The 72,089-nt window shown below is 38.0% G+C and overlaps 4 protein-coding genes across 5 annotated transcripts; 1 reads left to right on the top strand and 3 right to left on the bottom strand.

The window, feature by feature from the left end:
* Positions 1-18,091: 18,091 nt before the first annotated feature.
* LOC121516334 (eukaryotic translation initiation factor 4E-1A-like) lies at positions 18,092-31,120 on the bottom strand. The gene is made up of 7 exons (XM_041797565.1): positions 31,025-31,120; positions 28,815-28,918; positions 25,360-25,455; positions 25,037-25,100; positions 20,247-20,360; positions 19,816-19,955; positions 18,092-19,297 (listed from the first exon to the last, which is right to left on the bottom strand). Exons 1-7 carry the CDS (start codon positions 31,118-31,120, stop codon positions 19,183-19,185), a joined length of 729 nt encoding a protein of 242 aa, XP_041653499.1. The 3' UTR covers positions 18,092-19,182.
* A 1,085-nt stretch (positions 31,121-32,205) lies between these two features.
* Positions 32,206-36,265, bottom strand: LOC121516845 (alcohol dehydrogenase class-3). The gene is made up of 9 exons (XM_041798269.1): positions 36,208-36,265; positions 35,531-35,632; positions 35,035-35,176; positions 34,852-34,939; positions 34,393-34,612; positions 33,444-33,704; positions 33,084-33,219; positions 32,577-32,715; positions 32,206-32,488 (listed from the first exon to the last, which is right to left on the bottom strand). The coding sequence occupies exons 1-9, from the start codon at positions 36,223-36,225 to the stop codon at positions 32,464-32,466; spliced, it is 1,131 nt and encodes a 376-aa protein (XP_041654203.1). The 5' UTR covers positions 36,226-36,265; the 3' UTR covers positions 32,206-32,463.
* A 1,081-nt stretch (positions 36,266-37,346) lies between these two features.
* gar1 (GAR1 homolog, ribonucleoprotein) lies at positions 37,347-40,971 on the bottom strand. The gene is made up of 7 exons (XM_041797761.1): positions 40,880-40,971; positions 40,363-40,561; positions 38,577-38,731; positions 38,403-38,462; positions 38,194-38,308; positions 37,966-38,097; positions 37,347-37,882 (listed from the first exon to the last, which is right to left on the bottom strand). Exons 2-7 carry the CDS (start codon positions 40,541-40,543, stop codon positions 37,872-37,874), a joined length of 654 nt encoding a protein of 217 aa, XP_041653695.1. The 5' UTR covers positions 40,544-40,561; positions 40,880-40,971; the 3' UTR covers positions 37,347-37,871.
* A 60-nt stretch (positions 40,972-41,031) lies between these two features.
* LOC121516459 (alcohol dehydrogenase class-3-like) lies at positions 41,032-49,948 on the top strand. Of its 2 annotated transcripts, XR_005992480.1 has the most exons (10): positions 41,032-41,200; positions 41,861-41,962; positions 42,164-42,314; positions 42,408-42,495; positions 42,594-42,813; positions 43,878-44,138; positions 44,616-44,748; positions 45,321-45,459; positions 47,261-47,374; positions 49,792-49,948. XR_005992480.1 is itself a non-coding variant. In XM_041797760.1 (9 exons), exons 1-9 carry the CDS (start codon positions 41,183-41,185, stop codon positions 49,817-49,819), a joined length of 1,140 nt encoding a protein of 379 aa, XP_041653694.1. In that variant the 5' UTR covers positions 41,033-41,182; the 3' UTR covers positions 49,820-49,948. The 2 variants fall into 2 exon arrangements, 1 of the variants encoding a protein (XP_041653694.1); XM_041797760.1 differs by lacking the exon at positions 47,261-47,374 and having other exon boundaries at positions 41,033-41,200.
* The last annotated feature ends 22,141 nt before the right edge of the window (positions 49,949-72,089 follow it).

Below are 72,089 nucleotides of genomic sequence, written 5' to 3'. Positions count from 1 at the left end.
ATCAATTAGCAGCACTTATATATATATATATATATATATATATATATATATATTAGACCACCACCCAAAGTAAGGTTTATGCCACAGCTGCCCTAAATTAACAGCATTGGTAATTACCAAAAAAAAAAAAAGAAAGAAAGAAAGAAAAAAAGAAAAAATATATTTTTTTATGTTTCTGCAAAGGTTAATACACCAATATGTACACGCTCTTTAACTCAAATGATATTTTTAATACTAAAATATAATTATTATTGTTATCCATGAATTTTCAAATTTACTGATTCACAAAAAACTGAAAAAATAGTAAAGCACTTTATTATTTCTTGAATTTGGGTATAAAAAGGTGAATTCAGTTTGAAATTCCTCATTCCTGTTCAAAATGGTAAAACATGGAGAGCACACTGAAAATGAAAGAGTCCGCATTAAAACACTTCATGATGCTGGATGGTCTCTGAGACAAATAGGGAAAGACATAAAGACACAAGTATGCTTTGGAGTCAATTGCTGAGACTGGTACTTATAAAATCTGCCAAGGAAGAGGCAGGAAATGAAAGTTAACTGAAGCAGATGTCAGATACCTCAAGATTTTAAGTACTAGAGACAGAAGGAAGACCACTGCTGATCTTCAGGCAGAGATGAATGCTTCTAGATCAGAGTCTGAGAAAGCCTCCAGAAAGACCATAAGCAGACAACTGACAGAACGAGGCTTAAAGAGAAGAATAGCTGCTAAGAAGCCTTTACTGAGGCCTGCAAACATCCAGAAATGCCTCAGATTTGCCAGGGAGCACAAACACTGGACTGTCGATGACTGGAAGAAGATATTCTGGACGGACGAGTCCAAGTTTGAACTCTTCGGTCAGCATCGTCGTGTTTTTGTCTGCGGAAAAGCTGGAGAACGTTTTGATGCCAGATGCATTGCACCCACAGTGAAACATGGTGGAGATTCCATCATGGTATGGGGTTCCATTTATGGATACAGCATGGGCAAATGAGTGAAAATCAACAGTATCATGAACAAGAACATCTACCACAACATCTTGGTGCATCATGGAATCCCTCCTGGACTGAATCTGATTGGTGGTGGGTTCATATACCAACAAGACAATGACCCCAAGCATACTTCAAAGCTGTGCAGAGACTATTTGACCAAGAAAAAGGAATCTGGAGTACTGGAACTGATGGACTGGCCAAGTCAAAGTCTCGATTTAAATCCTATTGAACAAATTTGGGATTTAGTAGATTCAAAGATTGATCGCACAAAAGTTTAATCTAAAGCAAGTCTGTGGGAACAGCTAGAAACTATTTGGAACTCAATGACAAAAGAGACTGTGGAAAAGTACATGAAAACAATGCCAGCAAGAATGCAAGCTGTTATCAAGGCCAAAGAGGGCCGTACAAAATATTAAGTTTTTTGGTTATTATGTGTAAAAAAGGACTATTTAGTTGTTTCAGTTTGTTATTTGCCAAATAAATAACAACAACATTTCTAGTTTTAAACAAGTTTTTGTATGTTTTCTTGTTTTTTTACAGGGGGTCTAATAAATATGTATATGTTGATCTGTTTTATCTCAGTAATTCCCCAAACACATATTCCAAGCTACTAAATGATGAAAATCAGACAATATTATCCTCTCCCCAATAGTAGCAGGTAGCTTAACAGCTTTTAATCCATCTGTAAAAAAAAAATGCACTTCTTGCATTAGACACTAGGAGGTATCATTGGTATATATACAGGCATACACATCAGTCACCTATGTCGAAACGAGGCGTTAAAATTTTTCACTTTCATTACTGGATTTTTCTCCAGGCTTGTCTTTGCAAAAAGTCATTGAATTATCACTTTGAAAACCCGCTTTTAACCACTCAGTGATTATCTGTTTCCTTGTGTTGATTTTGCTGTGTTGTTTCACATGTCTATGATTAGAACAACGTATCCCAGAATTCAACTGGAAAATATTAGCACTTTTCATCTTATGAACGTCATATCACCCTCTAAAAGTTTTCATTCTTATTTTATGCATTTATTTATTTTTTGTAGAAACAGGACATTGGAAATCATGTAGTGTGAGCCAATGAACATGTTACATTGATTAATATTACTGTGCATTAATTTTTGATCATTACTATAGACAAATTTACGAATATTTTCCTCATATTTTGCATCACCCAAATATGATGAACCATAAAAGGAACCATATTCTTTATACCCTTTTTCTCCTTAATCACATCCATCCATCTATTTTCTACACCGCTTATCCCATTGGGGGTCGTGGGGGGCTGGAGCTTATCCCAGCTGTCATTGGGTGAGAGGCTGGGTACACCCTGGACTGGTTGCCAGTCAATCACAGGGCTGACATGTAGAGACGGAAAACCAGGCCGCTCACACTCACAGCCAATCTAGAGTCAACAATTAACCTGATGAGCATATATATGGGAGAGAGAGAGAGAGCACACACACGCATGGAGAAAACATGCAAACTCCAGTCTATTAGTTTATTTATTTTACATGACTGCAACATATAATTTAAAAGAAACTCGAACACTTAACCCAAAGATAAATGCACCGACGCTCAAACACTCACCCATGTTTACACTAAGGTAGGTGAAAGTAAAAAATACGAGGTTAAAGCGAAATTCATGTGATCTGTTTTAGGGACACAAAAGCAAACATACCATTAAATTATCCTTATGTAATTGCATATTCAGGCCAATGTGCGTTAAAAAGGGTTTATTTGCTGACTCACTATAATTGTGGGTCTCATTCAGCTGCCTCTACATGGTAATTTCAATACTTGGAGAGGATAAATACAAAGAATTTTGCAGCTTGATGTCAAAGGAAGGTTTTTTTTCCGTATGTTTTTCCCTGTAAATGACTGGCTGTTTATGGTTGTTTCTGAGTGGCATGTAGTGCAGAGTTGCTTGTTTGATAGTTTTTTCCAGGTCTGGTCCAAATTTGAATGTGTTCCTTTTCTGCAAAAACAAACCTTCCACCAAGTGTCATGAAAATCAGGACAGTAGTTTTTCCATAATCCTGCAGACAAAGAGACAAACAAACAGCACAGAAAACATAACCCCCTAGGCATGGTATAAGTGCAACATTGATAAGCACTTGAATGCATTCGACATGGACAATACTGAAAGCAGCACCAGAAGTTGAGCTTGTTTGTGCAGTAAAATGCCTTCTGCATACTTGAACATGGCTCTGTTTGAAGCAATTATGAGTGTAAATATGAGCCTCAAATCCCACTGTTGGCTGCTTTTAGCCCTGCAGCCTTATCCATTTTCAACAAGTAAAGAAAAGTTCAATTTATTTGCAAAGCCTTCTCCGTCAAACAAGTTTGTCACAAAGTGGTTTACAGAACAAAGCACATCATCACAGGTTAAAACAGGACACAAAAACACGGGGGATAACAAGCAAACACATGATGTAGCTCAGGCTATTCTTTTCACTGTTTCACTGTTTCAAATGATGAGTCTGCACCAGGAAAAGTTCAGAGTGATATCTACAGGACACAGATTTCATAAAAATCAAACATTCTGAATTTGTACAGCAGCTATTCTTAGTCCAAATATTTTTGCATTTCTACGTCTTTCTTTCAAGTTTGACTAAAACGTAGGTCTCTAGGAAAAGTTGCTTGGCTGTTGTGGGTGCTATTTTGCACATTAATTCTGCATGCTGTTGCAAACCAGTCACAAACATCAAATTATCACTAGATGTAAAATCCAGAATATTATCATAGATATATTTACAAAGTTACTCTTGGAAATATATATTTAAAATTATGCGTGTGTATGTCTGGTTTAATTTGAGATTTCAAACAGGTGCATGATGTCAGTTCCCTAAAGTCGAATTACTTGTTTGTACAGTGCTTTTAAAAGAATTCACCATAAATTTATTTACCCTTTAACTGATGTTGTTAATCAACCATGCCCAGTATAATTTAGCTTGTTCTTCTTTCTTTTTTCTTTTTTTTTTTTTAAAGAAAAATATATTTTATGTCAAAAAAGTGAATGCATAAATGCACTGAGTCTGTGTGGATAGATCTCAGTCAGGCTTGCACATCTGGACACTGCACTGGGATTGGGCATGAACAGCCCTTTCAAGTCCAGCCACAGATTCTCTACTGGACTGAGTTCCAGGATTTGACTCGGTCACTCCAGAACATTCACCTTGTTGTCTTTGAACTATTTCTGTTCTGCTTGCTGGAAAATAAATCTTCTCCCAAGCCATAGTTCTCTTGTAGACTAAAGGTGATTGTCCTCCAGGAATTTTCCTGGACTTTGCCATGTTCATGATACCCTCTACTTTTACAGACCTTCCAGGGCTGGCTACCGGCATCCCCACAGCATGATGCTGCCACAACCGTGCTTCACAGTAGGGATGGTGTGTTTGTGATGTGCAGTGTTTGGAGTATGCCAAACATTGCATCTTGTCTGATGGCCAAAAAGCACCTTTTTGATCTCATCAGACCAAATAACTTTCTCCCACTTGACCATGGAGTCTCCCTTATGCCTTTTGGTGAATTCTGATCAATATTTAATATGAGTTTTCTTCAATAGTGACTTTCTCTTTGCCTCTCACTCATAAAGCTTTGACTGGTGAAGAACCTGGCCGACAGTTGTTGTACGCAGTCTCTCCCATCTTAGCTGCTGAGGCTTGTAAGTCCTTCAGAGTAGTCACAGGTGTCTTGGTGCCCTCTCTCACTAGTCTCCTTGCATGCTCACTCAGTTTTTGAGGACGGCCTGATCTAGGCAGATTTACGCAAGTGCCATATTCCTCCCATTTCTTGATGATGAATTTCATTGAACTCTGAGGGATGTTCAGTGCCTTGACTTTTTTTTTTTTTTGCGTCCATCCCCTGACTTATACTTTTCAGTAACCTATTCACTGAGTTGCTTAGAGTATTATTTGTCTTCATGGTGTAATGGTAGCAAGGAATACTGATGAACCAGTGGTTGGACCTTCCAGACACAGCTGTCAACTAGCACCAACTGCCTGGACCTCTGATGAACTGGGTCAGTTACATTCACTGGTTTGCATCCGTATTTAAGCCATCACTTATTTAAATGGCATTTATTGTTTGACTGGAATAACTTTGTAGAAATCAGTGTTAGAGCTGAGCACGCTCTCGACGTCATATGTTTTATCACTCTGATTGGGCTGTTATGAATAAGTCCTATCACCCTCCAGGATTTTTTATTAAGGTTCTGCCTTTCCTAAACAATGACCACAGGCAGTTGTCCAGATGGAAGTTAGACATATCCCGTACATTGGATATGTGTAATAGTCCATCTGACCTGTCAGGTTACTATAAAAACTTTGATACCAGATATAATCAATTTGAGGTTTAAATGAGAATTGTGAGTCAAGCCACACGAATATATTCAAAAGATTCAACCTTATACAGAGGAGTCTTGTCTTTAAAGTTAGACTGGGGGCTTGGCAGTGGGTTTGGATCTAAGATGCTTCATAGGTATACCAAATATCATCATATATGATTTAACTGTGTATGTTATGTCTGCACAACATGAAGCCCCTATATTTGCCACAGCAAATGAGTGGATTCCTCTCTCTGGTTCAGACAAAAAGATGACAAGATCATTACTGACTGTGGAATACGGTTGGCAGCACTGTGGATAATAGCCGACCTACTGAGCCAAGCCCTGAGTCCTCAGAGGCAGCCACTGCCGAGGTGCTGCCAACGAGAAATAGTTAAGTGACATGTCTGTCAGGAAACACGAAGGGAATCAGCACCTCCTGCAGATGCAAAGAGCTATCTGCAACCTCTCAAGCTCCTGCCTGGTCCAGAGTGGTGTCATGTCACCTGGTTTAAAAAACTCTTGCACTTGAGCATAGGAGGTGGTTCAAAAACATCAGTCAAGTGGAGGGTGCACGGCTTGACTCCCCCTGTCCCCTTTGTGCACCATACAGGGGTTGGTGAGCAGGAGGTTGACAGTTGCCTAAGGCGATAGAGGGGGAATTGTAATGTGCTTTTTTCTCTCTCTCTCTCTTGCACTTTTTTTTTGTGCCGATTGGTGGGAATATAAATAAATAAGACACCCAGCTGCTATTTACAGATATCTTCTTTCCCTGGTGTGTGCAGCAGTAGTGCTCAGTGGAATCCCAATTTCCTCCACCAAAACGTTTGTGGAGAGATGAGAGAGTCAAGGCTGCTGTCAATTGTGAAGCTATACCGCCTCCTTGTGGACAGTTCCTGAAAAGATGGGAAAATCAACAATGTCACTGACAAATTATATGCTTTAACAATCTAAATTCACTGAGCAAAACAAATACATGATACATGTGGTTTTAAAGAATCTCATGTTACGAAGTGAGTTTGCACTCAGCAGTTTTGCAATGCATGAAAATGGGAAAACATAAAATTAATGTGACTTTTCCATGCAGAAAAATAATAGTGAATAGACAGATAGATAGGCAGACTCTCTGAGCTGAGAGGCACAGAGTGTCAGTAGAGCCTTGATCCCAACATTTCTGCATCTGTGGGATAAGTGCAAATGCAGACTGCAAGCCAAGCCCTATCACCCGCCATCAGTCCTCAGCTTAAGTGATATTATTCTGGCTGAATAGAAGCAAACTCATGTGGTCAGGCTCTGAAATCTTGTGCACAGCCTGAAACCATGTGGAGGCTGTTCCTGCAGCTGTTCCCCATGTGTTTTGGAATGAGATATTAAACAATAATATATGGTTGTATGTTACTAAAGGGAGCTGTGATATTTCTTCTTGCAATGTTAAAAGGTCGATTGTGTAAATTCTGGGAGGGAATTGTTTTTACTTGTGTATATAATCGATTGATAGTAGTAGTACTTGTAAAAGCAGCTCATTATTTTAACATTTCATGCACCAAGAGGTGCCCAGACCACAACAACTTCCAAGACACCCAGTAAGCCTTAGAAAAGATCTAAATATTGTTGTATGTTTGAAAATGGGCTTTTAAAAATGCATCTGCACTTGTGAACATGTTAGTTTGGCTGATATCAAACAAAAATGAAACAAAAACAGGATAAGTATGAACTGAGGGCCTCTGATAAGTTAGAATAATTTCTGAGGACTTCTGTGTGTTAATATGCCAATCCACCAGGGCTGTAAAATGTCAAAAAGTCCAGTGCAAATTTTATTTTTCATCATACACAAACACAGTAATACTAATCCCATGCAAAGTGGTATTTAAGTAATTTGGGGAGTATTTTTTTTTTTTTTTTTTTTTTTTCATGGGCTGATTACTCGTTTTTCTGATCCAAAGAATTACTGAGGCTGGGTTGGACATTGTAAACAATGTTTTGACACTCATATATTATTTATAGTGCTTTTCTTTCAGTACATGTCAGTTTATGTTCACAAATGACTTATTCATCTAAACTCTACAATCCAAACACGAGCACCCTTCAGCTCTGCCTCCTACAGCTTCTTTTTTCCATGTGCCTATTATATTTTACATTTTTTTTGTTGTGCATGTTATGTCTAACACAGTTTGCTTTCTTGAAATGTGCCACCCAGTATTCAGGATTTGTTGTATAAATGTTGTTTTACTGATGTATGGATAAAAAGAGTATTGCACTGACAGCATCAGCATCAAACAACTGTTAAAACAATAACTCAGGATGCTCGTAGTCTTTCTTTCTTTCTATTCCTCTCTGTCTGATCAGCTGACACGCACCGGTGACAGAAACGACACTAATACAAAAGCAAGGGGAGATTGTTTTCTTGTTTGCTGATTAAGGAAAGCTTGCTTCAGATTTTGAAATTGTAAAAAGAATTTTAAAAAAGGAAATATCAATTTCATTAAGTGATATGACTTTTTTTAATAAGGAAGTGACAAGAATGTAGTACCATGCACCTCACATTGCTGCATCATGCTGCGCCTTCATGTCAGTAAATCTGAGTGCATCTCAGACTGTGCTCAGCTGGTGCAAATGCACCACACCAAACACTGACCTCAGTGGGTAATTCACAAAAAAGTCACCTGGAAATACAGATCCTATGCAATCAATGTTCATGTTTCAGTCAACCCAGACTGGCGTTGATGTTTGGCGTATGCCTCACGGCTAGCACGCCAGGCTTTGACCCAGAAGTTAAAGTGGAGAGTGTGTATGAAATGTACAGAGCTGTAAATTTTGTCAATTTTTTCAGTCGTTGACATGCAAACAAGTTAGCAAGATAAACACGTAGAGGAACTAACTTGCTGAACGGGGAATACTGCCACATGGCAAATGTATCCATAAATATGGTCAACAAATTTATTGTACTGCTATGTCTGCATAGGACAAAGACAAGGTCCAATTAAATTGTCTATAGACAATTATAACGAAGCAATAAGTATAGCTCAGTTTATTATTTATTTATTATTATTTATTACTTGCATTTAAATGTACTGACAAAGAAACAACACAAACAAGATCAGTGGCATAATGGGTACAAAAATAACAAATACATTGCAGTACGTGTCAAAAAAATAACAACCGTATACTAACACAATGTCTGTGTGAGGAATGTCTCATTAAAAGTTCAGCACTTATTACACAACTTCTATAATTCTCATAAATCAAATCTAAAGTGTCCTCTGCGTTGCTGGAAGGCATTTTTACAAACTGAGCAAATTGAAATGCTGTTAAGACGTAGAGGAGACCAGGGTCAGATGTAACAGGGGGGTTAAAATGGTGATGTCATAACCATCCAAGGTGCACTCATTAAAGCTTGCTGTGTGTGAAGTGATGGTGCTCCTTTACAAGACACAAGCCCTATGTTATCAATCACATTCTAATAAAAGCATGGACTCATTGCAATCTTGGGTGAAATAACTACACCACCCACAATTCTAGAGTGTTACAGTTTTTCAATTTCAGACACTTCAAATGAGGAAACTATGCTATATTGTCCTGTAAAGGCCACAAGCCTGTTTGTTATCAGAGTCATTTTGAGAAAACTGATTATTTTGAACTCAGGTAAAGTCCTGCATTACCCACTCTGAATATTTTTGACAAAAAATGTTTGAAATTAAATGCTTTGTACTGAAATGCCAAGCCATTTGGATCTTATCTGATCAACAACTCTTATAAATACCCATAAACATAGGTTTAAAGTAAAAAAGTGGTCTGAGGAATACGTTACTCTTTACAAGACAACCTGGCTGCAGACATCAGACAGCCATGGGCACATTGGCACTTGGACCTCCACAAGCACATTGGCACTGTGACTTACATAAGCATAGGGGCATTTAGCTCTCAGCTTTTGATTGGTAACTCGAGAGGACTCTCTGATGAAAGCTTTTCTCCTTAGTGTCCTAATCACAAGTTTAAAGAGTTAATCCATTTTTACATTTTTTATGTACTGCAATGTTTGTGATCAATTTTAATATTTAGAACTAAGAAATAGTGTTTTTTATCAGGTCTTATAAATGGCTATTTCCAAGTTTCCTTTTCATTTTTTAATTCCCATGTTTCTTCATATCTGTTAAAGTCCAGCCATTTTTAAAATGCTTGTATTTTTTCAAGCTACTTGGCTTATTGAACAACTAACATTACCATTGCTGAATAAATCTCACATTTGCAGCTTCCAAGGCCATCTTCCTGCTCTCCTTTTACTGTACACCAGTCTCTTTCTTTTTTAAAACTTATTTTCCATCTCTTGCTATCATTCGTCTTCCAAAAGCTCTGGCTGAAAGGAGTGGATGGCTGTAAAAGCAGACTCTGCTGGTGCATGTACCAATGGAAGTCCACTGCACCTATGTTTACAGGTATGTCAACCACTCATGCATTTAAGGATGTCAGATGTTTCCAGCCAGGTGTCCATCACTCCTTAAAGTGTGCTTTTATTTTCTAAAAGCCAGTTAGAATGATGCATTTTCACTATTACAGTTATCCCCCAACACTGTAACATTTGACAACTTGGTGGGATCAAATACTTCTGTCCTTTTAAGTCAAATATTATGGATAAAGTTCTTATTATTGATGCCCATAAAGGGGTTTCTAATATTGCAGTTTTTCCTTCTGAAGTCTGTTAAGGCACTCATAAAATAAACTAATTTTAAAGCTATTAATTTCTGTGCTTTATTATTATTTGTTTTTGTATATGTTACACTGTTTGTTAAGTATCTTGTTAGTTCAAGAAAAGCCTTATTTATGATCTTTGCATGACTCCTCTATGCTTTCACTGAATATGACAACCCGACAACAGTAGTGTAGTTCATACAGATCTAAAAGAGCTAATTGTGTATTCTAATAGAGCCACAACACCAGTGGTGGAGATTAAATCCCCTTTCCTGTCATGGAAACACAAATTTTCAATGCTTGGTTGTGATTAAAATAGACTAAACTCGACTCATAGGAAAGAGCAATAGAGATAGAGCAGCATTAAAGCTTATGTAAGACACTGTATGCATGTCATGATGACTATGCTTCACTAATTCACTTAGCATGCGTTTGTGGAAAAAACTAATAGATTGCATGTGAGCACATTCCTGTAACAGCAAACATGCTCATTAACATGCAGCTTATCACAGTGCCTTCATTTGTTGAACCTATGGGCTGCTCACTGTTAATTACAGCTGCATTAGCAACAAGCTAAGTGGATAGTGAAAAATTCACTGACTGAGTCCTCTGCTTAAACCTGACTTTGGGACACTGGGACATCATTATTACCATTTAGTAAGATTTTCTTCTTAAGACCAAGCTTCTTATTTATTAATGAATTCAAGAATTAAGATGCTGTGTGGATTTTTTTCCCTTTGAATTACTGACCACTTCATGAGGCATATCTGTTCAGCTGTTCATTAACATAAATATATGATCAGCCAATCACATGCTAGTAACCAATACAGTTAGGCATGTTGACATGGTCAAGATGATCTGCTTAAATTTGAACTGAGCATCAAAATGGGGAAGAAAGAGGATTTAAGTGACTTTAGTGATTGTAGGCTAAGTTTCCGTTCTTTGCTGACAGGAGTGGCACCTAATGTGGCCCTCTCCTTCTAGCCCATGCTCTGGGGTAGGGCCCAAGCATGCCCACCCCGCTTCCAAGCACCAGGGTGACGTCACAGAGGTGTGTCATCATTCAGAGAGACATGCAGACGGGATTAATGCCTCCGACAGACTGTGTGTTTTTAGCAAGCTTGTAAGTTTGGCATGCTACACTGTGCAACATAAATCTCATACAACATCAAGTTTGATGTGTGTAGATTTGAAAGATTACAACTCCCACTCAACACCACTGAATCACAGGCAGCGACGCACGCCGAAATGCAAGAAATAAATTTCATCAGTGTGTGTCATCCATCTATGCCACCAGTGCTGTGCTAAATAATGAAGCAAGACAACAATAAAGCTGTTGTTGGCATTGATAAGCTTAGAAAAACATCTGTGATTTTCCTCTTTGTTGGAGTCAACAGACTTCTACGTTTTGGCATTGTCTCTATTCTAATACTAACTTGTTTGTTAGTGTAAGTTTCGTGTTTATCATACGTCATTTCTTCCTGCATTCTTATTGGGTTTTTTTCGACATGGGTCATAGCAGTAGTCACATTGTTACGATCATCCAAAATTTCTGACACAGTCATAATTTTATCCCAGGCTATCTTGGTTGCTTGACCATGACAATGGCTGTCTGTCAACCTGTCCCACAGTGCAATGCAGGGCTGATGTTTCAGAGCCAACTGCTGAAAACTTTGAAATACTGAAAGATTACCAATAAAAGAAGAAATAAAAGAAACCCTGAAGTAGAGACAATGAGTGCTTCTTCTGGAAGAACAAAACAATGCTTACTGTAGCGCAGCTATTTAATGTCATTGACTCAAAACAGCAAGTCATCAGCTCTAGACGCACACTAAAAATGGATAGCTTTACATGTCCCTTGTGGTGGAAAAGCGAATCCCATTTCATGCTGGGCTGTCGTTCTGAGGCAAGCCGTTGAATGTAATGGAAAAGCCCCGGAGGTTTACCATGTTGTGCATTCAGTGATATTTCTTTGTTTACCTCAGTGGTAAGGAGAGGTTATTTAAGTTTTTGTTTCCTTTCTATAAACTCAAACCTCTACTGTCAACAAGGCACTTTGGCCCAGAGAAGGGCCACTGACTGGATATTTTCTTTGTCAGGCCATTCTTTATAAACCCAAGAAATGGTTATGTGTGAAAATCCCAGCAGATCAGCAGTCTCATAAATACTCAAGACCTGTCTTGCACACAACCACAATGGCACATTCAGTGTCTCATAAATCGCCCCTTTCCCCCATTCTGATGCTCTATCTGAATTTCAGCAGATCATCTGGACCATGTGCCGAAAAGCATTGGTTGCTGTCATGTTATTGGCTTATCGGAATGGATATATGTATCAGCAGGAAGTTGAACAGGTATACCTAATAAAGTGGCCAGTAAGAGTAAGTGTTTTTTAATGTGCATTATTTCCTTTTAAGTGAAATGCGTTCACATCTATTCTTTAATTCAAAGCATGTGTAAACTAATTCCACCCTAAAAGCAAGGGACAAAATTTAGGTCAAAACACCTTAATCTTTAATTTATGACTTTAAAGTCCAATCAGCATTACATTTATGCAAAGTTTGATGAAAGCATTCCTGAGAAAGCTGGCTCACAAGAATAGCCTAGACAGACTTGGGTATGGACGTAATTACAGACAAGCAACCTGAAAACTTAATGCCGCTGCCCATTGCAATCACCAGTGTGGAGGCATTATAGTAGAGGTAGCACTTTAGCCTCACAATATCAGCATTAAATCTACATGTTTATCCTGCCTGTGCTAATATTTTGCTTCCTTTAATAAGGGAGCACATTTATTTTTCCTCCATCAATTATAGCTGTCGACTTGGATTAGGGCTTCCATCTGTCAGGATGTCAGGGTCATCAAATCCACACACATAAGATGTCTGCTGTTAGCACTAAAAGGTGCTAATCAAAAGAGTCAAGACAGGAAAAGTTGGCTTTACATAAATCAATAGTTAATGTAGCAGCCGATAGAGGACAGTGATCAGGATGTATCATCGTCTTATTAAAGACTTTGTAATGACAGATGAGGCAGAGAAAAGACAGGCTTGTGGAGAGTGAACAAAAACAAGAACATGTAGTAATTATACAGCCTGTGATAACACTTGCATCTTTTATACATCTCCTTTATGCAATGTGTTAAATATGCTTGTATGAGCTGTCACAGAGAATGAAAATTAAATTAACCATCAGAGGATGTTATTACATTATCAGACAGCTAATTAAATTATCATTTTTATCACATAATGTTCTCATTTGGCGAGATGTGTAAATCTGACATATAATTGCCTTCTGCAACACACACAAACATGCACACACATACATCCATATAATAAATAATCTCACTGACCTGTACCAGGAGGACGTCTGGGGCCTGCAGCATTGACTGTACCTGCAGAAAGCTCATTTATTTGGGTTTGGGTCACACCTGCATTAACAATAGATCCACAGGCAAGTCTACTGCCCTTTTAAAAGGTGTTGCTTTTATGGATTATGGTTAAGAAGTTATTGATTTGTTTAATTGAGGTTTTTGCTATATCAGTATGGGAAGCTTATGAGTAATATTGGTAAGATACAATTAAAAAAGATACCTATTATAAAATGGGCATTTGAACATGGGTGTTAGTGGGAGCCAGCCTCAAGTGGACAGTCAAGGAACTGTAAGATTTCTCTTTGTTTGGTGTGGGGTGTATTAGTGCCCATGACATGGCCAACTTGTACCTTTGTGAAGGCACCATTAATACTGAGAGGTGCATACAGGTTTTGGAGTAACATATACTACAGGGATATGATTATCCTGCTTATTTCAGCAAGACAAAGCTGTGCCAAATGCTGTCCGAGTTACAATAGCATGGCTTCACAGTAAAAAAAAAGTTCAGGAACCAGACCAGCCTGCATGTAGTCCAGACCTGTACTCCACTGAAAAAAGTATGGTACATTATCAATCCCAAAATTTAAAAAAAAGAATGGAAACCCTTCGCTGCTGAGATACTTAAGATTTGAGGATTTTTTTCTAATTGATCAGTTTGGACATTACTTATCTTGTCTTTGTGCTGTGCTCAACTGAACATTAAAAATGTTTTGTTTTTTTTTTTTTGTTTTGTTTTTTTCAAATTTTACATGTCCCAATTTTTTAGATCTGGGGTTTGTACTTTCAGACCTGGTCAAGGGCAACAACCATCTTTACAGTGAGATCTGAAGATGTAAGGTAAAAATTTTTAAGCACTAAGTTGAACTCTGAGTATTTCAGTGCTAAGCCTTTTTGTTTCAGTTGTGTGATGTAATCCACAAATTTTAAGGTTTCTCTACTTGGTTCTCCATTTTTTAGTGTAAGTTGATGATTTTTATAAACCAAATTGATAGAAATAAAGCTTAGAAATAAAGACTTGAGGCACCAGAAGCCTAGCAGTTATGTCAGGTTCAAATCTGACTTGTGGCTGACCTTGCTTTCTCTCTCCACCGTCCAATCTCTGAAATGAAAGCATGAAAGGCCCAGAGTTAAATCTATAAAAATAAATGCTACAATTAGTTAAAAACAACAGCACAATGATAATGAGTGCCCAACAGCTGAAGGTCACAACATAAATGCCACAGCCAGTTGTCAGAGCAAGCTGCACGATGTTAGTTAGGAATAGGAGTTGAATAAACCCTGGTGTGACAATAAAGAAACAAGACTGTGGCAGCCACGCCCATGACTCAGGTGACTTGGCTGGGTCCTTCCCCAGCTTAACCAGAAATTGCCACCTCCAGCTGCATGACAAAGCGGGACAGCAGTGTGCTACACAAAATCCTGAAAGAGAAGCACAGAGAGAGAGAAGTGAACAATATTATATGAAGTGTGTTTTAAGGTTTGCATGACCACCATCAAGTTACAGTTCATCTTGTAATGTTTGGAGAGACCGAAAATATAGTGTGACAAACCCCACCTACCAACCTGCAGGGACAACAAACAAGACACCAGTACAGGAGCAACACACACACATACAGCACAACAGCAGGCCCTAGAGGCATGAGGCCATCACAGGGAGTCAATGGATAATGAACAGAAGGGGACCCAGGACAAAACCCTGATGAACACAGGTAAAATGGTAAAGGGTGGTATATGAGCCATCTTAGTAGTATGATATTAGCAGTTTGATAAAACAAATGGAAGAAGGCAGAGAGAAAAATCAAACATGCTACCCATTACGTCAAGAGGTCAAGAGATGTCCTGAAAGCAGCCTTGATTGTCATTCACTATGACACACCACATGGGACAAAATGATCAAATTGTGGCAAACTGGCGAGGCAGAACTTAATTCAATACATCCTTAGTCAAATCTTTTGATCAAGTTTTGTCAGACTTCTTATGTGAGTTGACTGAAGACGTTAAACTTTGCTTTATTTTCAGTCCTATCGTCACATTACTGCCTGTAGAATGGAGCTTAGCACAACAGACATCTTGATTGATGACAAGCATTCATCAGTGTTCATCAGTAAAACATGATCATTGCATCCAAAGCTTTTCTATCAGTATAATTCCATTGAGAAACCTTCAAACACATGGACTTTCTTTTAAATCACAGGTTCCTTGTTGTGTTCCACATCATTAGGTGAGCACTTCTCACCTTACAACCTCTAAAAACATCACTTTGGATGGCTCCTCTAATTTCCTTTCTCTTGTCTCCTCAGTGAAAATGTGCCTTGATTGATTGTGTCAATTACAGGGAAGCTGATTTCAAAGAAGCAGGAGGAGCTGCAAGGCTGTTGCTCTTAAATAGCAGTCAATGGATGTCATAGATTACTTAAAGCCCTTTAAAGGCCTAGTGCAATTTGTGAAGCCTCTAATAAAGGTGTGAACAGACAGGGAAATAAATCACTGCTGCTGAAGCTATTACATGAATCTCTTTACACAGGAAACAAATGAAAAATCTAAATAGAAATCCAACACATAATGTAAGTTTCTATATAATAATCTTTTCAAACAGCCTATGAAGAACATAATGCCCTCCTGTATTTAGAGTGATGGAGAGCTATTATAGATATTATGAGATAAAATAAATAACTGAGCAGCCAATTATTAGCATACATAGAGAACTCTCAAAGAACTGCACTGCAAGGTTAAATGGAGGTCCCTTGTGTTCAGACTTAAAAGCAAATATTTCCCACTTGTGCTATATTTCCAAAATTGAATTTTAGTACTTTTCCACTTTAAATGCACTATCAAAAGCTGTTTTTTACAGAAAAAGTGCACTGAATTACCAACATTTAAACTTTCAGCTGGAATGTAAAATTGAGCAGCAATAAATTCCGTGAAGGCACAACTGAAGGTGCAAAAATACTAATGCTTTGAATGGAATGCAATTAAGGTTTAATTAAAACTTTGAAAACATTTTCTCTTCTGGCTCTTGCATGGAGAATTCCTCACTTATCATGCAAGGATTAGATTTCACCATTTTGTCAGGAAAGGGGTTTGGACCAGGCTGCAACCTCCGTGGTAAAAAATGAAGCCAATGTGGGAGTCCAAAAAAACTGCCCTATCCACTTGAAAATGGCTGCAGGAGCACCTGAAGGCACATAACACACACCATGATAGAACACTAGATTTCACAGCCTTTAATCTATAATGCTGGTTCAATACACACAACCACAGTCATGGGGAAGACTTCTGGCAAATGTCCAGAAGACAATCATTGCCACCCTCCACAGGGAGAGTAAGCCACTAAGGTCATTGCTGAAAGGACAGGCTGTTCTCAGAGTGCTGCATTAACACATATTCATGGAAAGTTGACTGGAAGGGAAAAGTGTGATAAGGAAAGGTGCACAAGCAACAGGGATGAGCTCAGCTGTCAGAGGGTTGTTCAACAAAGCAGATTCAAGAACTTAAAGGAGCTTCATAAGAAGTGGACTGAGGCGGGAGTACAAGGGGCGAGAGCCACCACACACAGACTGGTCCAGGAAATGGGCACCAAGTGTCATGTTCCTAGTGTCATGCCTCCTAGACCACAGACATTATATGTTTCTCACATGGGCTAAGGAGAAAGAGAACTGGACTGTTGCTCAGTGGTCCAAAGTCCTGTTTTCAGACTTAAGACCACAATGTTACATTTCACTGGGAAATCAAGGTCCCAGAGTCTAAAGGAAGATTAGATGCTGATTAATGCTGTCAGCCATCTACCAGGAAATTTTAGAGCACTTCATGCTTAAGAGAGATACTGATGTCCTTTTCCAGCAGGACATGGCACCTGCCCACAGGGAAGCAAAAACTACCAGAAACAGGTGTGCTGACCATGGTGTTACTGTGCCGTAGAGAATCTCTGGGGTATTGTCAAGAGGAAGATGAGAGACACCAGACTCAACAATACAGATGAGCTAAAGGCTGCAATCAGATCCAGCCCAGCCCAGCCCATAGACTGACTGGCTCCATGCCACGATGCACAATGCAGTAATTTGTGCAAATGAAGCTCCAACCAGATACTGATTGCAGAAATGAGCATAATATCCATCAAGGTCCACATTTCTGAATTATAAATCTTTTTTGGACTGCTGTTTTGAGATAGTCTAATATTTTGAGATAGTGGATTTTTGTGAGCTGTAATCATCAACATTAGAACAAAAAGTCTTGAAATGTTTCACTTTGTAGGAAATGAATTTAGACTATATTAAAGTTTCCCTTTCTGACTGAAATCAGGTCAAAAATGAACTTTTACTTATTAGAATATTTTGAGATGCACTGTTAGTCAAATAAAGACAAAAGATTCACTATAAGATATGGCAACCCATCTAAGATGCTGTAAATCCCTCTGGTCTGGACTGTCCTCTAATGACTTAAAACACTAGACAACCGAAGACACTTTGGCCTAATAGAAGTGGTGTAATGGTGTGTTTTTTGTTTGGTTGTATGTCTGTGCAAGGCTGCTCTGGCTCTTTCATCAGTTAATTTGGAAATTCAGAAAAAACAATTCTGTGTTTGGCAAGTATATATGCCACTGAAGCCAAAACCTCAATTAAAAAACGAAAAAAAAAAAAAAAAAAAAAAAATTAACTTAACTTCTGCTTCCACATACTTCTCAGAAACAAGGCAGGATGTAACACTCAAGGCACAATTTAAACCCTCCAAACAAATACTTTTATTGCATGTCATGAACCAAACAAAATGGTGTGGAGACAAAAGGTATACATCATTTATGCACCAGGAAAACAAAAGTTATATGCACTCAATCAACACTTGGCAACCTATCATGGCTTGTGCACACATCAGGAAAAGAGAATACCTTAAATTATGTGAACTAAGACAACTTCCTTTTTTTAAGATACATTGTGACACAGACTTTTCTATGTATAAACATCTTTCCATCCTCTGAAAAACAAAAAATGGCCAAAAGTGATAATGAAAAATGTGAGCTTTCAGGTAGAAATAGCAAGAGTTAGAAAATGATTTTTCATTGGCACTAAATTCAAAGCACTGCTTAAAATAAACCATGCTTTAAAGTAAGAACAAAGAGGCACCAGAAGGAGTAAACATCTTAAATTTTCCTCTTCAGATATTGCACAAGCTGCTTGCTAAAAAACAGAGGAGTTCAACCTCAGTCGTTGTATTTGGAACTTCAGCAAAGAGTGCTTAACAAGTAAAGTAAAACTTAAAAAACAACAGCACTAAAGTGGCAAAATAATCTAAATCTGCTGAAATTACAACAAAACTAGGTTTATTTCCCTTTAAATTTGTAAGTTTGCTTTAGTCATCTTCAAATATCCTGGTTATTGTTGAGAGCTGCACCGAAAGAAATACATCTCTGCATGTTTGATAACAAAAAGCAACATTTTGAATCAAGGTACAAGATTTTTATGCTTTTCCTCAATTCTTAAACTAACTGCTTTACACCATAGGTTGGATGAATAAATTCAACAATATTCAAGTGCATTTATAAATTTAACTTAGGTTTCAAAACATCTTTTACTCATTCTCAGCCCTCCAACACAACAAAAAAGAAGTTGTCATACAAAAGTGCTACATTGTAACTGCACAGAATCTCGCTGTAAACAATTGCTTTGGTAACGTGGCAACAAATACAACAACAAAGAAGAGGCAACTTTATCTCTGCTCCAAATGTTTCTTGTTAGACAAACATGTCAGATACATTCATAGAAAGATGACAGAAAATTTAAACTGGCAACAGAAAAAAAACATCGTCTGTCCTCAGGCAACGAACTTGTTCTTGGTTGAAGAGCCGCTCTTTGTGGCTGTGTCTGCATGTGATTGGTACCCGATGATCACTTTTGGTGGAACGCCTAATCTCTCTTTATACACACGCCTATAGGGGCAGAGGAAACAAATGCATTGCATATCAGCAAACACACACGGCAAAAGTATTACTAAACATTTATATGTGGCAATAAATGGGGCGTGAAAGTCGTACAGACACTGATGTATCACACACATAATTCTAAGACTCTTCTACTGTATCCTGCTGTAGAAAACTAGTTTACTGAGAGAGCCCACTAAAGCTGTAGCTCTGATTTATTTTACCCCAGAGGAGTCTTTTCATACAGGTCTAAAATGCTCAAACATAATACTTGGGTTTTCTGCCCCACTGTGAAGCTAAATTGATATCTTCCACTTGAAGCTGAGGGTAAAAATACTTTATAAAGAAGAACTAAAGAACTCATATTTTAGTATAAGAAGGGTTATCAAGTTCATAGAGCATACGGCATTCCTAAAATTAGTTGTAATTTCGGTGAGGAAACATACTCCCTTTAAAGTGGCTTAATGAACTTATTCCTTTTTACATTGTAAGATTTAAAATAAAGAAATCAGTTATCTTCTGTTCACCCTATGTGTGTGATGGCTTCTTTGTTTTCGTAGTCTGTGGTCCATATTGCTATTTTATCTCCTTTGGCTCGGACATTAATGACAGCTCCACACACATCATCACTGTAGTCATCAAAAGCTTCACCCACAAGGCACAAGAGCTGCAAGAGAGAAACAAATGACTGGTTATTTGGAAGCAGTTTCCAGCTAATGGGCCTTTTTCACAGCAGACATTCTGACTTTCACAGGAGGGAAAGAACAGGTGTTGCAAATAACATCAATGATGATTCAGTCTGTTATATTCAGGTGTCAGAGTTAGTCAGAATGGTCAGACAGCTTCTATAATACAAGCCACTAAATGGGATTCAGCCATCTTTGTCATCATTTACACCTGTGCTTTACCGGTTTAAGGAATACTAAAAGTGACTAATCTTCATGAAGACTGAGCATACCGTCTCCAACCAGAACCGATCCAGGTCTGCTCTACGTTGCTGTTTGGACAGAGTAATCAGCCAGCGACCACCTCGTCGATTCCTCTCATCCTCCCACATGGGCTCGATGCCATCCTGTACGCAAACACAGTTCAAAGGTTTAAACACTAGAAAAATCTAAGAGGATCATTAATGCACATCTTAAGATTAGGAGATCATTAATTGTACTGAAATAAATAATACATTTAACAGTATAGAGGGATAATTTGGATTCATTTGTGTGGATCTGTTGCAGCCTAGACATCTTATTACATTTCACATTCTGTGTGTAAAGGTGGAGTGAAAGGGTGTGAATGGTTGTGTAAAAGCACTTTGAGTAGTCACATGATCACAAAAGTGCTATACAAGCTCAAGTCCATTTACTGCCCTGTGCTGTTTGCCTACAAAACAGAATAGTCAGGTCAAGGCATTATTAAGAGTGGTTCAACTTGGTGTAACACAGAAGAGATTCAAAATATTCATTCTTTCTCTAACACAGGAAACGCTGTTTCCTAAGAAAGGATTTCTACAAAATGAAAAAAAAAGAAAATAAGACTACATGGGAGTATGATTTAAAGAAAGAGTGCTTTTGCAGAAAACCACAAGACAACTCTAAACAAGTGAGGTCTGTGCTGAAGAGTTAACATTTAGCTACATTTTTCTTTATACAAAGCTAATGAAAACTCTGTTAGCCACTATCAATTGCTGTGTGTATGAATAGTGTAACTTGCTGTGCCTATTCCAGCATTTTCAGTACTCAGTGTTCAGAGTATGATAATGCCCTCAGCACAATTGTTTCTGCTGCTGTGCTCACAGCTCTCCAATGAAAATAGTTCCACTTTTGGAACAGCACCATGCCCGGCAGTCTCACTTCTCTCTTTATGACCAATCAGATAAGGAAGGCTGAGACTTCTGATATTTTTTTCAACAACAATGGCAGTGAAGGAAATGATCTGACTTGTTTTTCAAGGGTACTGTTTACAGGTCTTAAGTAGCTGTTAATGTGGTAAATTGTGTTCAGGTTGTCTAGGTCAGATTTCCTTTAAAAAGGAAAATATTGAGTGCACAGCGCCATATAAAACTAACCTAGCAAAGAAGATGGATTTACCAGATTCCATGTCAGTCATCAGGTAAATCCATCTTGCAAAGCTCAAGTCTGAAATGATTGTGCCAGGTCTGAGAAGGGAACTGACCAACCAACATCATGTGAGGAGAGCAAGGCAATAGCTACAGGTGGGCTTTAGTTGTACTGGAAGCCGGAAGCGATGGCTACCAACATGGTAGGGATTAGCTTGGATTTAGCTATAGTATAGTGGTAGTTTTATCAGAACTTGGCCACATTTCTTTATTGAATAAACAACACTGAGAGCTTTTCAAGACTAAAAAAATGTTTTCACTCTTCTCCCGATCTGCACAGCATGAGTTTGCAGTAGTTACAGGCGGGGCTTAGTTGAACTGTATGCTGGTAAATACAATGGCTGCCACTGAAATAGAGAATAATGCAGATGTAGCTATACTAAAGAAGCACTTTTATCAGAGCTGGGCCACATTTCAAAATAAGAGGAAAGAGCCACAACGAAAGCTTCTCCTTGCAGAGATGATGTTTTTGCACTTCTCCTGACTGACCTCAGCATTAGTTTTATCCACCAACAAGCTCCACAGTTCATAAACTATGGCAGCACTTATTTGCCAGTTTCTTGTTATTGCTGAAGCTGCAGAATCATACTACTTCATTGTCTTTTGTCGCTCTGTTGGGCCAGTAATGAATGTGAAAGATAGAACGTTGGCCCAATCACCTTCCACAAATTTTTTGAGAAGTCCTGCCCTTTCCAAACGCTTTGTATGGGACATCTCCCCAATGAATGTGAAATATATTCCATGCAATGAATATATGAAACAGTCCATCCAGTGTGTCAGGTTACTTTAAAACAGACTTTGCAGATTCTACCAATGGAGGCAGATCTCAACTTTTGTAACTTAGCAACAATAAGCACCTTTAACAGCTGTGAAACTGAGGATATGGGCCCTGCATTAGCATAAAACAGCAACCCTAAATATAACAGAGGTCCAAGTTTTAATTAGTCATTTATGTTATTTATCAATATAAAAAATGAGGGCATGATATTACATTCTGCCACCTATTTCCTGCTTTGTTGATGCAGGTGTGATGACACAGGGTAAATGAACACTCACATGTGCTCACCCCTTTATTTGCTTGGTAAGACTAAACATTGTGGTCTTTTATGTTCATCAGTGTGGCTGCTGTTAACTCCAACACACACTGTCTGTTAAGCTGGGCTCAGTCTACTTTGAAGCTTTGGATTATTTTGTAACTCAGACCCTGAAGGAAGCAATATGTAAAAAACTGCATTTGTTAAAACATTACTTGTACAACGTACTTATGATAAATAAAAGCCTTCAACTTTTTCCACTCTCCTTTGATGTGCCCTTTCCAGTTATTGCCTCACTTGGTGAACTTGGCAGGTAATTAATTCACTTTATAATTCATCAAATGCTTATTATAGAAACTCCAGAAAAATACAGTCTTTTAGTCCTTTAGTTTTATCTGTATGTAAATGAGAGGACTTCCTATATAAGTATTGTCAGAGATCTTGGTGGTAATGTCTCCAACATTATCTTTACATGACAGATGAGATCCTGTTTCATTGTTGACTAATGCTTCTTACTGGTCCTGTCTCCATGACGCCTCTGAGACCACCACATAAGATGAAGTAAAGTGCGGTGAGGTGCTGCCAGACTTACTGCTGGTACCTACCATCTGCCCACAAGGCTCATTTATCATGATGACACAGGGTCACAGGTCAGCTAAACTAAAAAAAAATGAGTCGCTCATCAGGTGATTTGTCTTTAGGTGTAATGGTTTTGGTTCCTTTGTAGGGGGGCGCAGTGTGCTTTCAATGTCAGAGAATGAAAATGTTAGAAAACTGTTAATTTTTCTTTTTGGTTCACAATGAGTGAACACAAAATGACAAATACCAAAATGAGGGACCCTTAAGAAAAATGTATGTGAATAAAGTAAGGTGATACAATTTACAGTGTTAAGCAGGTGTATTTAAGAGTGCTTTCACATTAGGGGCCCGGTCCCGGATCCGAGTGCACTTGGGTCCAAAGTCTGGTTCGTTTTGGTAGTGTGAATGCAAACAAACTGCGCCCAGGCCCACATGGGGAGGTAGTCTCAGGTGCGATTCAAATGGACTCTGGCACAGTTCCAATGAGATATGGGACAGAGCGTCGTATCAGCTTTATGATGTCATCGTAAAAACTAAACTTCTTTCCACAGCGTGGCAGTTTGTTCAAATTTTTCCTCAATAAAGAGTGAAAATCATTAGAATCCAGTCAATAAATAAAATGGTCTTGTGACTAGGGATGCACCAATCCACTTTTTTTTCAGTTCTGATCCAATAAATATCTGCCAATGTCGATACTGATTATATATACAGTGCTTAACAAATTTATTTGACCACCTGTCATATTTGTCTCAGAGACCATCCAGCATCATGAAGTGCTTTAATGCGGACTCTTTCATTTTCAGTGAGCTCTCCACGTTTTACCATTTTGAACAGAAATGAGGAATTTCAAACTGAATTCACCTTTTTATACCCAAATTTGAGCCGGCTCACTGGGCTTCTCGGAGAAGTCAGAAATTAATCAAGCATAACATTCCGCAGGCTTCCTCTCTGACCCTTCATTGGATATAAACAATGAGAACCTCGGCGTAAGCTAACCTGTTAGCGTGTAGCAGGAAGACCGCGGTGCGACAGTTTCCCAAAGTAGTAAATGGAAATAAAGTAGTATGTGGGCTGTCGAGGGTTAAGCTCACGTATGACTACTCACCCGAAGTGAAAAGAAGCCAAATATCAAAGCATGATATTAATCTGCAAAGAGGAACAAAGGTGGGCTGCGCTAGCTTTCAATGCTAGCGCCGCCCGTTATCAGGCTAACGTTACACCCACTCTTCTTTGTGTTCTCTCATTTAGACTAGTTTTGACTATTCTAAATAAAGATTTATGTTTAATCTACTAGGTAATCATACCGCTAAAAACATCCTAACTAATACTAGCTCAGTTACACACAGACTGTCTCGTGTTAAGACTGCGGTGCGTTCATGGTCTACCGCAAACTGTAGGATAGATTTGGATAGGTCACTTGGATCAGCGCCGTCAGTCAGTTATCTGATCTATTAATTACGTCCATATCAGACTCGATACCGATATTGGATCGGATCAGTCCTATCCCTACTTTTGACTCACCAAATGAACGCAAGTTGGAGTCAGTGAGAGGAGGTGCAAAGGCAATAAATCTCCCGTCACCTCAAAAAACGCTGTATCTGCACAGCGCGAGCCCATTTAATCCTCTGAGCTGTAGTATATGTGCAGATACGAAGAGCGAAGTTGCTGGCATCTTAAAAGTGATTTTAAATCATCTATGGCTGCAGGATAGACTTTTTTTGCCGGGTTAAAACAAAAACAATCTTTGCTCAGGTCATGACCCGAGTGGTTGCAATGGTAGTTTCTTCTTCTCTCTCCTCCTTGGCGGGGTTGTAAACCAGCTAAGTGCATACCGCTACCTGCTGTTTCAGACTGAGCACAGACCCAAGTGGGCCTGGGCACGGATTGATGTTGCTAGTGTGAAAGCAAGCCAGTGGGGGGAAGGGGGAGGGGGAGGAATCACGCCGCGGTGCAGTTCGAAACAACTGGGCCTAAAGTGAAAGTGCCTTAAATGTTAAAATCTAGTGATAAAGACCATCTTACCTTAAAGAGCGAGTAGTCACAGCCAGACATCAAGTTACTTGATAACTGAATGTGATTGTATAATCTGTACAGGGCAGAAGAATTTCATAAATTATCAACAACCAGGGGAACTTTCTTGTTGACAAATGCATGGAAAAAAATCTGCAGTTTAATGAATTGAATTTCCTAAAAAAGTTCAGCGGTTAATGATTAACAGAAATAAAGAAAATTAATCATTAAGAGTTAATTTCTAAAATGCTACACATTTTTGGTGGATGGACTGGTTTGATTTTGTGTAAATCCACAGCTTTAACACACTGAAGTGCATAGATTGATATACTTACGCCCAGAAGTCTTCCACTGTGTCAAATTTGGAGATGAGGCGAAGATTGGCTTGCCATGTTTTGCTTTTGTCATTCTTGAAAAACCAAAGAGCCCACCTGTAAAGAATAGTTACTATGGACCAACTGAAGTATGTGATGAGTAATTTTGATCATGCTGCTCATTATCAACTTGTTTCACAGGAAGAGATGTACAGGCATAAATAAAAGGATCAGATAAGCATGAAAACTGTCAGGATTTTAGGATGAAATACACTTACTCACAAACTAGCTACTTCTAAAAGTCTTTGCTAATTAGAGCAATGCCATATGGCCAGTAATGAGCAGAAAATTACCGTCTCCATCTTTTAGGTTTTAAACTTTAATGGTACACTTGTTTACAAAAATTCTAGCAGAACTACTAGAAACATTGCTGTGTAAACTATATGCCCCCTTCCTGATTTCTTATTGTTGTCATCTTATATTGTGTCACACTAAAAGGTTTCAGATCATCAAACAAATGCGAATATTACACAAGGATAACCTGTGTAAAAACAGAATGTAGTTTCCAAACGATGATTTTATTTATTAAGGGAAAAAGCCATCCGAGCCTACCTAGCCCTATGTGAAAAGGTAATTGCTCCACTTGTTAAATCATGAATTAACTGTAATTAACCACATTCTCTGGAAAGCTTATTTCAGTTTCACTAGCCACACCCTGATTACTTCCGGGGCTGTTGAATTAAGAAATCACTTAAACAGAACCTGTCTGACAAAATTAAGTAGGCTAAAAGATTTAAAAAAAACAACACATCACTGTGCAATCTGAAGAAAAGACGAGAAACTAAATAACTGACATTTATCAATCTTGACAGGGTTGCAAATCCATTTCTAAGGCTTTGGGACTCCAGCCAACCATGGTGAGAGCCATTATCCACAAATGGAGATACTTGGAACAGGTGAACCTGCTCAGGAGTGGCCAGTCCACCAAAATTACCCTAAATGCCTTTATTCATTAAGGGCAATGTGAGTAAACGTCATGAAAATGCAAATAATTTGGAGGCAGATATTGTTGAGCATTTCTATGCAGATCAGGAGCGATGCAATTTTGAGAATAAATAAACACCTAAAAAACATTTGCGCTTCGAAATTCTGCGGTGTGTTTTGTTCTTGTCCTCTGATAAACTGTGATATTGAAGCAGAAGATAAAATTAGGTTTCTCCCTCTCTCTCCTCCAGTCCGTGCGTTAAGCCACCTTATGCACAGTGCCGTTTATTTTTACCGTTTCATTCACTGTGCCAGCCAATTTACTAAGAGGAGGGCATTCATTCTTTCTTAAATCTTATTAATAATAACAAAATTGGCACAGCTGAGGTTCGCTGTGAGAGGAGTTAACTCCCCCCTGAGCACACCGATTGGCTCGCCTGTTGGTGTTACAGACTTGTCAGATGAGTAACTTCAGTGAGCTGTTTGATCCGGCACATTTATTAGTCGTATGTCTGAGGTCAGAGGAGACTGTGTTGTTAAATAATTCATTGGACTAAAGTCCTGTTAGCTTGAAAACAGCTCCAGCTGCGTGAGTAGCGCTTTTATATTCACATGGACATGTCGGGCTGCCTGTCTCCCTCTCTTACCAGACTATATAAGATAAAAACCACAAGCCCTGACAACAGACAGATATGAAAAGAGGACAAACACCATGTGGTGTGTTGGAGAGGAGGATGGTTTTGCTCCTCTGATGCCTTAAAACCCGGTGTGTCCGAAATTCTGTTGCTGTTGTGGAAGCTTCCACTGACTTTGCAACAGGTTCAAAAAATTCATATGTTGTGTGTATTATTCACCCGAAATAATCATGTCTGGTGAGCAAAGACCTTGAGAGAGTGTTGATGATTCATCCAGGAGGCCCCAAAAGAACCCAGAACATCTTAAGACCTGCAAGCCTCTTTTGACTGGGTTAAGGTCCGTTTCAGGATTCCGCTTTAAGGAAGAGACTGGGCAAAAATGGCATCCAAACCACTACTGACCAAAAAGAACACAAAGGTTTATCTCACATTTGCCAAAAAACAATCTTGATGATACCCAAGACTTTTGGGAAAATATTCTGTGGACTTATTAGACAAAAGCTGAACTTTTTGGAAGGTGTGCCTCCTGTTACATCTGGTGTAAAACTAACACAATATTAAATCAATAGTCATACGTGGGTGGTCTGGAACTGCTTTGCTGCTGCTGCTGCTGACTGACTTGCTGTAACTGATGGAACCATTAATTTTGGTCTCTACCAGAAATCCTGAAGGAGAATGTCTGGCCATCAGTTTGTGACCTCAAGCTCAGGACACCTTATGCAGCAGGACAGTGACCAAAAACAGACCAGCAAATCCACTTCTGGGCTTGTGATGTGGCTTAAAAAAACAGAATGGAGTTTTAGAGTGGCTTGGTCAAAGTCTAGACTTAAATCTGACTGAGATGCTGTGGCATGACCTTAAACAGGCAGTTCATGCAGGAAAACCATCCAATGTGGCTGAATAAAAAACAAGTCCACAAAGAAGAGTGGTCCAAAATTCCTCCACAGCGGTGTGAAAGACTCATTGCCATTCATCGTAAACACATGCAGTTGTTGCCACCAAGGGTGGCACAACCAGGTTTAAGGGGTTATTACGTTTTCACATAGGGCTAGGTAGGTTTTGATGGCTTTTTCCTTGATAAATAAAATCATTATTTAAAAACTACAATTTCTATTTACTAGGGTTATTGTTATCTAATATTCACATTTGTTTGATGATCTGAAAAATTTAGGTGTGAAAATGTAGAACAAAAACAAAAAAAAAAAGAAATCAGGAAGTGGGCAAATGAGTGATGCACGGTGAGTTTTTTTTAAACCAATTCTGATAAGCGATAATTTCCTACTCATGAAGGTCGATAACCAATAAGAACCAATCATTTTTTTCCAGCTGTTAAATTTCAAAATCAAATATATTTCATGTATGTAAACACATCTGGCAGTAAGAGGTTTATATATATTGAGCAAAGATATTCAAGATGAATTCTGACATCACTCGTGTTTAAATCAAACAGAACAGTTCTGGCCCCACAACTGTTATTCTTTTCTTCTTCTTCTTTTTTTTTTATACTTTAACTAGAACATTTGTGCACTGAAGTATAACATAAACAACTGACATACTTTGGTTTAAAGAGTTACCCTTTTTCACTTTTTCATTAAAAAATTTTAAGTCTCTAGACAGAGAGACAAATCTGACATCTCAATCAACCTAATACAAATTTAACTGAAATGTCCAACTAGAATTGTTTCCCTTGCTTTTATTGGAATAATGAAAATATATAAAACATATGCAATAATAGACTATTGATCAGTACCAATAACAATCGTACATCCCTAGGGCAAATACTTTTTCAAAGCACTGTATACTTGACCCTGATAGTAAAAAAGACAGGGAACAAATATGAACAATACATAGTCTTACCTGTTTTGTAAAGGGTGCTTGATGTATACTTCTGAATTCACAACCTTTGGAATTTGTGTGTCACATTTTTCCTTCTCAGGATTGGTGGGAACTGAAGTTGACACCTTAAAAACAAAAACAGACAAGAACAATAAAAGCAATTATTTTCCCTTGATAAACCATATTTTTTTCCCTTTAGATCTGAACTTATTTGTCCCTTCATCCTAGGATAACAATGGTGGTCTTCTCATGACAATGTGTTGATTTCAGTTGTTTTGTCAAGATTTTCTGAAAATTAACTCGTTATCATAGGAAAACCAGTCTTGTTATCCTTGAAAACAAGACAAACCAGTTACATCTTGGGAGACAACTGAAATTTACTCTCTATATAAGGAAAACAGAATTAAAATAAACTTGTTTGTTTGGATCCTCATTAGCTTTAGCATAAACTATAGCAATTATTCCTAGTGTCCACAGATTACATTGCTGCAATACAATTTACACAATCCAGTGTCCACAGACATCACAACACATTACAAAAACACCACACAGCATGCATCTTATCTACAGTAATGAAACCATTAAAAAAAGTACCAACTTGATCTATAAATTGATCTACAAATAATAAATGTCTTGCATAGAAGTCATGTATTCAACAGTTCTAATTAGAATTAGTTACTAAAGTTTAATGAAAGTTATATTCATTAAAACTGTACTGAGTGTTTTGTTCTATAGTATTTCATATTTGAGCAATGTGGGTTTTGCTTTTATGTTGGCAAAGTCTGAGCCACGTCTCAAGTTTGGTGATTGAGCTGTCAGCATTAAAGCATTAATCCTGATTAATTAAGGTCCATACTTCGGGTGTTATTTTTTTTTAGATCAAAGTTAATCACATGTTGTACTGTCTGTTCCAGCACACTTTGGTTAAGTCACTGTATTGTTTCCTTGCAACCACTGTGATGTAAAATAAGTCCACCACTGCTCTTTAATGCCTTGCTTTACTTTAAAAACATCACAAACAGCTCAGCTGTTTAGCCGAAAGCCATCTGCACTTTGTGTTATCAAACATTTCACTGATCCTGTTCCCTTACTTCCTTTTCAGTCCGTAACAACTTCCTTTCCCATGGTTAACTTCATGTCAAAATCTCTGATCTATCTGAAGTTTCTTATTTTCTTTAAAAATAAAAGCAGGTCTGTATGCCCACAGGATGTAAATCTAAGTTAAAGACGGTAAAAAAATCCAAAAACTGTTCTAAATGGAAAATAGTGGAATTTCAAAATACAAATAACGTGGCGAATAAATACAACAGATAATTTGATTAACAAGGACCAATTTTTTAAACATTTGAGAGCCCTAATTTCTACAAAAGTGGGGATGACAAAAATGGTGCAAAATGCCTACTGTTGCTTAATTTGTAAGAGTAGGGGTTGAGAAAATCTGATGAAAATAAACGTTTCAAAATAAAATTAAGAGCTGTGATGGTATTATGGAGGATTTATATTTGTACTCTGTATTGGTGAGTAGCATTTATTTATATTTATTTTTCCAAAAGTAGACATTTGCTGACAACCATCAGCTGTAATTTGAAAGCTTAGGAACTCAACAAAACAGATGTTCAGAATTATTCTCGGTATTTCATTGACGTAGAATAACGTCAACTTCGTTAACCTGGAAGACGTCTTCACAAAAATAGCATTCGTTGCTGTATGTGGTGAGTTACAGAGCTCTTTAGCAGAACAGACCGTTAAATTTAACACATTTTAAAGTAGGGTTTTGATGTCTGTTTTTGTAGCTGGGACTGTACACGTCACCAAGTTGGCAGGGGGGAAAGTGCGTTAGCAGCGCGTGCATCCCCTCATTCATCCCACCATCAGAGTTCAGCTCAGGTGCAGACTGAGTAACCCCCTCCGTAAACACGGAGTTAAAACCGGGTATTAATCATTCCCTCTACGTTTGCTACACGCTGGCCGCAGTTATTACGATAAAAACAGACCCAGAGACGGAGACTGTCAAGAATAATGTCAAATATAAAGCACTGACGTCTGTGTTAAACTAGAGTGTTGCTAACTTTTGGCTAGCGATTTAAGATACCTGGCAACAGCAATGACAGGAAGTTTACGGAATCACTTGAGAAGACTGTCTTCACTGACTGTAAGTGTGTCTTCAAGGTGTTGCTTTTGCGTTTAAACAAAAGCTCGTGTTTGTTAGAGGAGTGTGGCAATACACTCACCACCAAAGCGGTCGCCATCTTCTGCGAATCACATTCAGATTTTTGGCGTGTGACTAAAATAGCTGATTGGACCATCTGGTACTCTCCATGACGCATGCGCAGAAAGATCGACAGAAGTGCCTTGATTAATCCTGGATATTGGAGAGTGGGACATTGTGGTCTCTCTGCAAATTTTGATAATATTCATCCTGTGTAAATAAAATGCTTAATAACTTTGTCTCATATATCCAGATATAATTTTCTTTAAAGAAATAAGAATCTAAACTATTCAAGTGTACAACCAAACTTAATATTTTATAATACTTTTCACTGCTGTCATTGAATTTCTTAGGTGGCTCACATAAGTCATTGCAAAGCATGTAAAGCAAGGGTTGAAACGGGGTGAAGTTGTCAAAAAGAGGGTGTTACAATCTTTTCCCAAGCTTACAAAATATGCTGCATACTTTCTTGCATCTATTTGGATCCTCCAAGTTTTTTGCAATGATGCCACATGGGATGTCAGTGTGTTACATAATGTCCAGATGGTAGGGTGATGCAGAATGCTCATGTGGATACAGAGCAAGAGGATGAGATTTCTCCATGTAGCAACAAATCAAAATCAGTTAATATATTTAAGACTCCCTATCAAATTGCCAACACACTTTACAATAGCATGAGAACAAAAACAGATGATGCTAGCATATAACTACGTCTGGAATTTGACATATTCGTCCTAAGTAGGAAGAAAATGGGTTAAATATTTAAGAAACATTTACAATTGGAAGCTTGATGATTACACTATTGCCTTTTAAGCAATGATGCTAAACAAACATTGAGTTCAGAGGGTCATTTAGGTTTGTTTACCTACTCTATTCAGTTATACTGTATGTTAGACCTAGTATACTGTACCAATGAATGTTACCTGTGTAACTTAAAAGCTAAAGTCATAAGCCATGCTTGTCTGGGCAGCAGACTATCATGAGGTTAACACATGAACAGCAACCAAGTCTTACTCGATGACAAAAATGTGCTATATAAAATTCTGTTCCTCCTAGTATCTGGCATGTTGTCCACATTTGTGATTTTTTTTCTATAAATTGTGTTTCATCAGGTCATTATATGTGGTGATGTATAATATACCTCTTACAAAATATTTTGAATGCTATTTTCATAAAAAAAGAAAAAAAAAACTCTCAAATGACTTCCCTTTAACTTTTTATAACAAGTGCAGCAGCCAATGTCCTCCCAGTTCACATGTATTCTTTTCTTATAAAACATCATGTTAGTCAATTAAACAGACAACACAGAGAGTAATCCAAACTCAAAACTCTTTTATGACAGTTTTGTTTAGCTTCTAACACTGAAATTTATTAAATCAAACCAAGTGCAAAGAAATGTATTAAGTGCTGCAACTATGAACAGAGATTGTTTCAAGGGCAGATGTCGATGTTTGAGGCACTTCAGAAGGTCAGCACAGCACGGATACTGCAATGAGGAAAAACATAAAAACAAGATTAGGAGCTTTAAAACACTTTTTAATGCACGGGCTTCAAAAAGTATGTATTTGTCTCACCTCTTTCCGGCATGCATGAGTTCAAAACCCTCATTGATCTGCTCAAAGGGCAGAGTGTGGGTTACAAATTCATCCACCTTCAGCTTCTTATTCATGTAGTCCTCCACCAGTTTAGGAACACTCTCCACACTTTTCCAGCCTGGGGACAAAGTATCAAAACAAGTCAAAATTATAATTTTGTCCAACCTTTACTGTTACGGATGATGTATGAAGCTCATCAGACCACATAGCAATCAGACAATATGCCTGATAGGGTTTCTATGACCAACATTTTGGGCCACTGCAAATGAATACTCTTTTTAAATTAAAAGGCATAAAGCTTTTTGTGGTTCTCAATGTTAAAGACAAAGTTTAAGCTCCAGTTTAAACTTAGCATGAATTCCTAAGTATATGCTAAAAAAAACTGTATCATCCATAAATTAAAATATGGAAAAGGCAGCAAGTAGGAGCTACTGCCAAGTAACATGATGCTGTGTATGTCTTTTATTCTCTAACACAGCCAGTCACCTCCAAAGGCTGTGCCCCTCCACACTCGGCCTGTCACCAGTTGGAAGGGTCTGGTGGAGATCTCCTGTCCAGCTCCGGCCACACCAATGATGACACTCTCACCCCATCCTTTATGGCACGCCTCCAAAGCTGCTCTCTGAGATGATGATTATGACAATAATTACATGGTAATTTTCCTGGTGTTTGAGAAAATCCTAGTGTGAAGACCATTTTGTATGCTGCATGTAATACTTGTTGCATAAACTAAACACTAAGTAAATCTGAAACTTTTGCGTACATCTAATACTTAATGCATTTAATTTGATAAAGATGATTCCAAAGACATTATGCAAACCTGATCATAAAGTCAGCACCTCTTACCATGATTTGCACATTTCCAATGCACTCAAAAGAATAGTCCACTCCTCCATCAGTCATCTCGACCAGCACCTCCTGGATAGGCTTGCTGTGGTCCTTGGGGTTCACAAACTCAGTGGCACCAAATTCCTTTGCTTTCTCAAACTTTGAAGGGTTGATGTCAACGCCAATGATCCTGGTTGCCCCGGCAACCTTGCAGCCCATAATGACAGCCAGGCCAACAGCTCCAAGGCCAAACACAGCACAAGTGGAACCAGGCTCAACCTGAGGGGGCACAAGGAAAAACATGCAATGTCAGAAGCAGCATAATGGAATAACTTTGCACACTGCAGATATGTATGAGCTTTTAAGTTATTCAGCCTTGTCACACTGAATTATACAAAGTGATTTTCTCCATTATTTATTAAGTCCCAGGGATACAAAGGGTGACAAAAACACTGAAACAGACAAAACTGTTGGGTGATATGTCATGCTCCCTTTAAAAACACCAATAAATGTTTGCTAAGTTTCTAATTAATTGCTAAGTAGTTGAGAAAGGGATTTCTGGGGCTCAAATAATTCTCCATAAAGCAAAAAAGCAACAGCACAAAACTTAAAAACAGATCCTCTTGGCAACTGTTTTTTTCCACATCAAATCTGCATGATTAATAAGTGTGACCCACTTCAGGGTGAAACCTGCAAACAATGTCACAATTTTCCTCTCTTGTCTTTGTGTCCTTTGGCTGAACTTGTTCTGCATAACAAGCTTTAAACAATAAAATGTGTCACAAATTTTCCAAAGGCTGTTATCTCTGTAAAGAAAGAAACTCATGCACAAGAGAGGAATCCTTCCTTTGTTGCTCTTTCTGAGGATGCTTTTATTTTTCCACTCTGAGTTTGCTTTGGGAGTTTCTCTGATGCTTGACCCTTTTTCTATCAAGGCTGCTTACAATGCTGTCTATGTTGTTCCCACCTTGGCAGTGTTGAGAGCAGCGCCGTAACCAGTAGAAATGCCGCATCCAAGAAGGCAGACTTTATCCAGTGGGGCTTTTTCATTCACTTTTGCCAGAGAGATGTCAGCCACTACAGTGTACTCAGAGAAGGTGCTGGTCCCCATGAAGTGAAACACTTGCTTTCCCTTGCAAGTGAAGCGCGAGGTGTTGTCAGGGAGCAGGCCCCGGCCCTGGGTTACTCTGAAAGATGGAAGCGCAGGGAATGGATGACTTCTTTTCAAGTATATAGTGAGTGATGAAACTCAGTTTTTTTGGTGCTTCGATTCAAGAGGCTCAAACTTATGATGAAGGAACTTTGATTTGTTGCTGCGGGGCACCTAAGGCTGCAAGTTCAACTTTTTTAGGTTGCAAGTTCTGCCAGAAAGAAATGCGCTTTTCTTTACCAACTGAGGGATTTATTGTAATTCTGGGAGCATTACCTGATTTTCTGGCAAAGGTTTGTCTTGGGATTTTTGCAGAATTTGCATTCCCCACACTGTGGCACGTACAAGGGGACAACAGTATCACCTAGATGATAAAGAATGTCAAATCATAGAACATAATCTTAATGGCAAAAGCATAAAACATGTACATTTTATGTACCTTGTAGTAAAGCTACATACCTGGCTTGAATTTGGTGACACCCTCACCGACACTCTCAACTGTTCCAGCCCCCTCATGGCCCAAGATGACAGGGAAAAGTCCCTCAGGGTCACTGCCGCTAAGAGTGTAGGCATCAGTATGACACACCCCGGTAGCAAAGATCTGAGAGGCACAGTGTTGTTTAAAGTTCATGTCAGACATGATGCAAGACAGGAAAGCGATGTAAGAGTAGGATAGAAAAGATCTAAGGCCTGAAGTTAACAATATTTTAATTAGCTTAAATCTAAGTAGGGCTCAAAATAGAAAATCAAAACAATGAAAGTCTATCTTCAAAGCTTAAAACTTTGGGTGTTGTGTCTTGCTCTTTCAGGAGATAGTGTAAAGTCATTTCCAGCTTTTTGTGCGACCTAAAGACGGTCACTTAAAAGAATATAAAAGTTATACACTCTCAAGAGACCTTAGACCACATTGGCATTTTTGTCAGGATATAAGGTGACACACAAAGGTTATGTGTACCTTGATGCGGACTTCATGGGCCTTTGGCGGCGCTACCTCCACCTCTTCGATAGAGAGAGGCTTCCCAGGTTCCCAGGCAACTGCAGCCCTGCACTTGATCACCTGGAGACAAAGTGCAGAACATGTGTTTTTCAAACAATACTTTTGCAATTAATTAACTGCATAATAGGTTCACTTGGGCCCATGCATTGTCTGCTGCTGGCCACAGCTGCACAATGGAGTTGCCCTTTGAACCGCTTCCAAGATCGTGCGAAAACATCCAAGATTTCCAGTACTTCGTCGCAGTAGAAACGACCTGCTTCACCCCCATTGACCTAGTATCATTATTTATCTCTCGTTGAATGAATGACGCGTGGCCAAATTTAGTGTATACTCCATTAAGTTTTCAAGACTCTTTTCCCCTTATAACTCAGATTCAACCACATTTTCCACAACTTGCTGCTGTGCTGTGCTGGACACAGCAGCAACTTGTGCATACCAGTTGCAACTGACCAGTGGCCAAAGATCCCTGTTAAATTATCGACAAGTGCTTCTTTGTACTTGTTCATTCACCGAGAGTGAATGTATGCACTTACGTAGAAAGAGAGCTGTTTTATGCTAAAAGTGCAATTTGTGCGACATTAAAAGTGAATTGCTTTTTAGATATCTTTTGCAAATTTTATGCGATATGTACTTACTTTTCCAGCTGTCTCCATGTTCGTTGCTTGAGCAACAGAGGAAAGGGCGGTGCGTGGCCGTAAAGTAGATAACGTCCGGACCAATCAAAGACGGGGTGTTTCAGCGTACGCGTGACGAAAGCACGTTGGAGGAAACGGAGAGACCATTTCTTACAGCAGGCTGTGATCTGGGCAAGAGGCAGTCAGTAATGTTATTTCCTTAGAAAAGTTAGAAATGTCCAAGTCGGCAAATTTAAAGCATCAATGAAGGCATTTAATTTATTCTAGCCCCTTGCTCAGCGTTAACTTTTACTTAATTCTATTTTACCCTTTAATTTGATTTCCTTTATCTTTATTTTTTGAGATATTCATTTAGATATCAAAATTTTCTCAATTTTCTTCACATTGATCTAACTTTCAACATTTTTATATACATTATTTTGTTACATTTGTTTATAACAGACAATTTGACTGTTTTAAAAGTGCTATATAAATTAAGTATTGTTTACATTATTACAATTAAACAAGAATGTAGGGAACTTTTAATATTATATGCCAGTCTAACAAGTGTGAACATGTTTTGAGCTTTAAACCAAAGGGGATTTCCTGTCACTGTGAGGTGTTTATCTTTTTTTAATTATTTTGAATACATTCTCCACTCTGGAAAAAGTATTCTGACCAACGATTGGCCAAGAAGCAAATTCCTTTTTCATAATAATATGTAAGATGCATTTCATAGCTTCAGCTCAGTAAATGAGAGGAACTAAAGAATTGATTGATTCACATTGATTCAGCCTGAGTTCAGTACATTCAGTGCTGAGTGTTGGATACAGAATTGCTTTGATACTTAACTATAGCTTCATTTTGTACGTTTCAGTGCAGTCATCCAGACATTGATAAACAATGACAAAACAAAGCTTTTTCTTAAAAAAAAAATATTTCACTAATATCTGGTCATCCAGACTTCAAACCCAAAGGCCTAACAACACTGCATATGTGGATGATTTGCTTCCAAACTTCAAATGTATTCAGCTGGACAAATAAAAAATGATGGTCATAGGTCCTTGTCTTAGACTGGTGTTATATTACTTAGTACAAACATTAAAAAAAAATGTGTTTTTCATTGAACCATGTAAAGGCTTTAAGAAATGATAACAGAATTACAAAGTACCTTTTAATCAAGGTCTTCAAACACAAAACAGTTACAATATTCTTCAGAAGATTTTTACAAAGCATGGATTTTAAAATGGTTTCAAACAACAGTATTGGAAGGGGGAAACAGACATTTCCAATCGGAGTTAGAACCAAGAAGTTTAACACAGGTGTTTTTGTGAATGTATCTCTAGAAGTCTTAATCAAAGAAACAAACAAATGGCATAGTCTGGCAGTTCAACGCAGTCAACAAAGAATAATGACGCCTGTTCCCAAAGAGAAACATTTATCCTCCCTGACAAGATGCAAAGGTCCTCACTATGTTACCCACAGGCATACATATGAACCTTTCAAATAAAAATAAACATCCATCACAAGTATCAAACTGGTATGAAAATAAAATAAAGTCCATTCAAGTCCTACAAAAAAAGAGGGCAAGTCTGTATTCTGAGATCAACAGCCCAGCTTTGGGCCTTTTGCTTGTGGAACGGAGGACTGGGCTGAGATCATCAAGCAGCATCACTGTAGTCAGATCATCTCCCACCTATTAAAAAACAAACAAAAAAAGGTACTTTATAGCAGGAAAATCAAATCTGAAAAATGTACAACTTTAAAAGTGGGACCAACCTCTAAATCCACGTCCACCTCCTCCTTTTCCTCTGAAGCCTCCTCCACCACGGCCACCTCCAAATCCTCCACCACGACCACCTCCAAATCCTCCTCCACGCCCGCCACCACCTCTACCTCCCCTGAAACCACCTGAAACAAAAACAAGGCAGAATTAATTGAAACAATCTTGCAAGTCTAGCCGTAAGTAGAAAAAGAAAAACAACCTATCAATTTAAATTTCCCTACCTCCACGACCACCACCTCTTCCTCCGCCTCGGCCTCCTCTAGGTGGACCCTTCTCTCCTGGTGGCCTGGGGAGGAATCTCTGCAGTGGTAGGAGCTTCATTGGATCTATATAAAACTAAAAATTGACAAAGACAATGCTTATAAACACAGGTTCTGAAAGTGCTTTCAGTTATGCAAATCTCCACAAAAAATGTAGTTGATAACTTTACCTTTTGCATTTTCTTAAATGAAGACGCCTTCATATTGTCAGAAAGTTTGACTGAAAAATACTGCATGGATTAGTTAGGGAACAAACAAGAATTTTAGTACCAAAAATGATATCAAAACTTAAGTCTAAGTGTTTACTAAAGGTTGTTTCAGACAGAAAAAACAAGTAAGGATACAAAGTCTCTAAGCTGGCCGAATATCTCATCCACCTTCCCGATCTGTTCCTTGTTTTCCAGGTAAACAGGGGCGTTGAAGTAGGGAACTTTGTTTTCTTCTGTTGTACACTTACACACAATGTCATCTTCACATGGATGCATAAACTCTCCTAGTGCTGTAAAGTGGAAAGAAAACAAACCATACTTCGTTTTTTGAAAGTTGTACTAGCCATCACAGATCGAAGATCTTATTCCGATATCCACACTCGCCTGATGCAGCACAACAAAGTCAACCAGAGATTACATTCACCACAGAGTGGGCATCAAAAGACTTCAGTAGACTATGAAATACCGTTTCAGATTACTGTAATTATGATCAACAATACTGATCAATTTATGAACAGTGTAGTATTAACCATTTATATTTTTTATATTTTAATTTCCCCCCACAATTACAGTTTAGTGGCAGAGTCTGTTGTCTCACAACCATTTCGACTGCAACTGACTTCCATCCATCTATACCGCTAATCCCGTTTGGTTTTGAGCCATAGAGCAAAAATTTTTATTGACGATGGCTGATGTTCAGTGATCATATTCTGGAAATGTTTGAATGATTGAAGAGAAACAAAAAGCCATGGGAGAAGCTGGAAAATTAACATTTTGAGAAAACCTGACACTTTTAAAGTATAAACAGGGCATAGACCACACCAAACATCCTTATTTGCTGAGTGACCGTGTCTTGCAGATCAAGTGATGTCACAACTATTACTCACAAAGCATTCTGGGTGCTAATGTTACAATTACATCCATGGAATTAACAACAAGGACAAAACATTCTCTGTGTTTGTACTCAACTTATAAGTTTTCAAAAAGCCCAAGACTTTTCTGTCCTTTCAGCATCACATGTACCAGAAGTGAAATAATAATGGGGGTGTATTAAACAGTTTAAGGTTTATAGCCTTATAAATAATTGTAAATGACTGACTTTGCACCTCAGACACTCTCACAATGCTCATTGTATCCTTGATATACTACTAAAATTAGAAATACATTTTTGTGAATACAACTTGCACAAAGCTGTAAGTAGTTCTAACTTCACTTTATTTCATCATACCAGGGTGTTAAATTTCAATACCATACAGGTAAAATATAAACAATATCAATAACTCTTTGATACAAAGGCAACAGAATTAGATGTCTTCAGCACCCAATACTGGGTGGTCTGGTATGGTCATTTCTTGTTTTCAGTTACCAAAAATTGCAGGAAAACTCCTGCACACTATCTTAATTGTGCAAAGACACTGGAGGCACAACCAACATATTTAAACAACAGAGATACTCCACAAGTTTGATTAAAACTTTGATGGATTCATCCCTCTTCAACCCACTTACTTAGGAGAGAGAAATAGCTTCTTAATGTTTCATCCATTTTCAGTTCTATGAATTATTAAGGACACAGAGATCGATAGTTTTAAAGAACAAGGTTTTAAAAAATATTTATACAAAGAACAGGTGAACATTTTCAGAGCCCTAATTTGAACAGGGAACCACGCTCCTTATGTATAATTTGACATTACTATCAATTCCCTCCTGGTGTTTAGTATCGTTGATGGCCCAGGAAAAGCTACCAACTATTAATACTGGTATTTCCACTTACTAGTATGTATAAAGAACTATCTGTTTACAAATAAATATCCCACTTTGCCTCTCCAAGACAGCATTACAAGTTAGTTTAGCCCTTTTTTTCTCCAACAGTTAACTAGTGCAGATGAAAACTTCTATGTGCTATGAGATGTCTTGGCCTTACCAACGACATGTTCTGGAGGACCGAAGTCTTGTTGTCTATTGTAACCACCTCTGCCACCACCTCTTCCAAATCCTCCACCACCTCTTCCTCCTCCAAATCCTCCTCTGCCTCCTCCACCACCACGGTTAAATCCTCCACCTCTTCCACCACCGCCGCGTCCACCACCTCCCCTGAAAGACATTTCCTATCAGAGTTCTGTCTGTAAAAACGAGAAGAAAAACACGTCAGAAAACAAGGCAAACACATCATAAAGCATTGTGATTTGCAGTCGGCACTGACGTTACAAACATTAACTACAATGTAGGATAAATAAATGGCATTCATAAAGCTCACATCATGGACTCACTAGCGCTACAGAAGTTCAAGCTAACATGCTAACTTCATTTAGTAATTCAAACGGCAGTATCTACTTATATTTTCAAACAAAAAGCAGAAAATTGTGCATTCGTTTGGGAATACAAAACAACAAGACGTTTGCAGCGCAATCTACTCACAAAAACAAAGCAAAAACACTTACAAACTAGGTCGGTTAGACGCAGATATTTACTACTAACAGTCTTCCATGCGATGACAACACGTGTGACCAGACTGCCGTGACGGTGCTCCCAGTGTTGAAAAGTGTCGTAAAATCGAAGCATAACCGGACGGTGACCATTTATAGAAACACACAGGTTAGCTAGACTGCTTAAACAGTCATCTTCTATAATAGTGAAGTCAGTTTCAATTTATAGGCTACAGTTCCGCTTTGAATGAAGTTAGGAACTTGTGCGCAACTAATCTCTATAATCTGGAAAATGTAACTGAAAGACATCAGACGAACATGTCAACAGCCAGTCAGGTAAGAATCATACCTTACCTTCATAGAATTAACAGTTTGTTTTACAGAAATCCTATGACTAACTGAAGCTATAGTCGTTTTAAGATGGTCAACTCTGACTAGCTATTAACTTTGATCCAGTTTAATGGATCTTCTTCTGCACAGAAATATTTCCCCTGAACCATTACTGCGTAAACAGTGTCCTCACCCATTGAACAACAATTTCACTATCAGGGTTTTAGGGGGCTCGAAAACACTGGGACTCTCAAAAGATGTGAAAATGTCATTGCCTTCTTTTCGAGTTCGAGTTTTTTTAATGAACGATAGACCGAAAGTTTTAAGGCTTAAAAAATGCATAATTCATGACACTCTAATCAGGAGAGGAATAATCCATCAAACAACTGCAATTAAACTTCTACACGATTTTTTTTAAGTTAAAGAAATACGTTTGCAATAACATTTCCAACCCATTTGTGCAATTTAGACAATGTGTAATAGTTTTCTTGCAATTTTATGTAATGGAAAATGGCTCCCATTATTGAGTGCCATGGACCCCTATTTGTTGCCAGTGTACCATAAGGTAATGAAATAATTTGATGTGTACCAAATTTTAGTAGAAAATTATGAGGATATGACGACTCCACTCACAAAAACCGCCATACTAATTTTTCTCCCTTCTAGGTGATCTACTGCAAAGCAGCTGTTGCATGGGAGCCTGGACAGCCCCTGTCCATTGAGAATGTGGAGGTGGCTCCACCTAAGGCCCATGAAGTGAGAATCAAGGTCAGCTGCTTATGACTTGTTTGTGTGCTGTGGAAGGAAGCATGCTCTTAAAAGGAATCAAAATAACAAGACTGCTGAAATAAGTGTGCCTTTTGTGATATGTGCAGAAAGGAAACATTGACTTCCTCTATCTGGTGGTTTCCTGTTATAAAATCATCTCTTATTGACTGACAGTGAATCAGCATGTGTTTGTTTGCACAGGTTGTTGCCACAGGTGTTTGTCACACGGACTGGCAATATCTGTATGAGTGTGAAAAAGGGATGAAGTTCAGACCCTTCCCACTGGTTCTTGGCCATGAAGCTGCAGGAATAGTGGAAAGTGTTGGGCCGGGAGTGACCAAGTTCTCACCAGGTAGATTGTTTTACAGCTAAAAAAAAACAGCTAGTTGGTTTAGATTCACTTGCCCTGACTGAGGTAGCTAATCTGCTCCCTGTTGTTCCACAGGTGATCAGGTTATTCCTCTTTTTCTGCCACAGTGTCAGGAATGTGATCGATGTAGGAGTCCAAAAACAAATCACTGCAGAAAGAACTGGTGACTTTGTTTTAACATCATTTTACCACACAGTCATGTTTATACCTTTGCTTCTATTCAGTTTAACATAAATTCTGAAATCTCTTCTTGGCTTCTAGGGAAAACACACAAAGCGGTGTTATGGCTGATGGCACAAGCAGAATATGTTGCCAGGATCAGCAGGTGTACCAGTTCCTAGGTGTCAGTTCTTTCTCCCAGTACACCGTGGTTCCTGATACCTCACTTACAAAGATAAGAAGTGATGCACCGCTGGACAAAGTGTGTCTGTTTGGCTGTGGAGTCTCCACTGGTTATGGTGCTGCTCTTAAGACAGGCAAGGTAAGAGACAGAAGTAAACCTGTAAAACACTTGGATTCAAACAATGGCTTGGATTGACAAAATCTGATGTAGATCAGTGGTTTTTGAGCAAGGAACGTTTTTATCAAGACAAAAGGGCTGACAATGTAAAAAAACATACTGTTTTTGTCCAATGTAAACTTTTGTAAATATTTGAGTTTACTGTTACAAAATGTATTTGCAATATTAAGAATGAGCTTTCATTTGTATTTTTAATCCTCCTCATCTGCTGCTCATTGATGTTTACAGTGTGGGACAGGAGTGTAGTGATTATTTCTCTCCACTAGATGTCATAGACAGCACCAGTTCCACATAAGTTAAACTCCTGGATTGAATATGACTTCCTTTTTCCCCTGTTTTAAGGGTATTAAGGGGATCAAAGTACAAGGCTTTTTAAGTTTTTAGAAGATATCTAAGAGCATCTTTGCTCAAACTTGTTTGATTTCTAAAAATAGGACTGCTTAATAGCAATGCATAGGCCTCTCTGCTTTATGTCCTGAAATGTACAAATAAAAGATGATTCAAAGGACTCCCTCTGATGGGCAAATCTACAGAAGGAACTGGAGCACACAAGCTACTCAATGCAGTTTAATAAGGTGTGAAGGACTACAGTTTAAATGCCTGCTGCATCTTCATTAGAGTCAAACTGTAGAGGTGTGATTTGAAAAACTTAAATACCCTCCTCTTCACAGAAATTCATCTCTGATCTGTTTCATGATTACACGATTTATACCATGTTTATTTCTTTGGAACTTCTTAACATTTCATTGCCTTTTTTTGGCTTTCACATTTACTTTCATAGTTTGTATTAATTTTTAACTCTTGTGCACATAAAGCAAAGTTAACCATAGTCAAATTCCCAGAATGTGTAAGCTTACCTGGCTGATAACTCTTTATCTGATAAATACTAATCAGTCGTAGTGTGCGGAGGGATAGCATGTGAATAATAGATGGTTTTAGATCATCAAAGTGAAAATGTTTTTTTTTTGGTGTCTGTTCATGTAAAGCTTAATGTTGACTGATTTGTAAATTGTTTCTTTTTCTAGGTTGAAAAAGGCTCCACATGTGCCGTGTTTGGGCTTGGGGCTGTTGGACTGGCTGCGGTCATGGGATGCAAGGCTGCTGGTGCAAGAAGGATCATCGGGATTGATGTCAACCCTGGCAAGTTTGAGAAAGCCGCGAAGCTTGGAGCAACCGAATGCATCAACCCCAATGATCACCATAAACCCATCCAGGAGGTGGTGCTGGAGATGACAAACGGAGGGGTGGACTTCGCTCTGGAGTGTGTTGGAAGTCCTTTGGTCATGGTTTGTGCCTCAGTGCTGTTGATTTATTTTCATCATTGGATGCCCATAGAAATTTGGTACAGCAGATAAAATGGAAGTCTGCTGCTTTTCCTATACATTCTATACATTTCTTCATTGTGTAATTATATCTAATCTAATTATTTCCCCAGATACTCTGCACTTTAATGTGTATTACTTCTTTGTATTTTTAATTTATTCAATAATTTAATTGTGTGTCTAAGTCTCTGTAATGACCTTTCCTTGACCTATCCTTTGTCTTTATCTATATTGGGAAAAGATAAAGTATTTATGACTGTGATGCCTTTTATGCAAACCTAAGATAAACAAAAGCTAAATTTGGCATAGTTTCAAAACTTTACAATTTCTGACATTTAATAACAGTTTCTTAAAGTTGCAGTTTTAAACCTGTGTGTGAGTTTGTAAATTTATTTTATGGTAATTGTTACATCAGCTGTCTGGTTATTTGTTTTATCTTAGACTGCAGCACTTGAGTCAACAACAGAGGCATGGGGCATGTGTGTCATTGCTGGTTGGACGGAGACTGAGTCGATGAGTGTCGCAGTTGAAAAGATCCTGATGGGGCGCACACTGAAGGGGACTTATTTTGGAGGTAAACTGTTACAAGGCCTATTAGCACAAGCATAAATACATAATGGCCATGAAACAGAAATCCAAACCCAAATGAAACATAAATTTCAGAGTCTTTGTAGTTAATGTATGATCTACTTCAAAATGTATTAAGTACTCTGGCTGTTGCATTGAAGGACCGATTAGAAATGACAAAACATCAGAAAATCACAGAGAAACATATGAGCCTCAAAGAGTCAAATTTTATGTCTGATAAAAAGGCAAAAATATTGTTCAACATGTAATCAAATAAACCAAAGAGATGCAAGGGGGTTTAACCTTCTCTATAAACAGTTTCTTTGTTCACCTCACTAAACAATACATTCAGTGTTCACACCAAACTATAGTTGGGAGTTGAACACAGTTCCAAAATTCTGTAATGTGTCAATGATCTCAACATCCTTAACATGAAATAAGCTTGGTTTAAGTTTTTCAGTTTTTCCTAAAATCAGTGACACGCTCCTTTGTTTTCACACATTAAGGTCAAGGAAGTTTTCATCATCAATAGTTAGCGCTTTTATTATGAGCAAATTAATATTTTATTTTCTTCTTTAGGTTGGAAGAGTGTGCAGGATATTCCTAAACTGGTAGAAGAGTACATGGAACAGAAGTTGAAGCTGGATGAGTTTATCACACATGCACTTCCCCTGGAACAAATCAATAAGGCCTTTGACCTCTTGGGTAGTGGGAACAGGTAAGATCTCATTTATTAAAGGCCTCTTGATCTAGTTACATTCATAAACACTCACCAGCAACATTATTAGGTACACCTTGCCTGTGCTTGGTGCAAACCTGTTTTGTCTTCAGAACTGCCTTATTACTTTGTGACAGTGATTGAACAAGGTGCTGAAAACATTCCTCAAAGATTTTGTTCCATATTAACAAGATAGCTTCAGGGACCTAATATGTGCCTGATGCTATGTATCTTTCATATGTATATTGAACAAAAAAAAACCCAGATAGCAAAATATGGCTCGACCAGACATGGGCTGGATGTTCTCAATATTCAGCCCAAATTGGGAAAACAGGTCCACCCTGGTGTCTTTTTGCACAACAGGCATAATCTAGTGCATATTACAGCTCTGTAAGAGTTTTAGACCAGAAAAGGTCAGGATAAATAGAAACCAAGTACATTTTTGGCACAAATCTGGCACCAAACTGGCCCAGCCTGTGCTGGCTTTGGGTTGGATCTGGGCCAGATGTCTTTGCTATCTCCCTAATAGCAAACACTTTTGGCTTTTTCATCTTTTAGTAACTAAGCACCTCATGTTGCTAACTGTTCAAGTTAGAGTAAAATAACAACAAATGAAGTTTACATAGCTAATAATTACCTCCACCAAGGAGGTTATGTGATCGGCAGTGTTTGTTAGTTAGTTAGTTAGTTTGTTTGTTAGCAATATCACTCAAAAACTTATGGATGGATTTTGATGAAACTTTCAGGAAATGTCAGAAATGGCATGAGGAAGAACTGAATAGAATTTGAGAGTGATCCAGATCACCGTCTGGATCCAGGAATTTTTTAAAGGATTCGTAACTATTGGGAGATAGGGCTAATGGCAGAGGTCTGCGCTCTCTGAGTGCTTTACTAGTTTAAATATGTTTTCTCTTTAGTTTGCTATAGCTTATGTTGAATTAAAATGAACATTTTTTGAGAAGGAGTTTCTCTGACAAACAAGAGCGGATATTTACTTTAAAGTGTAATCCCCTTCTTCGCCAAATGCTAACAGCTGTTCACTGATTCAAAGGCGCCATTTCGCCTCAATAGTTTTTTGATAGGGACTATTAAGAACATCAGAGGAGTTCCAATCAAAAGTTTTATTGGAGTAGTAATTTAACTGGATTTATCTGGTGACGAAATGACTAAAGAGCAACAAGAAAATTAATCTGGACATCCCTATTCAAAGGACACGATTCAGGTCAAGTCAACTAAAATAAAAGAGACTTTCTCAAAACATGATCTGTCTAAAGGTTATTATCATGTAAAACACAGGAAACTTACAAATCAAGTACAGTTAAAGGCTACTGGGAGTGATGAAGCCCGCAGCCAGCTCCATTGTCCTCAAAGAGTTTGAAGCAGGTGAGCTGCTGTCTTTATTCACTCTGAAGATCCACCTATACAGGTGACGCAGTCAGGAGGAGAGTAGAGTCAGGAGGAGGAAAAGGGGATTTCCTACAGCTAACACGAACAGGGCTGTAGCTTCAACCTAGATCTTGGGTTTACATTAGCCATAATGTTCATTCCTTTCACAACCAAGATGATACTGCCTCTAGGAAGTCAACCAACATTTATTAGAAATAAAGACGTGACACTGTCAATTTTAAATTCCATCACTGCAAATGTATTTAGTTACAAATCACTTACCATAAACATTTACTGCTGTGGATAGGATGTCACTGAATCGGTCATTGTTTAAATTTTAGTACGTTGAGTCTGCAAGGGCCACCCCGTAACAGCTCTTAACCTATCAACACGACTGTCATTTTGCTGTTTCCAGCCCTGTTCAGTGCAAAGGTGCCAAGTGAGTGTGATTGCTAGGTGAATCCAGCTCACTCTGAGGCCAGATCCTATATATTCTACTAATGTGGATGCACATATGTGCTACAACAAGGTAAATGTGGCTCTCTATTTACCATTTTTCTTTCTATTTTGACTGGTAACTGCTTGTGGTGCACAGAATAAATACAGTAGATGAGACCTCAAATCTCAAAACTCTCTGAGCACTACCCGTGCAGACCAAAACATTTTTATTTAGTCTCTAGTGAGTTTTTTGTTTAGTATACATATAAGAGATACAAATATCTATCCAATAAAGTGATTTTGTCTGATAATGCAAGTTTTCTTTTAACAAATTGTTAAAACAGGTGTACCTAATAAAGTGGCTGGTGAGTGAATGTTTATGGGTGTCTCTTTGAATTTTACTCAGACTGTAAGGAGAAATGTTAACAGTGATGTTATTAGGACTTGTGTTTTACAGGGATATGAGGCTGGTTCTTACAAAGCTAACATATTCAATGTGGCTCTATGCTCTTGTTTGAAAAAGAAATGTGGTCCAGTTCTGATTAAACTGCTGCCTTCCTACAGCTACATCCGAGCTAATAGCTACCGTAGCAGCAGCCATTGGATATACCGGCAAACCACACACATAATGATCGCAAACCCGTGCTGAAGCATACCACAAGAAGAGCAAAACTATCTTTTCTGTCATGAAAAGCTTTCAGTTTTGCTCTGTGCCCTATTTTTGATAAAGAAATGTTGTCCAGTTCTGACCAAACTGGCACTATGGCTACGTCTGAGCTAATCACTCCACTAGCAACCATTGTACACAACCACTCACACAACAACTAACTCTTTCCCCTGTAACAATTACAAACTCATGCCGACGCAGGTCGGCAGCAAAGCGAAAACATCTTTCACATCATAAAAAGCTGTTAGTGTTGTTTTTGTTCTTTACAGGGAAGAATCAATTAGATTTTGGTGATGATCCGCACACCCGTTCAGTTTTTCTCGGACTTCGAAATTTTGAACACCGTGGTAATCAATGGGAGCGTGAGTTCCTCGGTGGCACTGCTTAGTCGTGGGTTGCCACCTCAGACGGCCATTCTAGTTTTAGATTGTGGTTTTTTTTTTTTCTTTTTTTTTTTTAGGAGCTGTAAGCTGTAATCATCAAGATTAAAATGAAAAATTCTTGAAACATTTCACTTTGTATGAGATTAATCTAGAATATATGGAAATTCTTATCCTACTTTTTTGAGATGTACATACATGTGATCCTCCCTATATTTAAGAGGTAGTTCTCTCTATTTTACTGCACTGTTAAAAGGACAATATGTAGATATTCTGCACTGAGTATTCCTATGGTGTATATTTCTGTAGGGCACTTCCATTACCTCTAATATTTCCAGAGAAATTCTTAATTTTTTTGTTGAAACAGGATGAGTGTTGTCATGGCAGCTGTCATGATAGAGCTGCCATACAGACACGAGAGGAAGAGTAAACTGATACTGGAAGCTGCTGTTCTGTCACTGTATTCCATTCTTGTTATCTGCTGCTTACTTGTGATGGACCAGGATTATTTTCTAATTCTGCCACCCATGTGCCCCAGAATGGCTTAGGCCCACTAAATATTTCAAAAATGATGCACAATTTTGCTCTGCCCAGCTCAGTTGCTTCTCATTGTTTGGAATTGAGGACTCTGTTCATTAAAACTGCACTCCATGGGTGCTACTTTTCGCCAGTTTTTGGCCACTTTTCACCCATTTAAGCTACCTTTTACCATTAAATACCACTTGTTTCCTGTCTTTTTGCCCATTTTAGTCACTTTCACTCTTGTTTTTTGCTAATTTTTGCCCCTTTTGAACCATATTTTCCCTTTTCACCACTTTTTGCCCATTTAAGCTGCCATTAGATACCACATGTTTCCTATTTTTTTTGCCAACTTTTGCAACTTATTTTTGCCACTTTTTCCCCATTTAAGCTACCGTTCCCATTAAATACCATTTGTTTCCCTTTTTTTGCCCATTTTTGCTACTCTTGATTGCTTTTTGCCCATTTTAGTCACTTTTCACCCATTTTTATTGCTGTGTTTTTGCCACTTTTGGACCATTTTTTGTCACCTGTAGCTCTTTTTTGTCACTTCTCACCCATTTTTGCTGCTTTTTAACTGTTTAGCAACCTTTAACTTCTTTTTATTGCTACTTCAAGCTGTTTTTGCCACTTTAGAATGTGGCTCTTGCAAAGGTGTTTTTCAACAATTTGGTTCTTTGGTTGAGCAGGGCTGAGTAACACTGCTATAGAGTGAGTTTCTTATTGAACAGAGTCATATGAGATGAAGCAGAAAATGTGGCAGACAAAAAAACATTAGTACATTCACTTACAAATGACTCAAAATGATTGATCAGCAGCTTATCACATAATTGTCAAATTATTGCAGATGTATTATTCATGTTCTGTATATTCTGTTTGTCTGAAGTTTATAATTGCAATTTTCCTCACCTTTAAATCTTCTTTCTCCTTTTTCTCTTGCAGCATCCGTACAGTTATCAGCCTGTGGTAAAAAGAGGCCTACCTTGAAGTTGCTTCCTAATCAGATCATGTTTCTACATTGCATGTCTTTGCAATGATATTTTTGTATAACTGAAGATATTTGTTGGTGCTCTTCTAAATAAAACCATACTGAAGTGAATATGCTTTCTCTGCTTGACTTAGTGGCAAATACACACAGTGACCACTAGATGGCAATCATGTATTATGTACGTGACATAAGCTTTATTTTGGGACTATGGAGACTACTTTAAAAAGACAGAGTTGCTTTTAATTTAGCTAAATATTTGTTATTGTTTTCATTTTAAGATTGGAGTTTTCTTCATTTTTCTCAGACAAAAAAAAAATGAAACAATGCAGACTGTTCTGAATAGTGAAGTGATATTTGGAACTTAATACCCTTTAATGGAGGATGGGGTAAAAGACATAGCAAACAAATGGTTGAATCTGTCATCAGCTGCAGAGAAGTATCTGCTTTATGTGGTCAGGCTTACCAAATTTCATCCTTGGTAATATTATATATTGATTTAATATACAGGGAGCTGACGAGGAGGGCTAACATGACAGTTGTGGGCTGTCAGGACAGAAGACAAAAGGTTGTTTTGGGAATGCCTCTCGGTCAGAAACTGAAATAGCTGCTGGAGGAATTTGTTTTTCTTAAATTCCATCAGATCAAATGAAATGCTTGCTTTCCATCTTTGTTTTAAAATGGAAAATAAATGACGCTCTTCCTCTGCTTGTGTGCTATCAATTATAAATTCTATAGCTCACATCACCTCCTCCTCCTCTCCAAAAAAAATCCCAAAGTAAAGAAAGTTTTGGAGACAATAATAATAGGATGAAGATCAAAAGAAAGAGGGAGACAAGTCTTGACAGGTGGTAATGTGGCTGCACAGCCTCATCTATAAATGTTGGACATGTTCACAGATTTATAAGGCTTTCTTGGGGACATGTGTCTGAAAGTCTGCCTCATCTATGGGAAAACTATCCAAAGAAGCGGCCATAAGTCTCCCACCTTTTTTTTCTCTTTGTGTTTGAACTCCAGAGCCTCTGGAATTGTCACATCATTGTGCAACTGATACATGGAGGACATGCGATTTGAATTACAACCACAGCATTGCTCACATTTTTGAAAGTCTGAACCATCTATCTCATCATTTTTTGCATACATCTGTGCAATTTTTTGGTGGAATAGTGAACTCCAACTGTTCCATAGCTCACATTTGCCAATCATATGTACATCTATTAATAATTTAGCTTTTCTTTACCTCTTCTTACATGACCTAACTGTCTTTCAGGGTTTTCATCATAGAGATAATTGACGAGCAAGAGAAATGCCAGATGAGGTAAATGCTATCGCCCAAATAAAAGCACACCTGGAAGTAAAAATGTCAAAAAGTGCTGCCTCGCCTTTCACAATATTTAGATTGGGATCAAGAGATTTCCTCTTATTTATTAAGCCATATTGCTGTGTTACTGACGGATGACAGCACATCGATCATGATGGGAGCATAAAAAGTTTAAAAGAAAGTTGAAAAAAAATATTTGAACAACATTTAGTTGTTATGAGAGAAAAGACTTAAAACACCCACTGTATATTTATGCACACAATCTGTGAAGTGTGTTGCACTGATTCACGATCTTTTTTTTTTTTTTTTTTTTTTTTTCGCCAAGTACAAGGGATTCGTCTTGGAGCTTTAGGTGCAAAAGGAAGGTCTTCTATCATGAATCAGAACAACTGACAAGTCACAACATGGTGACTGCATGCGAAAATTTTATAGGAATACCCTTTGAGTTGGTTTCCCTAGCACATTTTTATTCATGGCATAGAGTTGTTCCTCACGTGTACTGTACAAACAAAAATGGTCAGTATGCACTCTGAAATATAATGTAGAATCTACACTTATTGGTATGATTTTTTTCTGGCCATTTTGCTAAGCAAAACCATAGTAATGTGTTAACAATTTATAACAAGCAGGGGTGGTTTTTGTAATTTGGTGGGCCTAAGCAAGGGATAATGGGCCCCTTCCCCTTTAGCTAAAAGCAATTATAGCAAGTGAACAAAATATTATAATGCATTTTTTAGATAACCAAGCCACACACCTACAGGACATACCCAAATTAAAAATGTAAAAACTCAACAGTATTTCATGAAGTCATAGAATAGCATCATGGCTCAAATGTACCACATCTCTCCACTAGGAGGAACTTAAAATAAATGTAGTATTTGCTTTTTATTGGTGCTATTTCTGTACTTCTGCCAACCTGGCATGCCAGATGGATGTGTAAAACGCTACACTTTGGTAAGCATTGTTTTGTCCTCAGGTGTCCAAGAGTTGCCCAGTGTTTCTACTACAACGATTCTTCTTCTATTAGTGGATGTTTCAAAGTTTGCTACATAAACACATCTGCGAGATGTCTGCGAATGATGAGAAACTGCTGTGACGTCACTGCTTGGAGTCGAGGCGGGCACGCTTGGGCCCTGCTCCAGAATAGAACTATTCTGGGCATGGCTCGATGCAGCCTTGCGTGGCAAAACTAGTAATGGAAAAGTAAATCAGCACAGCTTGATTTGGGCCCCTGCGGCCAAAAGCCATAGGGAAAAGCCCAAAAAGGAGACCAAGCCCCACATCTATAGGTCTCCTTTTTGATGCAGACCTGTAATGGCTATGTCTTGAGGGTCCTTGAAGCACGAGGCCCCAGGCAATTGCCTGCCTTTCCCTAATGATAAAACCCTCTATGATAACCAGCAAAATAACTGAGCTGGAAAAAGTCCAGGTAAAGTTGCATTGTAACACTTACAATTTACCCTGAAAAAGCATCTTCTGCTTTCAGGCCCTGGAAAGGTGCATGCTGGCTCTCTGACATACTTTCATGGCTTACTACAGTGCTTAAAATGCTTGCACCATTTCTACTGTAACAGTCAGAATGTCTTTTGCTAAAACAAAAAAAAAGTGCCGTGGAAAGTATTCATTTCACTTTCCTTTCCAGTTTAAGCTCTTTGCAGAGCTTAATTCCATTGCCTTTGTGTGATATCATTATGCTGTCATACTTTATTGCACCTGTTGGTCTGTCTGTCATATTGACATCATAAATACAAAGTGACATAAATCATTCAAAAAAAACAACTGTATTAGCATCAGTGATGTCTAAGCTTGAGGGGAAATCATGTCTGAAAGAGACACAGGCAGTCACACAGAGACACAGAGCGATGGATATACTGTATAACCCCAGCGGCTATGGAAGAACGGCCCACTTAAGTCACTAAAGACTGCCAATGTGAGGCCCCTGTTTTATCAGCAAATCCAGGCCATTATACGGCTAATGCCAGGCATTGCCTGTGACATCCCTAGTCTTTCTGTGACACAGTTAGCTTTAGCTTCTGTGTCAGTGGAATACACTCAACTCCAACAGAGGACAGTACAACACTGTACTTACTGTTTAAGAAGAAAAGTGTTGTAATACATTATACACAGTAGAGTGTAATCAACTGAAAGTTGTATCCACATTGCTATGGATTTATATGGCAGAAATTAATAACTTTATAGGGCTAAGGATGTAAAACTTAAAATAAAACTGTAAAAAAAGATATTGGTTGGAAGAACCAAAGTTGTACATAGATTTTAACTGAATAATGTACAGGTTCACTGTCTAAATTGTTGTCCAGACTAGAGTGTTTGGAGATAGGCTACATATGGTAATTTAAAGCAACAGTATTATTAAAGTTATAGATAAAACATCACTGTTGAATTATTGCACATCATAACATTTTTACTTACATGCCTTTATTGGAATCAGTGTGTGTGTGATTTGTGTCTGTCTCTGCCCTTTTTGTTTAGTTTAAAAAAAGTTCCTTGTCTGAATTAATCATCCTATCAGAGATAGCTTGCAACATAGCCAACCAATTTCAGCAACTGTATGAGGAGAATGATTGGGTATATTAGCAATAGTCAAATTTCAACGATGCATTTGATAACAGTGAGTTCCGACTGAAGCTCCTGATTGGACATAAGGTTTTCCATGAATGCAGGTGCAGAGCAACCATCACTGGGACTTTTCACAATATGTATCACTTTGCCCTAGCAAATAGTCCTGAATGCTGTCAGTTAACATTACAACAGACATTAGCTTTGTTTGTAGTCTGAATAAATGCCTGCTCTGAATAAAAATGCCTCATATATACACTTCATATCAAACTCTGTGATCCAGGTCATTCACAAAGAAATTTCATTCTGATCGAGATGGGTTGTTTGAATTTGCGTCTATGAAATCGTTCAATTTGATCATCTCTCCCTGTTTTGGGTGATTATTGTCTTACTGCACATGTCTGCTGCATGGTCAGGATGGACAGGAACATGGCAGGTGCAAAACAAAACTGATCTGTTCCTGAGACATTTTTTTATTAGAAACTTTAACCCTTATGGGCCCACAAACATGGTGGCATGTTTTCATCATCTGGTGTTTTTGTCACAGGATAGCATGAAAACAAGGCCACAACTTTGCATAGCTATCAGTTGGTGTGAAAAGTGTGGTTTTTAAGATTTCTTTCAGTTTAATTTAATGTCAATAGGCCAAGTAAAACAGGAAATATGATCATCTGAATTTGATATAAAAAGGAAGTTTACAAATAGGGGGCAGTGGACCACACTGTACAGGACTGGCACTGGTTATTTTTTCATAATTTCAGCACTTTGTAATTTCTTTAAAAAATGACAATATATTGTTTTAAAATAACAATTCTAAGAATCCATTTTGTGTGTGTGTGTGTGTGTGGGGGGGGGGGGGGGGTGCTTTGTGGAGGCCCTGTATCTAACTTGTGGTGAATATGCAGGTCACAATTTGTCCACAAGAGCATTTTGGAGTTGTTGGATTGTGTATTTGATGAGTTTGATGAGGGAAAGCCAGGATACCATAAGACTCCATAGCGTTGGCAGAGCAGCTCGTATCTCAGCCCTGCTGATCTAAAAATATCTTGCACAGACAACTAAAGGTAACAAACCAATTACTAAGACTATAGGAATTATGGCAATGGGCAAATTTGCCAAAATGTTGAAGTATCCCTTTAAAGCAGCAAATTTTTACAGTTGATTGAAAATTAAACACATCAGACTTGGTGAATGCCTGACACTTTTTAATGGAATATGGAGAGAAAAAAGGATCTGAAAATAAAGACTTTTAGGACCACATCTAGTAAACTGTGTGATATATAAAGATGATGTGTCTGTGTTGAGGCCCTGTTAGGTTTGGAGCAGTACATGCTGGTCAGTTTTGGACTGGGGGGGGGCAGTCATGCTTCAGCACAGTATGCAGCAGATACTGTAGTGTGAGTGTATACATACACTCTCTGCATGATAAATTTATCCACAGAAATAAAACAAAGTATAAAATGAAGACTGCGCAACATCACCCATTCAATCATAGGAACCGTCTTCAGATGCTAATCCGTGTTGGCTGCTTTAATTAAAATGCTGTCTCAAACTAACTTTTGGTCAACATGTTTTGACACTTCTTGTGTAAAATAAAGTCTATGGTCTGACACCTCAGAGGCCTTTTTGAACACAAAACCCAGATCATGACTGTATCATGTTCTTCCCGGTAAGCCATGTTAGACCAGCCTTTTGTAATCGGTCAGTCAAAGTCTGTCAGTGATTTATAGTTAAGTTGGGACAGAAACAGTCAACAAAGAACACAATAAGACCACACATGGCTATCACCAATGAGACACACAAACTTGGACTCATAAATAGGCTACACATACAGGGGTATATTCGTGACAGGTTTAAGCTTTTGTTGTGTTTCGTCTGACAGCGGCAGTAAGGTAGTAATTGAGAGATTAGCTCTGAGGTGCGATCATGGCGCTCCTTTGTTTGGTCTCACTGTTAGCGGTCACACAGAACATTACAGGCATGCGTGGGAATGACTCACACAATGAGATAGGTAGTGTAGTTCGCCTTATTTTGAGTCTGAGTATTTTGAAGGGGCTAAAACACAGTATCCCTGGCAACGAAAGTGTGCCAAAATATTTGGATTCCAGGTAAATTTCCTACTTTACCAGGATTGCAGAGACAAATGTCTGTATGAACAAATGTGTTAAGACCCCTTAAATTAAATGGATATGGAACCCTAATGACATAAGATACGCATCTCTGATGAAATATGACCTTGTGGGCTTGACAGAACTCATCCAAGACGGAGTTGCACCCAGCCTTATCCCTTCTGCCTCAATGCTTTTTTAAAAATGTGCCAGGGCTGAGTCAACAGAGTTATTTCATGTGGTTTTGGGCTAGAGGTAAGGAGGGATATTTCTCCCAGACCCTGGGTGTTTACCCCATAATCCCAGAGAAGAAGTTCACAAGTGTGAGGAAAGTACAGGGAGATTTAGCTTCCTCCAAAACCTGCTCAGTTTACCGCTCCCATGTTCTCCAAAGACACGAAGGGAGACGCTTATTCCTGAGAAGGTTCGGGAATTTCTGTGTGTGTTTAGCTCTAAAAATATAAACTTTGGAATCTACACACTATTTCTAAATGTTAAAAAAATAATTCACTGTGTCTCTTACTTTTTCTTTTTTGGGGGTATTTCTTTGTACTCTTTAAGTGTCAGATACATCTGTATTTTAATATCACAATTATTAAAACACGGTGACTGTCTTCACAAATTTAATTAATTTATCTATTTATTTATTTTGAGAAACATCCAGAATTTGAAGATTGTGAATAGTATGGGCATTTTAGGTGCTATGACAGTAAAATTGCCAACCAAAATTTACATTAGAAACTGCAAGTTTGGCAAAGTACGCACACATGTACGTACAAACATTTCTGTTTAGAAATATAACTTCAAGTAAAATCAAATTTCATTCATAGCATATTAAAATATCCCGAAAAATCAAATTGCATGTAATGTCACAAAGGTGAAAAATAGAAATGTTTAAACTGTGATTTTTTTTTTCTTTTTTGAGAAATTAGGAGCTAAAAGCATTAGAAAGTATGGAGGGATGCTTTATTCCAACATCAGCCCCACATTTATCTGCTGAAAACATACAATTATAGATATTAAATTATCAAGACAATTTTATAACTCAGCTACTGTACATATTTATACAGATGCCTTGTTAAAAGGCAAAGGTTGTTACATTATGACCTTGACCTATAATGTATGACCTGCAAAATGTTGTGCTCCCGAACCAGGGATATTTAATAGTGGTCCAGTGACTTTGACCTTTGACCCAGGACCTCCAAAATCAAATAAGTTCATTCAGAAGTAAGAGTGGACATTTGTGCACTGTTTGAAGTAAATCCCTCAAAGCATTCTGGAGAATCATGATTACAAGCAAGCGAACATTAGACCACCTTGACCTTTAACCTGCATAATATAATCATGTCATTCTTGTCAGAGTGGAAATGTGAAAATAGTTTGAGAACTTTCATATTTCCTCCTCCAGTAGCAAATCTACAGTTTTCAACTTAATAACATGTTAATAAAAGCTACTGTCACCATCAGAGTATTATTAGTGATAATAACAAAAACAATCAGGATAGATTAACTGACCAGGAATTTTTTAAAGACAGTAAAACCATACTGCCAGATTGCAGCTGTATTGTGTCTGGTCTAGAAATCCATTCTGCTGTTCTTCTCCTTTTAAAAGCTCTGAATAAGACATAATCTAAAATAGTTTTTTATAGGAATGATTTATCATAAACTTCTCCTTGCACTACTGAAAGAAATATTTTTGCACTTGTTGTGTTTGGCCCTGAGATAGACTCAGATGACTCGTATGCCTCAGGAATATATATCTCCCAGCGTCGCCTCAAATGAGTCTCAAGGTTGTGGTTGGACAAAAAAAAGAATGACTATGTGGTGAGTCATATTTACCTTGTTATAACGCCACAGTGAAATACATCATTCTGTTTTTCTCCCTCTCCACCGACTGTTGTCCAAAGAGGAGGCTCCCAAATCATTGTTCGCTGGCCTGCTGCCAGACCACAGAGGGATTGAGCCGATCCCCAAAAACACACTTCATACTGAACACGGCTGAAACACTTTTCTTTGGCTGGTAATTGTGGTAAGAAGAAAAGAAACCTGAAATGATCCATCATTGGGGCCTGGATCCATTACTCATTCTCAGGCATCCCGCAGTTTTCAATTACACGTTGGGAGGCAGGATGCAGCGAGTAATGCTGAATTTACATTTATTTAAACTCAAAGTACACATACAGCTGCAGCTCTCAGCCAGTGGAAAATATACTGACAGATTAAGATTAATTCATTCAGTGCACCTCTAGAATGACCTTTTATACATGTTTGCAAACACTAACTGGTCGCACTGGTTGTAGACACAGTACCTATTAAAAGGATGAACCCACTTGGGTGTTTAACCTTTCATCTAAATCAATCATGATCAATATAATTTAGACTTTTGTAGACCAAAAAATATTTTAAAACCTCTTTAATGTCAAAGTGAATACAAATTTCTACAAAGTAATGTCAATTTAATTAAAATATGCAATGTAAAATAAGTGACTGCATCAATCTGCAGTCAGTCTGACACCAAAATGAGGTTGTCTGGCCGTCAGACAAGACTCTATGTTTGGTGGACACCAGACACTGTACATCACCACAAACACACCATCTCTACTGTGAAGCACAGTGGTGGCAGCATCGTGCTGTGGGGATGCTTCTTGGAAGAACTGTAGAGGGTAAATGAATGCAGCAAAACATAGGAAAATCCTGGAGCACAATCTTATTCAGTCTGCAAGAGAGCTACAGCTTAGGAGAAGCTTTATTTTCCAGTGAGACAATGGCCTGAAGCATCCAGCAAAAGCCACACAGAAACGGTTTTAAGACAACAAGGTGAATGTTCTGGACTGGCTGAGTCAAAGCCTAGACCTCAATCCAATAGAAAATATGTGGCTGTTGAAATAGACTATTGACGCCGGGTCCCCGTGCAACGTGACAGAGCTTGAGCAGTTTTGCAAAAAGGTTAGAGGAAAATTGCAGAGTCCAGATGTGCAAGCCAGACTGAGATCCATCCACACAGACTCAGAGTTGTGATTGCAGCCAAAGGTGCATCTATTACATACTGACTTGAAGGGGGTATCCATGCAGTCACTTATTTTACATTTCTTTTTTTTTTTTTTTTCAATTTAACTGAAAATTACCTTGTTTTCACTTTGACTGTAGGCATTTTTTTTTTGTTTGAAATTCGTTTTTTTGTCTAAAATGCCCAATTATATTGACTATGGTTGTTTTATAAAATCAATAAAAGGGTAAATCATCAAAAGGGACGAATATTTTTAGGCACTGTAAATGTAAGCTTCCAGAATGTGCAGAAAAACAGAAAAAAATGAACACAGTATGGAAAGAGTCACTGCTTTTAAATCGCTATGTGAACTGAACCTAGAGCAACACTGAGTCTTTAGTTGTAAATTTGTAATACAAATGTTTACCAACAATTTTACCCCCTCATTCTAATATGTACTTGCATAGTATAAATCCTGAATGCCTTTTGGAAGTTGGTTTTTTTGAGGCCTCATGTTGTAAGGTCAACTTCTCAGCCAGAAAAACACACAGATTTAAACTTTAGACATGGATTTAACATGAAATATGTAATCCCAACCAGGGAGGATTGGACTCGGACAATATTCCCACAACCTCACACTGAGAGAGCCAACAGTTCTCTGCCACCGTCTCAGCAATGTCGCTTTACTAAAAGTCTCTCAGTCACCTCTCATCTTAGCTGGAGTCTCTCTGTGTGCTGCATGTTTGCCTTTACTTCCCAAATCCCTGAGAGCAAACAGGAGCATGGGCAGATTAGCTTAATATCATCCTTGGCACTAAATACACAGAAATGAAATGTCATCCATGTCCCTGGGTATATAAATCAAAATAAGAAAGTCAAACCAGAGCTGCCCTGTTAGAAGAAATAAAGCAAAGGGTGTCATTTCAATCCAAAAATAATGACATATTATTGTCTGAAGTTATGTTATCTCTACTTCAATTGTTTCTTTATTTTGTCTTTCCTTCTACGCTGATGACAGATGCATTTATGTAGGAATCTAATAGGATTAAAGTTGAAGAAAAAGTCAAAATTGATTCTAATCAATAATCTGGCTACTTCTTTGTGTACTGCATGCAAATCTTGAAGAATAGGCAAATGACTCGGAATGAGAGCTAAAGCTAATAAGCAGGCCATGGCTAATCTCTTAAACAAACCTCCTCTCTCCCTATGTGGCCTTCTTTCTCGCATTATAAATAATGGATATTTTACCAGCGAGCCAAACACCTCAACACCACTCACAAGACTCCCCCTCAGTGTCTCTTTTGACTTTTGAGTTCAATCTGCTCCCTCCCCCACCCTTATTGGTTTACTTTAATTAGTGATATTGAAGGAAGGGGCAATCAAGGAGGGGTGGTGGTGGTGAGGAAGAAGAGGAGGGGGGGATTTGGGGTGGCGTAAATACTGAAAACAAACAAGAGCTGAATGGGAGGATGGCGGCGGGTGCAGTCCCGATGCCGCTGCGCAGACGGAAGGGGACACATGGTGTAAGCAAACACTCGTAATTGCATTAGATTCCCCTGGCACATGGGTAATCTAGCCCCCCCCCGTCCCACAACACAACAGGACACATCTCCAGCTTCTCTCGCTCTCTTTGTCACTCTCTCTCTACCACAAATTATTAATGTAAAACCCACAGTGCTGTCATTGATCATTCACCAGGCATGATAGAGGACTAATTATCATTTATGGGACTGAGGTGTGGAGCATCAGTGAGCGTGCTCTCTTGGTTGCATTAGAGAAATGCAGCTTGTATTTGAATGCATCATAATTGTGTGTGTACGTGTGTGCGTGCATTTGGCTGTGTGAGTGTACATGCATCCCATTAAACAGTTGTCCTGTTTGATATTTCATTCCTCAGCCCACATGTCTTGAGAGTATGAGCAAACACATTTGCTTGAATGGGATGTTCCCTAAGCAAACGGGAAAAATCTGGACTTGATATGAATATCAGTGACAGCCAATGATAATTACCATGGTTTGTTTTTGCTTCTTATTAAGATGTTCACAGCACAAAGTCCCAAAAAAGTGACAAACATGGCCTGATAATACTTTTAAACCCATTTTGTATTCACTCTTATCCAAGCACCTTGTTGACTTCCTTTTATTTAGGGCAGAGGAGTGTGGTCTGTGGCTGTAAAAACAATAAAATCCACTAGATGGTGTTGTAATATCCACAATGACCAAGATCCACACATCCACATAATAAATACTCCAAGCTTATACTATCAAATCTTTTTAGAACATTTGTTTGTCACTGCAAATATGCAGGACTTTTTAAAGAGTTAGTGCAACAAAAAAGACCAGATTGCTGTGTTTGCTTGAATTCAGCTTGTTAATCAAAACTATACTTTGTCTATTATTCATGTGCTTATGTGCTCTGTATTTTGACAGAATTCTAGCTTTACATTGACATTTCCCAGATATTCCTCTTGTATTTTCCAGCCTTAAAATTTTTGCTTTTATTCGAGTAGTTTAAGAAGCAGCAAAACAAGCCACAAATCCTAAACAAAGACTGAAAGGCAGAGCTGCAATGTCTTGAAAACAGGTAATGAATAATTCCTGCACCTGTGGAGTAAAGACAGCCATTTTGCACACTTAAATCATATCTGATTCTCGTATATCTGGTGCAAGAGAGGCTGAGTGAGGTCACCCACACAGACATGAATGAAAGGGACGGTGGAAGAAAAGTCTCAGATCTCTGATGGTATTTAGCGGATATGCAGGGCTTTGAGGGAAAGCTGCAGTGCCAGAGGGTTTAAGTTTGTGTGGCCCCGGGGCCAATGCAACAGAAAATAAACAATGCTTCCCAGTGATTAGGACTTTATTAAGGCTCACAAAGTCCCCCGGCCTAGATGGGCTTTGAGGAGTTGGCCTAGTGAAGATGCCAGCTGAGTCAAAAAACATGATATTCTTCCCAAAAAAAAGACGTTTTAGTGACAGTCCTCTGCTGTTTTTGTTCTTGGGAAATAACCTGTGAAAGCTCTGATGACTTCATCATTTAAATCCGACTGATTACGTCTGTGTTATTAACTCCACAGTGCACACAATTAACTTCTATTGACCAGCCCTATAATCACCACCATTCGGATTAAGAACGACTCCCCACACAAAAACCTGATCTCTAATGACTGACAAACAAACAACATGGAGAAGATGGAGAAGAGAGCACTGGGAACACCCACCGAGCTGCTTTTAAAGTAATATCATTTAAGCCCCGGACACCCCAACAAAGTCTGTCATGTCTAACCTGGCTCCTCACCTGTTTGGAAGCAGCCAAACAGTCCAGGGTAATCCCTCATCCCCGGGGCACTGGAGGCAGATTTACCCACCCAAGAGCACTGTCCTGCCCTGACAAGTTAGACTGCAAGGCCCAAAGAACACCCACAGCCAACACAGAGGGATCATGTTCATTTTAAGGCATTTAGGTTAACTGGGGACTTTCAAAAGAAGGATAAATTTAATGCAAATATATTTCAGGGTATATATGAGAGGAAAGAAGATTGAAACTGGAAGAACACACCAGTAGATGCATCCAGATAATCTACAATCAGAAAGTAAAATAGCACTATGCAAATATAATTTATGAATTTACAAAAACACAAATAAAACTACACAAAAGATTAACTTTGAGCTTCAGAGATACAACATTATCATACAGGAGCCTGAGTTACAAAAACAAACCAGTAGATATATCCAGAAAATATAATTACAGTCAGTAAAATAGCAATGCTGCATTATAAAGGTGTAACATTTTAAGCCCTAAATCTACAAGTGTGCAGCATAACTAACGATATGTATAACAAGGCCTTTTAGACTGGAAAAGAGGAGGTTTGGGGTGCAGATGGCCTAAATGTTAGGTTGGGCTCCTTGAACTTGCAAAAATCAAACCCATTCTAACAGGAAAACATGTTTAAATTTTAATGCACATCCTAATTTTTGACTGTAAATCTCTCTTCCCTGGCATCACTTTATTTCATGTCTTCAGTCTGCACAAAATGCAGCAGCTAGGCTGTTAACACAGAGCCGTTATTCCCATATCACTCGAGTTCTTGCATCTCTTCATTGGCTTCAGATTACTTTAGGATCAATTTCAAAATTTTGTCAATTGAATACAAGGCCCTGAAGCTGTTGTTCTACCAGGTCTCCGATCATTTGATCAGGGCCTTCTAACAGTCCCTAGGGTTAGGTGATCGTGCATTTGCATTCATGATAACGTCAGGTCTGCTAAATCTGTAGTTTCTTTGAAAAAGCTATCAATTTTTTTTTGTAGATGTTATGTAGTTATAATATCTACCCCTATCAATTTTTTGTGTGTGGGTGGGTGTATCTGTGACTGAACATACAGTATGTTGGTTGTGTTATTTATTGTGGGTATATTTGTTTGCTTGTCTGTCTGCCCCTTCTGGGATTTGTGATGCACTTTGTAACTGTGTGTTTTAAAGGTGCTATATATATAATGTTAATTATTATTATTATCTATTTTTTTATTTTTTAGTCCTTAAGCAGACTGCATAGATTCAGTCTCATAGATTCAGCTCCTTTCCTACATGTTATTGTCATGTTTGTATTTGACTGCAAAAGAATTTTCATCAAAATGCACTTTAGGTTTCATTATTATACATAAAAACAGTCAGTGCTCTCCTAAAGGGGTTCCCAAACTTTGCCTGGCCGAGGACCCCCATCTACCCTTACATTGCATCATCTACATTAACAGGAAACATGATTTTTATTATTATTATTTTTATTATTATTATTATTTTGTCTTTTTCTGACTTTAAAACAATAATATGAATTCTGGTTTGTATAATTAAAAGACTGGCTTTGAAAAAAAATAGATTTTAATATGAAGTGATCAGTAACATCTAAACACTTATGATGATACTGTCAATAATACTGTTATCAGTTGATTTGTATTTTTGTTGCATTTTCCCAGCTGTTCTCTCCAAGTTTTCACTAGCCTCTATGCACCTCCAGGTGGCCCTCCAGGGAGTCAGGACCCTTATTGTGATTAAACAATGCTCTTTAGTAAATTCTGAATTATCAGCTTTGATTTGAATCAAAAAAGAGCTTATGCATTACACTGATTTTAAAGCTGGTCATATTAATTATTTAAAGGATGGTCTGTAAAGTCTTATTGTGAAAATTAATCAGTAAATTTAGTAGCGATTGTTGCTATGGTTAAATTAGGTTGAAATATTTTCTATTAAAATGAAATCATATTTAAGTTAAATAAGGTTAAAATATGAGCTGAAGAATTATGGCAGGTGTTACAGTAGGATTCTTGGACACAAATTCAGTCTAACTAATTACTGCTATCAGTAAATATAGCCTCAGTTTAGATGTGATTTCTGCTGTATACAAGAATATGAACAAAGGGATGTGGAGCTGATTGATTTTTCTGCCTCTGGACTTAAATCAAGCAGGTTTAACATTTGCAGCGTCAACTGCATAGGGATCAGATCTCCAACAGCTAATTGGCCTGTTTCAAGGAGAGCTTGAACTAGAGAATGATGCCTCATGATTATTTGCAGTATTGCTCTTGAAACGCCGCTCATAAAGGCAGAGATTTGGTTCATCGGAAATCTAAAAACCTTAAGACTAAATACAAAAAGAAAGACAAAATAAAACAAAGGGGAAAATCTAGAAACAAAGACGGGTGTGTGCAAAATCTTAGTGCAGATTGTACTGAGTTGTGTTTGTTTTCTTGTAAATACAGTGTGGGTGAAGCTCCACTAGGGGGAGAAGCATTGCACAAAATCTTGTCTCACTGCATTTTCTACTCACAGAAAGAATCAGGCAAAGCTTAAAAAGTCTCCAATACAAAGAAGCATTCTGATTCTAAAGTCTGCATATTGTTATATGTTTACATGTCTTTCCTACTCAGGCAACTTTTATGAGCGCTTTCATCATTGAGATTTTTATAAATGTGCAACCTTTAGCTTCACTGCAGTATCACAATTCCCTGCTGTAGTTAGAATAATGAGTTAAGACTGGAACTTAAACACATGTACAGCAGATCTTTAATGGATCTGGACTCTTTTTTGTATTATTATTTGACCATTATTTAAGTTTACACAGCCACTTCTAGTGCCTAATTTGATGGTTTTGTTTCCATCAATTTTAAATCTCCAATGAGCTCTAAATAATCATACATGATAGATGAATGCATTTATCAGACATAGTGCCTTACTCTTTTGCCTTTTTACCAGTTCATACACAAATGTACAATCACCAGCCGGAGGTGGCTGCAGACTCAGGGTTTTGTAAAGGGCTTTTGTGACAGAGATTGTTTGATACATCAAAGATTGATAGGACTGAACTTTACACCAGCAAAACTACTTAATGAGTTATGGCTGCCAAACAATCCGAATGTATATAGCCTCTTGATTACGAACATAGAAGAAAACTTTGCTGTAAGAAAAAAATTCAACACTGTTGCCATTCTTTTTGGTATGTTAGAAGATCCAAATCCAGTTCAATTTCATACATTTAAAATGATGAGAATTTAGTCACTTCAGAAATTTGAAATGAATAATGCAACAGCCAGTCGCAGGCATTCAAATTAAACAAAACGACTGCAATAAGAGGCATACTTTAAACTTTAGAAATGCAATGAAAAGTCCATGCAAACTTCAAACAGGGAAACGTGGTGGAACTGACAAAATGCTCTCCAAGAATCGAAAACAAATTAATAAATGGTAAACCCGCTCCAAATACATGCATGATTAAAAACTCAAAACAATCCTAATCCAAAACCCACTTCAGAACCAGAAACTTCAAGAAGCTCCTGGCCTGTAGGGGGCTCTCTAGTAGGAAAAGCAGGAGGGAGAGGCAAACAGATGGAAGACAGCAAGGTCGCGAGTTATAAACACTCATAATAAATACTTCTGTGGTGGGATTATGGTCATATTTTAAGCATGGCAGAATATTATCTGTTGTTACATTTTTTATTATAAAGCCACAGTCTGCTACAACATTTATTTGTTCAGTTCTCCTTACCACAGTACAATTTTATTTATTTATTTATTTTGCACAGTTAGAAAAATACATGATAGAAATAGATACACAGTGCAGTAAGAGGCAGAAAGCTCACAGAGCTTATTTGAAGCCTCCACCTAAATACTATTAAAAAAAGGAACACAATAATACACAAAAACAAAGAAACTCAAAGTTGACCTACAAAAAGTAATATAAACAATGATTAAATAATTCTGAACCTACAGTAACATTAAAAACATATCAAAAACATAAAGAAGTGATTGTAAGGGGTTTATGAATACCTGTATGTCTGATTATGGTTGAGTACAAGATCTTACCAGACCTCACCTGTATTTTCACCAATCCAAACCAAAGGTAAAAAATACATTTTTACTGAGGACTGTACTTGAGTTGGATACGTTTTAAGTATTAAAAATGCTGCATGATATTTAGGTTAGCCATGGGTCATGCGCTGGCGGTATTTTTTCCTGGGAGGAAGGAGGAGGCTGCGGCTGAGGTGAAATTAACAAAACGAGATCCTGCAGTTGGCGAGAACATCATTTGTGTGGAGTTTATGGTGAATTAGCCACAAACTAAGAGGCTAGCAGTGTCTCTTACGCAGCTTTTCTCCCTTTTTTGATACAAACATCAAATGACACAGTGATATACTTTTTTACGAATACATCTTGTTGGGTACCAGTTACCCCCACTTTACACACACTCCACCTACGCCACAATCTGGGTGCACAGTGCTTTGCTCCAAACAAACAGCAAGCGACATCGCCCACCACAGTGCTGTGTCCTAAATAGCTTGAGAGTCGAAAACATAAGAGAACTATGAGAATGCGGGATTAGCAGATTATCTGGCCATCCTGGAGGTGATTTGTCATTCATTTTGTCATTATTTCATGATTTTTTAGCTTCTGCCATGGGTAAGTACATTATGAAGTTAAAATGTTTATGTTTGCTGAATAGGATCTGTGGTTTCCAGTAAAATTCTGTGGTTTTCCATCATAAAAGTTCACTTGTCCTCGTCAATGCTGTCTAAGTAGCTCTGTGACCCACTGACCTGCTAATGGCCGGTTGCTTGTGCCACAAGATGAGATAAAACTTAGATATAGTATTTTATTTTGGAGTTGCCCTATATAATACATTGTTTCGCACATTTTCCAGCAGTTTGGTTCAATCTGCTCTATGTGGAATGATGCAGTTTAGTAGCAGCCAGCCCTTTAAAATAGACCTGGCACACATTTCAAGCAAAACAGAGCGCAGCACTTCTGGGACATGCCAGAGATTGACTGGAGCGTGAGCAGAGGAATTGCAAAGATTAACAAGAATCTTCAAGAGTGGATTGCAATGCAGGCAGAGTATGTGGAAATCAGAGGTTAGACTTCAATGACAACTCAAGACAACAAGTTACTCAGTTATCATATCAAGTCATTTGCAGACAGTTCTATAAGCTGGCTCCTTTAATGGGTGATAGGTATCCATCATTTGCCATCATTTTAAAGACATAAAAATGCAAAATTGGTACCAATAAAGTGCCTTTGGGAAATGCAAGATCAGCTCTTGTTTCTGAGCTGAGCCAAAGTCTGGATCCTTTAAAAATGCTTCAACTCCCACCACTCTTAGCGAGACTGGACAGACTTAAAGCTATGCGTTTGTTTACGAGCATAATACTGCAGATTAAGGATTACCTCCTTGTATCCAAATATCTGAAATGGATATAAACTCCTGTTTATGTATTGTATGAATGGATCTATATGTCAGGTATATAAAGACAAACAATTCATTAGTTTGTAAAATGATTTTGTGTCTGTTCACCATGTTTCACTCTAACACTTGTGTAGAAAAACCTCAAAATTATTGCAGAAAATTAAGAGTCTGGAGAAAAGGTTTTAAAGCTACGAGGTTGGCTGACTGTAGGTTAGAGTTTTCATCCAGTCAGATCCATTAGTCTCTCTCTCTTATCTGCAGACTGTAACCTCATTAATCATGTGTCTGCATTCAAGCTATAAATATCCAAACCTCCATGTTCATGCACTCAGATAAGAAATGAGAATCAGAGTAGCATTAATGGAGTCAATTCAGTTTGCTACAGTAGACGTCATTTATCTTGATCAGCATGAAGAGACTGTTGTCTTCATGATGATTAGATCTTTTAAACATCTCTCTGTGTTTGTATGTGTGTGAATATGTTCACAAACACTGCTGAAGCAGATTTTCTTCTTACTTCACTTTGTTTTATTCCTACCAGGCATGAAACTGACTTCCTTTCAAAGACTCTTCCTTTGCTCTAAAGTTCATTTGGACATTTTGTTTGTTTTGATATGAATCCCTAAAATCCTCTCCACTCTGCTAAGAGTAAAAACAACTTATTAACTTAAAAACAATAATTTCCCAAGAGCATCACTCTTGGAAGCATTTCATCAAGATCTTTCTCTCTCATCCACATTATTTCTTTGAGCGATAATTAACAGAACGAGGATTTAGTGTCCTCGTATCACTCAGAGGACAAGTTTGAACCCTGACAGCTCTCAGAGCCAAATGAAAAATTTAAACTGGAACCCAAACAGATAAGCTTTATTAAAACAACCTCACTGCCAAAGCTCTTCATGGTGTAACATTTTTAAATGTGTGTGTCTGTGTTAGATCTATGTGTTTTCTGACCACACACAACATGCTGAGGGTATAGAAGTATTCTGAATATTTTTAAGTGCAGATTCCAGTTTTATATCCATGTAATAGGACTTGTTGGCATCCCCTTTTCTGTATCAGAGCTGGCTTTTTCATATTGGACCATGTTTTATTGGACTGTATTCACTGTCACTAACTGTTGGTGTGTATTCTTTAAAACTAGCTCTTCTGGCTACACCTTTATAGCAGTATTTAGACCAAAATTTTGCAAGAATATCAAAGTAAATAAAAGATAAAATTCTTCCTTTCTGTCATCCATGTTTATTTCTTCATGGTTCTTGAGTTTCTAAGGTGGAGTTACTGTCATTGAATAATGAGTCAGCTTGATGCCCCGGCTTTTTCCACGAACATCAGGAGTCGGCTCCTGTGATGGTAAGGATGATCCTTACTCTACATCACTCAGCCACATGCACACTTATTACTCAGTGACACAACATTCATGTTTTATTTGGGCAAACTTTGACAATATTGTTATTTATTGGCAGAGCTGAAAGTAATTAAATTTACTCATATGACTGTAATTGTTGTTTGGGGTACTTGTACTTCCAAGTACATTTTGAAATCAGCATTTTTTACTTCCATCACAGTGTACATTTACTTTTACTTGAGTCTAACACTCCACATCTGTAGACTACGCAGTAGCACAGAGAGAGAGAATGATTTCACATCACACCCAAACAGCTGTTATTCTCTGTCATGCCCTTGAGCAGTGTGTTTGATTAATATTTCGTAGTAAGAATACATTAACAACAGTAAACAATAATCAGTAGCAGCACATGTGGTGTCCTTAAGAGAAGGTGTTTTCAAGTATTAGAAAGTGTCTTTTCGAGTATTGTCGTCTTGGATGAGTGAGCTGTCAGAGGTCTGAGATTCCAGTCCAAGGATACTGCTTTGTTCTAAGGCAACGTCCTGGGCTGCTGTTCAGCAGATGTGTCAAGAAACTAAGTGCAAATACTTCGTTACCTATTCCCATTTTAACTTGTTTAATAGGCTCACATCACAGTGATGTGAGCCTATTAAACAAGTTAAAATGGAAATGTTTTGTCCTCCATTACTTGGATTCTGAGATGTGCTGCCTTTTTTGAAATTTTTTGAATGATTTTTGAGCTTGGGCTTAGCACTCCACTGATGGTGTACATTGATGTGAAGCGCAATTCTCCCCTCCAACTGAATTCCTAAATATGTTTTTTAAATAAACCCATGTGACAAGGCTGGATTTGCAAAACGAGTGAAGTCTTTTCTCAAACAGTGGATGAGTACTTTCGAATGACCTGGATAAAAAAACAATCCTTATTCAGATACATTTTTTGAACAAAAGCAGCTAAGGCACAACACCATGATGATTTAAAAATTCGAACCCCCCATCTCATAATTTTTGTTGTATATAACAGCTCTTTTAATCCATCCTGTTTTTTTATTCTAGAGGAAACCAAATATTCTTTGTTCAAAAGTCTTGAAAAAGGACTGTGATAGACTAGGAAATGACATAAAAAGATACGGTAAGTAAATTGTGACACTACAAGAGAATTTACCAACCTACCACCTCACCGTGTGTGTTTCCTAATTCCCCCTGACTCCAAAACATTTGTACGCATGGGTCAGAGTTTACTTACAGATGTGGTTCGTAGACGTAGTTCACTTTTTTTTTTTTTTTTTTTTTTTTTTTTTTGCATGGGAAGTGGTGCACGTAAATTTCAGGCCTGTTTAGTGCATACACAGCTTTTAAAAGTTAAACCCCTGGCCTCTTTCAGTGCCAGCTGCTAGTGATGTGCAATACCACTGATTTCCTTTCCGATCCAATACCAAGTAAAATTCAGGCCAGTATTGCCGATACTGATCCGATACCGATACTTGCCATGAATTCCTCATCGTATTTAGATTCAGCTATGTGTGTAGACTCTCAAAACAGCCTACACACTTGCCATTATATATGAAAAGTTATGTGACTCATTGAAATTGCCAGTAAAATACATAATTTAATGAAAATAAAATAAATGTCATAATAACTGCATAAGTTTGTCACTACCTACATTTTAAAATATTCAATTAACCATCAGTCAAAAGAAATGAGACTGAAAATAATACAACAAAAATATTTTATAGATACAATGTTATTATCTGTCTTATTTATAATATGTTTTTCAGTTGTATCTTTGTTTTTTTAAGCCCACAATGGCTGTTTTATTGCAAGAATTATGTATATTTTAGTAAGACATAGCCTATGTAATCCACTTTAAATGTTTTACTCTACAGGTAACCTTACCTGATTAAATCTAGGCCTACTGAATGGATGTGAGGTGATCTCAGGGACATAGATTTTTATTCCAAACTGAACTCATGCAGCTGTTTATTGTGGCATTTCTTAATTTCATTACTAATTTAATAACCATATTTATTAATGAACATTTGAATAGAACAGGATTCCACAGCTTTAAGAATGCAGGGAACTCACGTTGTTTGATCATTAAAACAAAACCTAAGTCTAGTAGACATACGTATATCACTTTCCCAAAATTCAGGGGCAGTGCTACACATCGCCAACAGCTCCTTATTCTCGCTGCTACCTGGATGGTGTCTGCCCACAGCACTAAAGGACCCCGAGAGTGACGTCTGTCTCGCCCTAGGAGCACCTGTCTCTCTCTTGTCCTGCTCTGGATCGCCTCATCATATTCTGTTTTATGATTCTCAGATGTTTAACGGGGTTTGTGGTGTTGCCACAATACTTAACTGTCTTTTCACACACATCACGTGCCGCATCGTTGCTGTTTGTGGAGCTGAAATGTTCACATGTGACTGCGTTTTAGCGAGCAGCAGCGCGCTGTGAATCTGTGATGCTCTTACAGATCCATATTACGCATGTGACTGACGGGCGGAAGAAGAAGTAGTTCCTACCAATTGGGAATTATTATAACAAGTTAGTGATAGTATTTTTACTTTCCACTGTGTTCCTGATAATGGTAAACTATACATTTGTCCTCAGTTATTAAAATATCGATATTTTCACATGAGAATCGATTCTAAAACATAAATCTCTGGTATTGGAAAGATCGATATTTCAGTATCGATCCGCACATCACTACCAGCTGCGTCAGTCTACATACTAGAGCAGACTGATCCAAACAGCCGGAAAAAAGTGGAAAGCATTCAGTCATCCTCAAATTACAACACAATGCACAGAATGAGTACTTCAGCACTATACTATATTTTCTTATATTATGTTATATTATATATATATATATATATATATATATATATATATATATATATATATATATATACATATATATATATATATGTATATATATATATATTTCTGATTCTGATTCTTCTATAAACATCACTTCTCATCCTGTGGCACAGAGCTACTATGGTTCAACTGACAAATAAAAGTTCACTTTTGAGGTTGAAAACTACAGAATTTTAAATAAAACCATACATCTTTTGTAGCAAACATAAACCTTTTAACTTCACGATGTAGTCTCCCATGGCAGAAGCAAACAAAACAAATCATGGAATAATGTTAAAATGAATGACAAATCAACCCCAGGA

Source organism: Cheilinus undulatus, linkage group 10, assembly GCF_018320785.1.
Source record: "Cheilinus undulatus linkage group 10, ASM1832078v1, whole genome shotgun sequence".
In the NCBI taxonomy this organism is placed as follows: Eukaryota; Metazoa; Chordata; class Actinopteri; order Labriformes; family Labridae; genus Cheilinus; species Cheilinus undulatus.
Note: the sequence above shows the minus strand (reverse complement) of the source record. Positions and strands in the feature narration are given on the sequence as shown.

Bases quoted from the DNA above. Each gene is read 5' to 3' on its own strand.
- LOC121516845 (XM_041798269.1), bottom strand. The intron at 35,177-35,530 runs GTACACATAACC...TGTGCCTCTCAG, and splicing joins CCCATGAAGTCCGCATCAAG to ATCTTTGCTACCGGGGTGTG. The intron at 32,489-32,576 runs GTGAGACAAATA...TCCTCATTGCAG, and splicing joins CTCATGCATGCCGGAAAGAG to TATCCGTGCTGTGCTGACCT.
- LOC121516459 (XM_041797760.1), top strand. The intron at 41,963-42,163 runs GTCAGCTGCTTA...TTGTTTGCACAG, and splicing joins CCCATGAAGTGAGAATCAAG to GTTGTTGCCACAGGTGTTTG. The intron at 42,315-42,407 runs GTAGATTGTTTT...GTTGTTCCACAG, and splicing joins AGTGACCAAGTTCTCACCAG to GTGATCAGGTTATTCCTCTT.
- LOC121516334 (XM_041797565.1), bottom strand. From the start codon at position 31,120: ATGCGTCATGGAGAGTACCAGATGGTCCAATCAGCTATTTTAGTCACA. The intron at 28,919-31,024 runs GTGAGTGTATTG...TTTGTTTTTAAG, and splicing joins AGATGGCGACCGCTTTGGTG to GTGTCAACTTCAGTTCCCAC. The intron at 19,956-20,246 runs GTATGCTCAGTC...TCTCTCTTGCAG, and splicing joins ATCGGTTCTGGTTGGAGACG to CTCTTGTGCCTTGTGGGTGA.
- gar1 (XM_041797761.1), bottom strand. From the start codon at position 40,543: ATGTCTTTCAGGGGAGGTGGTGGACGCGGCGGTGGTGGAAGAGGTGGA. The intron at 38,463-38,576 runs GTATCCTTACTT...TAATCCATGCAG, and splicing joins TCGGCCAGCTTAGAGACTTT to TATTTTTCAGTCAAACTTTC. The intron at 38,309-38,402 runs GTAAAGTTATCA...GTCAATTTTTAG, and splicing joins CATTTAAGAAAATGCAAAAG to TTTTATATAGATCCAATGAA.